Source organism: Tachysurus vachellii, chromosome 11, assembly GCF_030014155.1.
Source record: "Tachysurus vachellii isolate PV-2020 chromosome 11, HZAU_Pvac_v1, whole genome shotgun sequence".
Taxonomy (NCBI): Eukaryota; Metazoa; Chordata; class Actinopteri; order Siluriformes; family Bagridae; genus Tachysurus; species Tachysurus vachellii.
Window position 1 is genome coordinate 23,124,288 of NC_083470.1, and position 72,089 is coordinate 23,196,376.

General features: G+C 37.9%; 3 protein-coding genes across 3 annotated transcripts; all 3 read right to left on the reverse strand.

The window, feature by feature from the left end:
• Positions 1–13,032: 13,032 nt before the first annotated feature.
• Positions 13,033–14,166, reverse strand: nkx3-1 (NK3 homeobox 1). Its single transcript, XM_060881460.1, has 2 exons — positions 13,842–14,166; positions 13,033–13,622 (listed from the first exon to the last, which is right to left on the reverse strand). Exons 1-2 carry the CDS (start codon positions 14,020–14,022, stop codon positions 13,168–13,170), a joined length of 636 nt encoding a protein of 211 aa, XP_060737443.1. The 5' UTR covers positions 14,023–14,166; the 3' UTR covers positions 13,033–13,167.
• An 11,574-nt stretch (positions 14,167–25,740) lies between these two features.
• Positions 25,741–28,360, reverse strand: nkx2.7 (NK2 transcription factor related 7). The gene is made up of 2 exons (XM_060882432.1): positions 27,786–28,360; positions 25,741–26,730 (listed from the first exon to the last, which is right to left on the reverse strand). The coding sequence occupies exons 1-2, from the start codon at positions 28,084–28,086 to the stop codon at positions 26,144–26,146; spliced, it is 888 nt and encodes a 295-aa protein (XP_060738415.1). The 5' UTR covers positions 28,087–28,360; the 3' UTR covers positions 25,741–26,143.
• A 17,293-nt stretch (positions 28,361–45,653) lies between these two features.
• Positions 45,654–56,436, reverse strand: stc1 (stanniocalcin 1). Its single transcript, XM_060882392.1, has 4 exons — positions 56,011–56,436; positions 50,133–50,275; positions 49,293–49,504; positions 45,654–47,722 (listed from the first exon to the last, which is right to left on the reverse strand). The coding sequence occupies exons 1-4, from the start codon at positions 56,156–56,158 to the stop codon at positions 47,440–47,442; spliced, it is 786 nt and encodes a 261-aa protein (XP_060738375.1). The 5' UTR covers positions 56,159–56,436; the 3' UTR covers positions 45,654–47,439.
• Between the last annotated feature and the right edge of the window lie 15,653 nt (positions 56,437–72,089).

Consider the following 72,089-nt stretch of genomic DNA (forward strand, 5'->3'; position numbering starts at 1 on the left):
ATGTTAATAAAAATGTAAGTATAGCAAGCTAGCGTTATGCAACAAGGTAGTGTTGTTTAGATAACACTCATTTTAAATTTACTTCCGTTACGTACAAAAGAGCTACCGGTTTAATTTGACTTCTTAAACTCATAGGTCGTAGTTTATATGATATTTCACATTCTCATACCTTTATATATGGAATAATATTGAATACTATTGAATAAATGTGATTAAGGAGTTCGTTGACTACATGTCATCACATGGTCCTTACAATGTGATTATGAGTGTAATATGCGACTACATGTGAAAATAAACACGTGAAAATTTTAAATTAAATATGACTTGTGAAATTAAAAACAGTAACTAACAGCGTGTAAAATCGCATATGAAAATAAACGGATTATGTAAGAAACACATTCATTTGTAACGTGTTAAGAAAATCGCATGTTAAAATAAATGAACGAATAAATGAATCGCTTAAAAAAATACATGGCGATGAATCAATAAAGTGTAAAAGTCAAATATGAAAGTAAACGCAAACGACATGAATATAAATGAATTGTGCATATAATAAATGACAGCTAAAAATGAACAATGAGTAAAATCACAAGTAAAAGTAGATTAAACATTCAAAAAAAACAAATAAAAATAAACAAATCATCTGTAAAATTCTATGAAAAAATAAACAAATTACGTTTTAATCATATGCCGAAAATGTATTTAGAAAATCTACAAAATCGCATGTTAAAGTAAAATATGAAAATGAATGAAATTGCGTACACAAGTGAAGTAATTATTGTGTAGAATTAAAAAAAAAATCTAAAGTTGGAAAAAAATAAATACCTGATGTTCAAAATATAGCATATGAAAAATGTGTGCAAATTTCATGTTAATAGTGAAGGATGTTCTCCTCTTCTGTAATGGTAAACTGACCTTCATTGTTGTTCTATCAAAATTTACTTATGGTAAAGACTTTTAAGTTGTAGTTCAGAGGCACAGCTATTGTCAAGCATTAGCTCTGTATTAGCTATTTTCTCTCAAAGGTTATGTATTAGCTATTTCATTTTACAGTGTCGCTTTTGCCTGTGTGTCATTGTCATACTAAACACTTAAACAGCCTATTATACGGTTTCTCAATGTAAAGCATATGAATCAGTAGTTACAATGAGAGTTAGCCGTCTGAAATGAACAGGTCCTCCGGGTTTCAGGGGGTTTAAGGGGTTGACTGCTGTTAAGAATTTAAGCCTGCTGTGTTTGTTCTCTTTGTTTTTCAAAGATATCAGAAGCTGGAAGCTGGAGTCCTGAGTTTTCTAACCACAGATGTATAATAGCAGAACAGCTTGAGATACCAATGATGATGGAGTCATCGACTCATACATTCTTATGCTTTGGGTTCATTGTGTCTATTATGTTCGGGTCCATTGTCTGTTTCTGTTTTGTTTAGACTGATGTAATTGCATAAAGGACACCTTCAGATGAGTTAGGATGGCTAAATGTTGGAGATAACAAAACAAATGTCAGCATTCTGATAGAAAGAATAAGCCTTTTATTGAACACTGTTACAACAAAGAAAGATCATAAAGGGTGGAGAGGCTGAAATGGGGAGGCAGAATTCAAGGGAGTTGTTTCTTTAGAAGTCTCTTTCTTTTTAAAGGCTTTAAGTGTCATACATGGAAAAACAGGTGAGACAATGGTAATTATAGTGCTTGCTTGTGGTTACACCTCACTGTGATTTGCTGATCATGCGTATACAACAACAAAATAAATAGTTAAGCATATTTGTAGTAACGTCATAATTCCAAGCAGCTGTCACATCAAATTTGTAGGTATTTAACAAGCAAGAGCAAGTGCTTTTAATTTGTTTACGAACCCCATTCATTAGCATAACGATCTCTGATCACCCTACTGAGTTGGCTTGTGCAATATGGTGAATTGGTAATGCCGACACAAACAAACCTGCTCTGGACTGTATCTTTTTATGCTTTTCCAGGCTATTTACCACAGCTTTGTGGAGTTGGTGTTTGTTTTGGGGGTTTCAGGTTGAGAAATGTGTACTTATTTGGGTCTGGTGATTGACTTCAGACTTTAGGGCAGTCTGAAAACTTCCATTTTCTTCCTGAAGAAGTCTTTTAATGTGTTGACAGTGTATTTTGGATCATAGTCTTCCTGCATGATGAAGCTCTTCCCAGTACCCAAGACTGGATGCTGTATGGTGGTGACTGCTTACTATTTGGAAGGTTATGATTTCAAATCCCAGGATCACCAAGATAGCCTCGCTGGGAAAAGGCCCAATTGTTCATTCATTCATCTTCTACCGCTTATCTGAACTACCTCGGGTCACGGGGAGCCTGTGCCTATCTCAGGCGTCATTGGGCAACAAGGCAGGATACACCCTGGACGGAGTGCCAACCCATCGCAGGGCACACACACACTCGCGCAATCACACACTGCGGACAATTTTCCAGAGATGCCAATCAACCTACCATGCATGTCTTTGGACCGGGGGAGGAAACAGGAGTACCCAGAGGAAACCCCTGAGGCATGGGGAGAACATGCAAACTCCACACACACAAGGCGGAGGCGGGAATCGAACCCCGACCTTGGAGGTGTGAGGCGAACGTGCTAACCACTAAGCCACCGTGCCCCCGGCCCAATTGTTTAGTTTTACAAATGAGTTAAATGTAAGCTGCTCTGGATAAGAGTGTCTACCGAATTCTATAAATGTTCAAAATTGATAAACTGGCAGACAGAATCTTTTTGTAGACTTCATTTTGCTGTCATCATCATGAGTTCCATCAAAAATATAGATTAGTGAGAATGTTCCAGAAGCAGTCATGCAAGCCCAAGTCCAGATTCTTCCTCCATACTTTGGCCTTTCACTTTGCTAGAGATTAATCTTGGCTCCAGATCTTTTGTGTTTCATCTTCTGTGCTTTCTATTCTGGCTTTCTGATACTTACTGCCGATGATATGGCCTTTATATTTCTGCTCCCGAAGTCTTTGTCAAGCAGTGGATTGTTATACCTCTTCCCTGTGAAGGTTGTTGGTGATGTCACTCAATGTTGTTTGTGAATTTTCCTCACAGTTCTAACAACGTTTCTCTCATCAACTGTAGTTTTTCTTGACCGGGTCTGTTAGATACCAGTGGTTTCTTTTTTTTTAATACATTCTGATTCTTTTATTAACCATTCCAAATGATTGTACATTCGCTCTTATCCCAGATTCAAAATTGCTTGCTTTTCTCCCATAAACAGTTCTCTGGTCTTAATGTTGGTTTACCTTTTTTTTTTTTTTTTTTACCAACAAATGCAGCATTCACATGCAAAACCCAAAAGTAGATGTTCAGAGCTGTTAATTTGTTTAAACAATAAATCTGGGCATTCCTGGTTAAAAGAAAACACCTGATAACAATATTACCATATTTATGATTACTTGATAAATGGCTGGGTTCAAATACAAGGTGACTTAATATGTTCTAAGCTGTTAAATACATCTAGTTGTAAATATTAGTAAAAAAAAAAGGCTGAAATTATGCAATATTAATATTTAAAAAATAATAGCATATATATATATATATATATATATATATATATATGTATATATATATGTATATATATATATATATATATATATATATGTATATATATATATATATATATATATATATATATATATACATATATATATATATATATATATATATATATATATATATATATATATACATATATATATATATACTGTAAAATTGTATGTAATGTTTATAGTGACAAATTATAATGACAATAAACTTCAATTATTGATGCTGTAGGTTTGAGTGCTTTTTTATAATTAGTTGAAATAATAGACATAATATTTAGCATACGTGGGGCATGGGAAGGTTTTGTGCCACACAGCTGCAAGGTTTCTGAGCAGGAATTCTTCCCTTTGTGGAGTTTTATATGTTCCTCTATCTTCTCCGTGTCTTCTTCCGACCTCCCAAAATGTCCTGGTTGCGGGGATTTGATATTCTGAACTGTGTAAGAGTTCATTATTAATGTACATGTGCTTAGACTGGTGCCATCCAGTGTGTATTTTCTTCTCACACCTAGCGCTCCAGGATACGCCTAGTATGAAACAAATCTTTTGTTTTATAGCCAAATTTAGCACAAGGCTGCCTAACTTTTCTTCCAGTGTTCTGTCCTTGCTCTTAACTCACAGTCTTTCCTCATGCCATTACTCTCTGGGTTTTCTGTCAAATCTCCTCGTCATATCCGTCTTGCTGAAAGGCCTGTACCAAGACCTGGCTAGTGGACGTGTACGTGAATTAGTCATGATAAAACTGACAATATAGGTTGTTCAGTGGTCTGTGTGTGTAGACCTCATTATCTGCTTCTGCCCTCATGTAATTGGTCACTCGGGATGGGGTGAAAGGTCAGCATGGCTGGGATCCTGTCCATGCTCTTCACTGAGAGGTTCAGCCAGGGTGCACGCTCACACCTCGGCATACACACACACACACACGCACACACACACTTCTGCTTACCTTCATGTGCATGGCAATTTGTTGTGTTTAACATCACCCAATGGTCAAGCAATGGAATTTCTACATTCCTCAGCAAAGCAGGGAGAAGATGAAAAATGGAGGTTTCATGTTCACTCTAAGTGCATCTGGGCACTCTCTCCTGCTATTGTACACGAGCAATGAGGCAAACAAAGAACTTGTTAGGTGGGAGGTGAAAAAAAAATGTTTTGATGAAGTATAGCTTTCATAACCTGTCACTGATGTATTTTGGTGAAGTCTAGCATATAAAGGAATTTGCCTCACAGTATTTCCTGACATGCCAATCATCCAATGAATGCTTTCCTCAGCCACCAAAGTTGTAGTGCATTTAGCGCAATTGTATATTTAAATGTTTATGTGTTTCAGGAGAAAACCTGCATATTAAGCATCATGTCGGAAAAATGTGATAAATGTGAAATGTGACAAAATAATGTAAATAAATCACAAATGCCAAATGAACTTAACCAACACACACACACACACACACACACACACACACACACACACGCACAAATTCATTTCTTTTCAGATGGGATTTCATAATTTCTTTTATAAAGGGGACTGTCCATTCGATAAGGAAACACTGTTCTAGAGTAAAACAGAGCACCATACACTTATTTCATCAGGGATGAAACAACGAACAATGTTCAGCAAGATTTATTTTTAAAGGCATTAAACAGAATTATATTACCTTATTATAAGTAATTAGCATGTTGCTTGTTTTTCTTTCGAGCATTTTCTCATTTAAACGTTGGATTATGTGGCATTGTGTTTTTATTTTTTATTTTTTATTTTATTTATTTATTTTTTTAATTAAACACTGAATTATATATTCGTATATTATATATTCAGAAATTAAACACCAAATTGCATTCACCCTGAACATTTTTTTTAAAGAAAACTTTAAACATCGTTAACACCGCTTTGAGTTCACCAACACGATCCTTTTTTAACGAGAAACGAAAAACACCTAATTTTTGTCAGATATAAAGTTTGAAAGCAAACCAGCAAGACATTTTTTTTAAAGATTTCACACTATTTCAATTGTTGTTCAAATTATTTCTTATTCCCAGAAAATTAAAATGAAACACTGAATTAATGACTGAATTGTATTCAATGTGATTAAAAGAAATTAAGCACCAAACTGTTCAGAACGGTTTAATTAAGAAATAAAGGAATGCATTTATGAAAGAAGTATTTTTCAAAATTGATATTACTGCCGAATGAGTGTGTGTGTGCCCTGCGATGGGGTGGCACTCCGTCCAGGGTGTATCCTGCCTTGATGCCCGATGACGCCTGAGATAGGCACAGGCTCCCCGTGACCTGAGGTAGTTCGGATAAGCGGTAGAAGATGAAGATACTACTGCCAACATTTTTCAGGAAAGCTTTCCAATCTCAACCCTGTCATTAGTCACTTAATAACAAATGCCAAACTGGTTCTAGACACTCACTTAAATTACAAATTGTACTGCAACTGAAGAGAAGATAATCAAAGGCCTGGCTTTGATTCAGCCGATTTTGATCCTCTAAACACACCCCATTACGCAAATGCCTTTTTGTCCTGCTGAGGTGAGGCATCGCTTCATTCTTTCCGAGGCTGTTAATCAGATTTCAGGACCTGACTGTCTGCATACCCACACATTACTGCACTCTCAGTCTATGAATTTGCATGCAAATTATTTGAGATTAAAACCTTTACCCATATGGTATTTAGACACGTGACACGTGCGTGATCGTATATTAGTCTTATGATTTTATTGCTTTAGTTCATTTGTGGTTCAAAACACGCTTTCAAGTGTTTTTTTTTAGGTGATCGCATTCACATAATCACGTCTGATTTATCCAGAAGGTTATTTATCCTCTGTTGTGCTTGTAGGTCTTGGACCTCTGACCTGCTCCTGCACTGCTATCACCACGTTTATAGGATTATGTCTTCATACTGGTGTTCTCTCTGTCTATCTCTCTCTCTCTGTCTCTCTCTCTCTCTCTCTCTCTCTCTCTCTCTCTCTCTCTCTCTCTCTCTCTCTCTCTCACTCTCTCTCTCTCTCTCTCTCTCTCTCTCACTCTCTCTCTCTCTCTATCTCTCTCTCTCTCTCTCTCTCTCTCTCTCTCTCTCTCTCTCTATATATATATATATCTCTCTCTCTCTCTCTCTCTCTCTCTCTCTCTCTCTCTCTCTCTCTCTCTCTATATATATATATATATATATATATATATCTGTCTCTCTCTCTCTCTCTCTCTCTCTCTCTCTCTCTCTCTCTCTCTCTCTCTCTCTCTCTCTCTCTCTCTCTCTCTCTCTCTCTCTCTCTCTCTCTCTCTCTCTCTCTCTCTGTCTCTCTGTCTCTCTCTCTGTCTCTCTCTCTCTGTCTCTCTCTCTGTCTCTCTCTCTCTCTCTCTCTCTCACCCACACACAAACGCACACACATGCTTCTTTCTTTCTTTCTTTCTTTCTTTCTTTCTTTCTTTCTTTCTTTCTTTCTTTCTTTCTTTCTTTCTTTCTTTCTTTCACAAAAAAGCTGGTAATAATGCAGTGGAGGAAATTGAAATTCATATAAACAGTCCCAAAAGTCTTCATATCTTGGTGATTTTTATTTTTATATTTTTTTGCCAGACAGCGCTTCAAAACGCCTTTGTCAACATTAGGTCCTGTTATACCAGTCAACATACAGCACAGAGAGCATTAAAAGGAACCCATTCAAAGTATAATTATGAATGAAAGACAAAACTATTAATTCTTAACTACTAAAATTTAATTAGCTAAATTATTTTTAATCCAAAAGAAATTGTGTTTGCATAAATCCCTCGTCTTTTCTTTTTGGTGTTATGGAACCAAATAAAGAGGTAAATCTGGAGCAACCTGTTGTTATTAAAGTTAATTGAAGAAGTTAAATGGTGTGCAATAGTCCAGTGATCTCAGTATAACTGCAGTTACTTTACTGCAGGTTTCAGGCCATAGTTTGGTAACTGAATCCATTATTAAATTATGAAAAGAATTAAACGTATTTTTTTAACTCGGTGCCAATTTTTAAAAGCCTTTAGCATGAATATTTTGATGACTGATTAGACAGTAGAATGTAAACAAACAGAAAAGAAGTACTTTACTTCTTATTTTGCAATGCTGGCAAAGACAATGACACAATGAATACAGAGTGTAAATTGTTCACTTCATACAAGGATTTTTTTTTTTATTCTTACAACCTTAATGCACGTGTTTATACGACATTCATTGCATCTTTATAAAAGTATTGCAAAAATCAGGTTTATTTTTAGCTTCTTTGGATTTTATGATCGGCTATGAGACGTCACTCAAAGCTGAAACTCCTGGAAGTCGGCAAGAAAAAAAAAGATTACAGTTAGTTTTCACTTGGTACTTGTTTCACCTCTCAGATAACGACTCTGTGTAACAGTCCACTTGATTCAAACGGGATGTCAAGCCTCTCTATCGGCGATTTGGACTCTGCTAATCCTTTAATGATGGAGCCAAAGTGGCTGAGAGATGCCATATCAGTTAAAGTTGGCAGTTTTAATCTTGTTTAAGGCTAAACTCAAGACTCCAGTAAACACCCCACCTTCCCTCTCCAGTATCAATCTCACAGAACTCAGGGACGATATTGGAACGATCTGCACGGTGCCATGAAGTGTCCTGGACTAAAAATCATGCTTATTTGATGGAATGGATGATAGACTTCAGTCCTCCATAAGAAACACCAGAGGTCTTCTCTGTCTCTCCCGGGTCCCTGGTAAATTTCACTGCCACTGATATAAAGGTGATAGTAACAAGATAAGTTTTTTTTTTACATAATAAATTCTGTCCAATGAAATATCTTATATCATATAACACTGTCAGATTGTGTTGATTAAAGGTTTATGACAGCATACATTTTTTTTCCGTTTTTTTTTTTTTAGTTATTATTAATTGTTCTTTTCAAATGATGTGAACTTATTACTTCTCTTTAACTCCAATTCTCATGACAAGTTAAGGATATTGAAATAAAGTTGCTAAGAACTGAAACTGTATGGACCTTAGTGGTTAGCACTTTCGCCTCACACCTCCAGGGTTGGGGGTTCGATTCCCGCCTCCGCCTTGTGTGTGTGGAGTTTGCATGTTCTCCCCATGCCTCGGGGGTTTCCTCCGGGTACTCCGGTTTCCTCCCCCCGGTCCAAAGACATGCATGGTAGGTTGATTGGCATCTCTGGAAAATTGTCCGTAGTGTGTGATTGTGTGAGTGAATGAGAGTGTGTGTGTGTGCCCTGTGATGTGTTGGCACTCCGTCCAGGGTGTATCCTACCTTGATGCCCGATGACGCCTGAGATAGGCACAGGCTCCCTGTGACCCGAGGTAGTTCGGATAAGCGGTAGAAAATGAGTGAGTGAGAATTTCTGGAGCTCGCTCCCAAGAATTTCACTCACCAAGGCACATGTGCTGTGGTGATGTGACAATAAAAGTGACTTGACTTGACTTGACTTGACTTGAAACTTAAAGTAATCCACTGTCTTAAATAGGTGGGAGTTCAACCGAAGGTGAACTTTCATTTCTAAGTTTAATCTTGAACTATCTTACAGTGCTGTGGCTTTGTGCTCACTCTTGTTGTGCTAGAATATTTGCCTCACAGTTCCAGAGTTGCAGGGTTTGACTCCTGCCTTTGCCCTGTGTGCGCTGTATTTGGATGTTTCCCTATGCTTCATGGATTTACTCCGGTTTCCTTTCCAGTCTAAAACCATGCTCTGTAGCCTACTTGGACTGTCCGTGGTGTATGAGAGTCAGAGGTGTGAGGGTCAAAGGGTTTCCTGCCTTGTGTCCCAAGTACCTTGGAATAGACTCCATGTTCCTCATGACCCTGTGTAAGATAAACAGTCCAGAATATGGATGGAATGAGTCAGCAGTCAGTACTCCAGTGTCAGCAGTCAGTACTGTTAGCTTTAAAGAAGAGAGTAATTATGTTTTTCACTTTCTTTTCGGTTTGATTGATTTTGTCTGCTTATTATAAGTCGTCAAGTCAAGTCGAGAAGCTTTTATTGTCATTTCAACCATATATAGTATAGCTGAGACAGTACATAGTAAAATAAGACAACGTTACTACAGGACCACTTAAGTACTTATAGGTACTTGTGCTTGTTTCATGGATGCTCTACAACATTGGCAGACTATAACAGAAATAAAACACCATGAGGGATAAAATAACTTCTTATTATTTGTAAAAGCAGGACTAAGTGTTTGGACTCTGTATATCATCGGATCAAAATGCCATTCGTGAATGTGTTTTTTGTTTTGTTTCACAAGTGTTGATAACATTGTTCATCTCAAAACGAAAATAAAAATGTCTGACTTTTCAACGGCTTCTGTCTCATTAACGATAATTAGTCTTTCCTATCCACTCCTAATCAATACCTACCTACATAACCCCTTAAACAAAATCTTATGATATTCCTTAATGTTTAATGATATTAAATGGCCTGAAATTTTAAGGCTCAGAAGATAACATGCATGACTGTTGAGCATTTCGTTTAACACTTTAAAAAGATATTATCATAGACATATGAACTTTACGATTGTCAGGCTTGTATATCGTTTCATCAACTTTATCTCGCTTCTTTTGTTTGTGTAGCTGCGTTAGCGTGAGAGTGGAGTCTGGATTGCAAACAGGTGTGAAAAGATGTTAGGTGAGGTTTTTTTTTCTTTTCCTAAGAGTAACCTGTTTGTCTATATGAGACTTCACCTGAAGATACTGAAATTGAGGGCAATAAATTTCACATATACCCAAGACTCAAGATTTTTAAAAATATAACCATTCTAGTGCCATTTTAACAAGGATTGTATTTTTTTTTACACAAACATAATTAAGAGAAATTATAAGCATAACTCTTTGACTGAACATTTTAGGTTTTTTTACGTTCCTGCATTTTATGACGACATTTTCGAACACAAAACCAATTTTACACGAGTTCTTTAAAAGCTGCTTTTTAGTTGTTGTTGTTTGTTTTTCAGGAAAAAATATTGCCTTAAGAATACATATTTTGACATATTTTATTAAATCATATAATGCAGTCGTTTCATATAAAGGCACATGGTGCTAAGAGAAATTTTGATTCTGATTGGTTAGAAAGTATGGATTCATTTTCTAGAAAAGCTCTGATAGTAATTCAGGCTGTAATTCAGATCACAGGTTTATGGAAAATGCACTTGTATGAGAACGTATATGCCAGATTCTTCACATCATCCAACGTGAATAATAAACAGACTTTTCGCAAAACAGCTAATAACCTTTTCCAAGATCCTTCAGAATAGCAGCGAGATTTCTCTGTAACGTGACAAAATGTGGGATTTTGTGGTTTTATATTTAAAAAAAAAATTGTGAAGAAGAGACTGCTTATAGCCGTCATAGCATTTGTGATAAAAGGAAGTCATTTATGTGTCACACCTTAAATGTTACCAGAAATTATTAAAATTATCCTTAATTGTAATTGACACTAAAAATTTAATTGTAATTGAAAATCTTTCTGGTATTTAAGGAACCTTGGGACATCCAGTTTTTGGAAAATTCATTATTGGTGTATCTTTTCACACTGACGTCTGATGTCATAGTGGCATTATATTAATTAGTAATCATAAAAGTGCTGATATGAGGGTAAACATCCAGCAAAGTGGTGTGTGTGTTAGTGGTGGTTTAAAGAGCGATCACTGATTCGTCCTTGATTGTTGTAAGCTGTTTTAATCTAATAAACATGAATAAAATTCTATCAGGAACATAGATCTTATCAGTCCACCAACCACTTAAAAGTGACAAGCACATGGTGTGCATTCCAGAGAGAAAGAGAAAGAAAGAGAGCTTTGGAGTCAGGCCAAGTGTGTGGCATTCCACCCTTCACCTATCCCTGTGCAGGGAGCCACCATATCTGTTCCCTTTGCTTATCTTTCAAAAATGAAAACAATGCCACCTAAGAGATTGTTGTTATTAAGTGGCATTAAGTCTGAGATGGTAATTCTGAACCTGACCTGGTCGGGTAGGTTTGCTCGCTGCTCTTTCATTCAACCGATGGTGTGAAATCGTCTGCATCAAGATCAGAATTTTTTATTTTTTATTTTTGCTTCTCCTTTAATCCATCAGACACACACAGTCAAAACCAAACGAGACATGGCGGCGTTGTCATTTTGTGATTAATGGCACCGAAGCAGTTATTCATACTTGTAATGGTACTTTAAAACATCTCCTCTTCTCGTTAATGTTTGAAGTGTGTTTATATTTTATTTCAGTGCATGATTCACTTTAAACACATGACCTAAAGTATGGATAGATCTTTACGTAATGGTCAAGTAAAGCTGATTAAATATTAAACACACACATTATAACATATAGCATTTTACATTCCTATGATATTTGATAGAAGAATAATTTAGTATCAATAAGGTCATCTGTTTAACCCAGCCGGGTTTCCTGCATCAGCTGTATCGCTCTGAACATATGCCTGTCCAATCCAGTCTGTCAAGTACAGTACATCGCAATGCTAAATTTGACCAAAGTTGTACTGGATGATATGGGTGCTGGTGATTGCTATCTGTTGCAGCAATCTGGAACCTCTGTGTTTAGAAATCCCGCATGCTTCAGCCAAAGCGCCCATATCTGTTCTTATCAGCCTGCACCATTTGGGACTATTACAAAGGTTTAAGCTCAGACTGACTCATTGTTAAATGCAGGACGAGATGGAAATGGAATGATTTATTCTTGTGTAAAAGAATATCCGCCTCAAGGAAGTATATGATGTTAATTCTGTGTTTTTTTCTTTTGCAGTCTGATGACATGATGGATTGAGCTGATAGAAACTCAGCTACCCAGTGAGCACAAAAGCATTTTGTAACATGACTTCTATATTTTGTCTGGGGTGCTTTTAATAGTTCTAGTGTCTGTCTTCATTTGGATTAATAAAAAAACTATGACAAAATTCCTACTTGTAAGGGTTCGAATCAAGCCGTGACATCGTCGGTCAAAAATCGACGGATTGACATCTTTCGTCGACTAATTTAATAAGGATTATTTAATGTTCCCTGGGTGTATGTTGTATTGTATGTTGATTCACAAATGAAGCCGGAATTAAAGAACGCTGCAGAATAACTCGATGCTAAAACGAGCAATGATTACATTCAAATCTGCAAGTCTTTAAAGCATTTTCATTTTCTGGAAGCTTTTATATTACACAATCACTAACTATATCGAAATTTAGTAACAGTGGTGAGTGATATGGCAAGAAAAACAAAACAAAAAGATATTTAACATAAGGCCAGAAACAGGCAGTGTGACGAAACAAGGTAGTAGAAAAATGGTTGTTCTGACAAGACCAGGTCTTAATCAAGGTGTGCATGGAATAGTGCTTCTAATCAGGTGAAACTACTAGATGCATGAATAACTCTTTGTTTAGGCAAATTCTTGCAATTTTTCTGATCATTATTATTACCACATAATATCATGTGTCAATAATAATAATAATAATAATAATAATAATAATAAAACATACTACATATAAAAAATTATACTTTACTTTAAAAAAAAAGCACAAGTTTATTTATGGATAAAAAGCTGTACAAGATGGAATAAAATCACATTAGCTACATGAATTGGTTTAATTTAAAAAGCCTCCCTCGTGTCCCTGTCACCACACCGTCGGCCTCCACGTGCCCAGTCGGTGTGGATCGTACACGCACGGCCGGTACGGGTAACACGTGTATACTGTGGAGAGCACTGAGGCTCTGAGCAAGTTCTCTTCCACTGTGGAAGCGGCTGCGACGGCAAAACGTCCCTCAGACTTCCGGTAACAATCCAGCTGCTGCCTCCGTTTGGTTTTGTAGCGCCGGTTCTGGAACCAGATTTTCACCTGAGTCTCGGTGAGGTGCAGCGCGGCGGCCAGATGCGCGCGCTCAGGTGCAGACAGGTAGCGCTGACGGCTGAACTTCTTCTCCAGCTCGAGGACCTGCAGGTGCGTAAAGGCGGCGCGCGAGCGCTTCTGTTTCTGGGCCAGGTGCTGCGTGTGGTTCGGCTCGTCGCCGTCGGTCGTCGCTTCTGTCGGAGAGTCTGTCCTTTCCGCCGTACACGACTCGTCGGGTGACGCTGTAAAAGGTGGTAATGATAATAAAAAAAAAAGGTGTCAAATTTATCTCGACATCAACAGAGGAAAGCAAAAATAGTGCGCGTGAAGTTTTTAAAGTTATAAACCGATTGTTCCTAATCATCTTTAATCGCTTTAATAAGTCGTAAAATCAATAAAGTAAATAAAACAGCAGAAAATATTCATAGTCAATATTGTATGAAAGATTCTTCCCATCTTACCAGGTCTGCTGGTTAAAGCGTGTATCAGGAGCGCGTCGCGGTTTTCTGCTCCGTCTCCACGACACCGTGCGGTTCTTTGGCTATCAGCTGAACTTCCCCTCGTCTCATCAGCCTTCTCTTGTCTCATACACAGAATGTCTTCAATGAAGAAAGACGTCGGCTGTCTGTTTGAGGACGCCATGGTGTCGACTGGCAGGAACCACGCAGCTGCTCGGTGTGTTGCTTGTGTGTGCACCGAAACCTTTAATCCTGAGCAGTGTGTGTGTGCGTGTATATGTGTGTGTGTGTGTGTGTGTGTGAGAGAGTGTGAAGTGAGGCAAGCTGTGACAGTTTCTCTTTTTCACTCTCACTGGAGTCTCTGCACTTATAGAGCGGACTCCCACTGTGACGTCACGAGGTGCTTAATGGATAAACCAGATTTCACTTCAATCCTCAAGAGCCGTAGACTTAGAAATGATAGATAGATAGATTAATAAAAAATAGTCTACTTAATGGTCTTCTGTCATTACTGCAAATGGAAAAGTAATTAAAAAATTAATTTATAATAGAAGCAAAATGTAACAGTGATAGACAGAGACAGACAGACAGACAGACAGACAGACAGACAGACAGATAGACAGACAGATAGATAGATAGATAGATAGATAGATAGATAGATAGATAGATAGATAGATAGATAGATATTACACACACGAAGTACACAACGTTGGATGTTTTATATAAAAGGTCTTAATCAGCCATTCTGGTACCTGATCTATCTATCTATCTATCTATCTATCTATCTATCTATCTATCTATCTATCTATCTATCTATCTATCTATCTATCTATCGGTCTGTCTGTCTGTCAGTCTATCTATCCATCTATCTATCTATCTATCTATCTATCTATCTGTCTGTCTATCTGTCTGTCTGTCTGTCTGTCTGTCTGTCTGTCTCTGTCTATCACTGTTACATTTTGCTTCTATTATAAATTAATTTTTTAATTACTTTTCCATTTGCAGTAATGACAGAAGACCATTAAGTAGACTATTTTTTATTAATTAAAAAAATCTACAATTGTTATGGCATATTATTATTATTATTATTATTATTATTATTATTATTAGTTTAGTTGGAATTTGTACTTATGTCTTTATTCTAAGCAGTAAGTAGTCTAATTAATCTCTGTCTTTCTAAGTTTGAACCTCAGGCTAGAATGAACAGATTTACTCTTGTCGCTCCTTATATGAAACTAATCTTCAGGTGTTTCTCATTTGCGTTATTCCTGTGCTTCAGTCTCACTCAGTGAGAAGCTGAGATTTATTATGAAACTGGAGATGAGGACTCTCCTGCTGGCTCTGCGCATCAGGCTTCGGGTGAACACCAGGGGAAACTCGCAGAGCGGCTCCGTGGTCAGGCAGGGTCAAGGTGGGTGGCCCCCTCCTTAAGACACTAATGCGTTCAGCATATTGAGATGCGGCTCCTGCTCCTGACACACACGATGTTGCACGCCTGTTTGTTTGTCGTGCCCTCTCCGTGTTTCTGTTTAACCCTGCAATGTAAAGCAGAGAGGTGAGAGAGAGAGAGAGACATTTGCAGAGAAAGAGAATAGGAGAGAGAGGGGGTAAAGGGCACATCGGCCCCATGAGAGTGGTGAGTCAGTTTGGGATAATACATGATGCTAGAGTGACAAACGGGGCCATTGTCCCCCTGACATGACCTCCCATCACCGTCCCCTAAAATACTGTCTCTAGTCAGATCAGTTAACACTTCCTGCTGGCTTTATTAAGGGCCCTATATGCTCATTCCCTCACAAGGTGTCCTGTACGTGAAAGTGCAGTCAAAGATTTTCTTTTAAGTAGAATTATTTATTCATTTAATGACTGATCGATTAATTGATTGAGAGTAATATATGTCCGAAACAGAGAGTCATAATAACAATGACACCACATGCTCTGTATTTCTTTCAGCGCATTCATACCACAGATTAACCCACTTTGAACCAATCATTTAAAATAATAAGAATCATATTACTTGTGGGTAATACTGTATGGAATAAACCTCTTGACTCCATTCATGAGTCCAAATATATCGTACTGTGATCGTCCTGTGTTCCAACAATCTGTGCCATCTTATTTTAAATACAGCATCATTATTCAGCAGAAATCATCTACTTATGAAATGTGACCTAAGCAAAACTTTCCTAATGGGATGTTCTGTGGCGCTGAGCTCATGATCTAGATGTGGTGCACAAAGAGATTTTTTTTTTTTAACCTCATTTGTCATGTTGTCCTGTAAACTTTGTCTTTTAGATGTTTTATACGATAGTGTTTACCTTGAGTAATCTTTCTGACCTCTCTCTTACATACACTGAACAGACTGCCTGCATAGCACATCTTTATCCCTCACGTCTTTGATGGAGACTTTTTCCTGTTTTGTATATCTCTTTGATGCCTATCTTAATTGCACAAGCACACAATTCAGTCTTCTCCCAACCGCGGTCAAGGAGTGTATCATTGTGTGGTCATGCTAAACAAGTAGCAATAATTGGACGAGCATTTCTCACTGCTTGTGTAAAGCTACTCCTTGTTCCTCCCCTGACCCCTGCGTGCTACACTAACACCACAGGGAGGGGAGCTGTGGCACTGCTTGCTTGTCCTAGGCCAGATGTGAGCTAGTTAGAATCTGACCTCTTCGGCAGGAAGCTGTACGTCATACTCACTTGGTGACTGGACGACTCATTGACAACAACCGTGTCCTTACACAGGCATCCATGTTATGTCCAGTAGTTCATTTATATTATTTTCTAGTTCAGGAATTTATAAAGACCTTTACATGCATGCAACAAAGTTATTGGCAGTTAAAGATTTATTTGCAGTGGGTTGTGATCCTGTGTCCCAGCTTTAGGGTTCCTGGTTCAATCTAGAGCTAGGTTTCTGTCTTACTATGTCTATGTAGGATTCCTTCCTCCTCAAATACCTGCCTGTAGCTGAACTCCCTATGATAAATTGCCCCCTGATAGACTAGCATCCCATCCAGTGTTTTCTGTTATAGGTTTTTTCTTCCACCACATTCCTGATGTGGATAAAGTGGTTAATGGATATAACTGTACATATATGAATTTTTGCATATAGAAATAATGGTATTTGTTTTCTTTTGTACACTTCACATTTTAAAGATATAACTAGGAGCAATTCTTCTTCTTCTTCTTCTTCTTCTTCTTCTTCTTCTTCTTCTTCTTCTTCTTCTTCTAAACTGAAACAGCACCTGCTTTGGGAATGGTTGGTTGCTCTGTTTGAGCAAAACTGGAGAAGAAGCAAGAGTTGGAAGCTGGTGCCCTCTAGTGCTGAGGAATTACTGCTTTCCCTAATTTTTCACGCATCTCCACAGATTGTGAAAGGTGCAAAATCCAACAGGTTAAATTCACAGACAAGGTCACAATAAACAGGCATAAAGCCGAAGAAAAAAAAAAGGAATAGGCAGAGAGCGAGAGCTAACAAATTTAATCGCAAAATGAAGATACAGAGAAAACAATGCGAGAGTTGATACATGTATCAAACTGCACTCTAAAACAAAGAACAGCTTGGTATATCGTGTAGAGACAAACACTACTTTGCACTGACGATAGCGTGCATGTGGTTTAAATGTCTATAGAATCCAGAAGTTTGAGCTTGAGATTCCTCGTGTATAACCAGACCATTTGAACAACTTGAAGTGGAGGATTGAAGTGGAGCATACGATCAGCCTGAAGGTGCTGCCACCGCAATGCCCATGGGTGAACATGGGTGCTTTCCCATACTGCTTGGCTCAGGTGAATCCTGTCATTGATGACTGGGATGTCAGACGGTTCTCCTGACCAGGGAAAGGGTTGGCTGACAGCCCAGAACACACTGGAATGGTGTCATACCTGTAATGCTATTGATTTGTCTTGATTTGGGCTGTAATTAATAGCTGGAGGTTAGGCTGATATTTATTCCCAGGTGTTCACAAAAAGCCTTTCACACTCATGGAGTAAACTGGGGACCTCGGATTGAGACTATATCTTTGGGGAGTCTGTACACGTAGAAGAAGCATTGGATCAAGGTTGTGGCGGGTTCCATTGGGAAACGGGCATGTACTGTCTGACTGGAGGGCACTCTGGTGGTGGGGTCTCTGTATGCTGGGCCTGCTGGATCTCTTCCATAAGGTCCCAGTGGATAAATTTTGGTTAGTGGATAAATATTCCTGACTGTTTAACATACGGGGGGCACGGTGGCTTAGTGGTTAGCACGTTCGCCTCACACCTCCAGGGTCAGGGTTCAATTCCCGCCTCCACCTTGTGTGTGTGGAGTTTGCATGTTCTCCCCGTGCCTCGGGGGTTTCCTCCGGGTACTCCGGTTTCCTCCCCCGGTCCAAAGACATGCATGGTAGGTTGATTGGCTTCTCTGGAAAATTGTCCCTAGTGTGTGATTGTGTGAGTGAATGAGAGTGTGTGTGTGCCCTGCGATGGGTCCAGGGTGTATCCTACCTTGATGCCCAATGACGCCTGACACAGGCACATGCTCCCCGTGACCCGAGGTAGTTCGGATAAGCGGTAGAAGATGAATGAATGAATGAATGTTTAACATACATATTATACATGTGTAGTTTGTCGTTTGTAATATATGCATGTTTTTGTTTATTCCCACGTGCTGTCAAATGCTGAATTCTGATTGGTCAGCAGCTCAGACAGTAGTTTTGGCTCAAATCATGCACTTATAATATACTGTAAAATATTACTGTTTTATTAGTAATAACTAGTTCACAGTAACTTGTATTGGCAGAAGGCCCACACAAGACTAATAATAAATGGGTTAAAAAAAGACATGTTTTTAACAAAGAAAGGCATCAGCCAAAAGACATATAGGGTAAGACTATGAAATTCTTAACAAAGCTGAGAAATCATCTGATGTTAAAGATGTGCATAATCATCATCATCTGATGTTTAATGCGCTTAATTGTTTTGGCCCACTGAGAAATCTTTCACGGTGATGAGATCTCCATGGCATACATTCGTACAGACCCCATTAATATAAATACAGATCTAAAATCATACTGCTAATTGTGTAAACAGATCTTTTTCACTCTCACTGAAAGATGGGACTGATCCTCTGAAAGACGTCAATACGAGGCGCGATCTTTGTTTACTCAGAGGATCATGGTCACCATGGCAGTAAAGCGGACAAAATCTGATTTCACAAAAGATCTTTAATAGCACTAAACAGGGCTTAACTGATGTCTGTCAGCACTCTGCCAAAAGGCAATACTCAGGCAGGCAATTGTGTTCGGTCATGACATGGGTTTGGTTTGTTTTGGCTGCTTCTCACATACATATGTGACAGAGGATTGTGTCAATGCTTGCACACTGTCTGTAAATGATCATGTAATGCAAAACTTTCAGTATCTATTTTTTAAAAGCCATTGTTGGGTATAGTCTGGTGTACTTCCACTGTCAAAGCAGCAGAGGGAACTGTATGGCAACAATTCATTGCACACCCTACAAACACTCCAAGACTTTTTTTTTTTCTTTAATGTGCAAATATCTGCTTTTTTATCACTTTTTTTGGTTCTGGGTTTGTTTTAGGAGTCCTCAAGGACATCCATTGTATTGCTGTGATGTTTTTATTTCTTTTTTTTTTTAATTTTAAACAAGCGGCACTTATAAGGTAAGACTCACAAGAGCTTGTTCTAAAAGTGACATCTGACTGGTTGAGGCAGAAATGTTGGTGCTTCAGACAGATAAAGTACACAGTAAGACCGCAGCACGAAAGCCTGAGTGACAGAACGTCTTCATTCACTGAATAAACAGCCCTTGGATATCAGTGCTTCTACACAGGTGCACTTGTGTCCACACACACACACACACACACACACACACACACACACACACACACACACACACACACACACACACACACACACACACACACACACACAAAGACCACGTGCTTTCAATATTGAATCCAATTTGTTGGAGCAGTGTTATGTCAATGTCCTCGAATTAATTTTGAAGGCATTCAGAGCAACTTATACATCAAAAACGAGGTCATTTGATTTCAAATCCCAATTCAAGTAGCGTTTTATTTTAGAATAAGTTGCAAACTGACCTTTCTGTAAGAATGCAGATGTGTATTTACAAGATATTCATATTTTGAACAACATACAACATCGGTGTTATTGTATTGACTTTTTGTATTGTGTAAAAATGTATATTGGAGTTGAACAGAGAAGCCAATATCAGTATAAGTGTTATATTTCCTCCTCATAACTTTATTATGGTACAGTGAATGTCTTACACTTGTCATAGTGTAATACGTCATATGCTTTCTGTATATTTTCCCCCTTTGCAACAGTACATGTAATTTTATTTCTATGTTTATTGCAACTTTATTTTTATTCTACTATTTTTCATGTGTTTTATAAATCAGTTATAAAAAACAGTTTTTTCCCCCCAAATATTCATTTTTCCACATGCAATAATTTTTTTTTCACCTGATCCTTTTATGCTGATATTTTTTATTTTTTCCCCCTGTGATTTGTTTTTAACTTTTTATTATTATCCAATTATTTTTGTAATATAATTTCTTCCACGAGTAATTTATTTTTAATGATTTATTTATATTCACGCATAATGTTTTTTTTTTCAGTTCATTAGTTTATTTCTACGTGATTATTTTTCACAATCTGTTTTTTGATACACTTATATTCCAATGTTTATTTATTTATTTATTTATTTATTTATTTATTTGTTTATTTATTTATTTATTTATTTTTTGCCTGTTGATTTATTTTCACTTTTCCACATAACCCTTTTTTTCACATGATTCTTTTATATTCATACATTTTATTCTTTTATTCTATAACTTTTATTCACAAGTCATCCATTTCACACATTTGATTATACGATATTACTCGAGTTCACTTGTAGGCATTTCAGGGCATTAAAATGGACCATAATTTTTTTTTTTTTTTAAAGGATAAATACATATTGCTCACATAATCACATGCTGACATAAAACATACAACACATGAAATATTTGTGAATGGTCTGTAAGGGATGCATTTGGAAATTGGAACAACCAAATATCATGCTGTAATGTTTGGACAGAATGAATTACTTGCTCATGCATAGTTTTTAATTCTCTCTCACTATAAACATCAGAAACCTAAATCATTTCATGTAGGAAATGTACTTATTTGCTTTTATGACCTGGTCAGCAGGACAGTGAACGCGTTTGACTTTGTGTATTTGTGGTCAGACAGAAGTGTGTTTATAATTCCAAGGTCTTTTCAGTAACTTATTGCTCAGCGATAGAACTTACTGTTATTGTTATTACAACACAATGTAAACGACATTTATTAACTGTACATTTGTAAACATGTAAACTACGTTTCAATCTTTTCATACAAATAGTTTCATTGTTATTCACCGCATCTCCAATGTACACAAATCTGTGTCTGGTCAGTGGTGAACATTAGAAGGAGAAGCTTCTACAAATTATAAACCATTCCTCATGAAGCAAGAAAGGTCAGGCGAAAGGAAGTGGCTTTTTGGCATCGAGATCGTTAACAATGTCGTCTTGCCAGTATTCTGCTACGTTTAAGCATGTTTGGCCAGAGGACAAGAGTGTGTTTATGGACGGAGCACAGTTGAGTGATGCGTCGTAAGTGCAGACAGATGTGTGATGTCAGATTTGACAGGGTCCAAGTGTCTCTTTTTGACATCCAGTCTTTATTCATCTAAAGGGTTTGAAACATTTCATTTTGTTTTAGATGTGAGGAAGACAGTCTTCTATATGAGTCATTAAATGTGTGCAGTGTTTTTCTAGGGCTGGACTTTTGTCTTCTTAATGGTGCACATGTGATGTCTGTTTAGAAGCTGCCAGTCGTTCGCTGTGGATAGAAATCTCACAGGCCCCAGGAAGCTTCATCAGTGGCGTCAATCAAATTAATGATTAATTCGTTATTTCAACGGCATGGACCGAAAATATACTGTATGTAACCTGGTCATGATTAACTGTGGTTTCTGCTTGTTGCACAAGGATGAAGACGAAACACATTCCATGGTTAGTGAACACTGTTGTGTAACTAACCTGTAAAGAATAAAATATGACAAGGTAATTATATCCTGTTATTGGAAACTAAGACACGATAAAGTGGACTATGTGAACTTATATGGAATATATATATATATATATGTATATATATATATAATTATATAATTATAGTTAAGAAGAAAAAGAATTTCTTTTTAAAATACTTTTCAGTACTCATTGTATTTGCTACAAGGACTCTTAGTGTGTGTCTAGGCTTGCATCTCTCTAAGAGCTGAGAGAGTGCAACGATGAACCAGGCCTCTATTGTCTTAGCCTGTCTGTCACTGACAGACTGAGTGTCTCAGATCACATCTCTTCCTGTAGACCTGCCCCGTGGCTTGTGCTGAATGTTGCTTCCGACACACAAACACACACACGATCAATCACTCATTTGCGCGCGCACACACTCACTCACACACACACACACACACACACACACATATATATATATGTTCTTCTATCCTTGTGCGTACGTACAGTAAATTATTGTTTCTAGTGAATTCTATTCTATACCCAAATCTAACGATGATATTAAGCCCAGAATCCAGAAGGAAATCTCTTAGATAGTTTTTTTTTAAATAAACTAGTGGCTGAGTGGGTACCAGCCAGTTATTTCCACAATATGAAACTGTCCAAGTCCTGTCTTTGTAGGGGACAACCAAGATGTAAACAACACACACACACACACACACACACACACACACACACACACACACATACAAACTCAACACAGTGTGTTACTCGTACATGTTCCCCACACACATTCCTACCTACTGACACACACATACACACATACACACACACACGCACACACATACACACACAAACACACAGCTTATCTGATCTCTTCAAGTGGCTGCAGTCTCCACTCTGTCTACCCACTGCCAAATACTGCTCTTAGCTGCGTACGTGTCTCTTATCAGTCTGCTAAATATTGCTCCAAGCCGTATAGGCAACTTTTTCCTTATCTGGCTTCAGCGTTAATGAGACTTTTGAGAGTATTTCTATCTCCACCCTGATCCTCTGTACTGAGACACCCATGAGTCAGATTTCAAGCTTAACTAGAACATGATTAACCCATTAAGAAAGCACTTCAGTTTCACTTTCCATAACTGTCAATGAAACAGGACTTTTTCTTTTGACAGTGTGATTTATCACTGGTGTAATTAACATGAGTTGTCACACAGAGATGTTCCAAATAAACATAATAATCAGGCTAATTGCTAATTGATTTCATACTCTGAAAACTGAGTGAAAATTAAATGCTATTCACTTTATTTATTTATTATTAATTGGTTGTTAGGAATTACATTGTTTTGCATGCTTTTGGTGGTGCCTAAAAAGTATGCTGTCTTTTCTTAGCAACACCCTATAACATTTACATCAATTACATTTATGTGCATTTATATAAAGCTTTATTATATTTTTAAACAGTTAAGTGAACAGTTAGCTTGAGTGTTGTAGAACTGCTACAGCTAGAGTGTTTGTTAATTACGTGTTCTGGTCAGTGTCTTATATACTATTACTTTATAATTATAAGGTTATAATTATATACATCTGTGTTCTAGATCTACTACAGCTAGTCAGTGTTTTAGAATTTGTTCTGTTGAACAACACAAGGATGTCAAGTGCTCTGTGAAATTTTACAGAATTTGTACAGCTCTGATTTTATGTTTTTAGTATTATTAATATAGCTATAAGCCTAAATAACCGGTCAGTTGAAGTGAACACATTGATGTTAAAGTAATTAATGTCCAACTTATTTATTTTCTAATAATCTATCTTAAAATGAAGGATACCAGCTATTTTAATCACACTGAATAAACACTCAAAACTGCTTACATTTTCATGTTTTGTATCGTTTAAATAGTTTTGTAGGTTAGTAAGTGTTGGAAAAGTGTGTGTAGGGTACAAACGTTTGCAATAGGTTTAACACGTGGATTAAAAGAAAAGTACTGAAAAAAACTGAAATGAGTCGGTGGATGTTTTCACTAAGCTTGAGACCTCCTCTGGTCTAGAAGTGTTAGAGTAGGAGCTCTGGAGCAGTGGATGATGCACTATGATAAGATAAGTCTCAGAGCTGTGACGTAATTGATCACTTCGGTTGCATGAATCTTTTCATTAGCCAGTGTTCCAGTGTAGCATCTAATGATTGCATTACAATAATAATAAAAAAAAAAGAAGTAAACTCGAAATGTTCAGACTTAAAGCATTTCAATAAATCAGTTGAATTAGTTTGATTCAATAAAAATGTGAAGGTGAGGACATTACACGCTACTGTGTGTGATGTGGTGGCTGCCGGCGGTGTGTCCGGTGGTGTGCGCCATGCAGTGCCGGTGTGTCTGCTCCTGTGTTTACTCTCAGGCCTTTTCTGTCTTATCAGCCCAGTGCTCCCGCGTTATCTGTTTGCCTAATGGGACTCCAATGACAAGCTCATCGCGCCGCATTAAGATGAAGGAGATTAGACCTAATTGAACTGATACCATTAGATGTTTTACAGTGCGCAAAGCCAACCAATCTGTCAGGAACTATCCAACTTTATTAGGCTATTAGGGCTGTAAGTGTTGCATTAACACCTATGGTGTTTTAATTGGTCCAGATTAAAGATTCTGGGTTAAGAGAGAATAATTCCCACAATAAGAGTGAAACAAGGCTTGTTAGCTAATTCAACAGTTAATGTCCTGTACATTTTGTTGTCAAACCTGTGATTTAATGTAATGGTAATGAAATGCTCAACATTCAGACCTATTAACAAAAAAAAAAAAAAAAGACTGCATAAGAATACATAGCCTCTAACTAATTTATTTTTGTACACATAGTAAATTATAGCTACCAATTTTTCTTTTTTTTTAATTATTGATACTCGGATGTGTAATAATGGTCGACGATTTAAGCCACGTGGGTGAATAGCAAAGCTATGGAGAAAAAAGAAAGGATTGTAGAATAAGCCGTAAATAAGCATTAATTGTCTAACTCGAACAGCAACTGCATAAACCTTTTTTTTTTGGTCAAATTTTAATTATTGACGTTAAACCAAAGTCCTTCAGCAGAGTGTCTACTAATATACACCGTCATTTATGAAAAATCAGCTTGTTTTTATTGTATTTTGATATTAATATTTAATTATTTGTTTAAAAATGTTATCCTTAATTTACAATGAGATATTTTATAATAATCAAATATATACAAATATTTGAATGTTTTATAAATATTTACATTTCTTAAGGAAATGTGTGCTTGAACGCGTTATTATTATTTAGGCTTTCGTTCATTATATTATAAAATAAACAATCTTCCAAACTATCACGTCAGCTGCGGCATTTTTATTACGTCAATAAAAATGTTCTTGTAAAGTATAAATGTGTGCAATAAATTATATTTAGATGTTTAAAGGATAGTTGTACAGAATAGTATTATTCCTAATTACTATGTTAATTCATTTAAACATCAGGAACTTTACTATAGCTTTATTTATTATATTGTTTGAATTGTTTTAGAATTATTTTCTATTCCCCGAAAACAATATAGAATATAGGGGTTTTTAGGTTTCTTTAAAAATGATTAGGCATTTGCTAATCAATAAATAATTTATTTTAAATTGCTAGAATGTCTTTGCATGTAGAGATTTATTTGATTTTTTTTTCTCATAGTAGACATGAACATAATTAAGTAAGTTAATTAATTTAAGTCCAATAATTAAAATTCCTTTGTGTCCTTGTGTTCAAATACACAATTGTATTTTCCTTTTATTTCCCACTGTAATAACTTAGGATAGGTCATGTGAATACAAACGCATATATAATCGTTCGTCTTAATAAGAAGTATAGTTTATTTTTAAAACTGTTTAAATGCAAAACTTCAAATACACAAAACATTTCCACATGATATCCGTTGTCAGTTCAGGTCAAATTTTCCAAAAACATGGATTAAAGAGTGATTGTCTTAAAGTGAGTGACAGAAAACTCTCCAATATTAAATGAACACACACACAGGGTTGTCTGGTCTCATACAGTGTTAAACTGACCATTACTGTGTTAAATGGGGCTTTATAGTATTAATTGCCTTATTGGAAACACGGTGTGTTTGTGATACATAATCTTTGCGATATGTACAAAGCATTTTCTGGGAAACTCGCCCAGCTCAGTCATAGCATATGTCATTGTGAATGTCAGGTTCGAGTCTTTTTTTTTTTGGCTCCCACAGTCTCATTACCAAGCTCTGATTCCGGTTAACGTGGTCTGAAATGGTCCTTGCTGTCCAAGAGCTCCATCAGCAGTCCCCATGCTGAGATTCATATCTACTAAGTGATTGGGGATTTGCGTGCTGTTGGTGAACGATGGCATCCCGGTAAAGTTACAGGCGTAAGGGTTATTTCCATAACTGTTATAGTAGTTATTGTACGGATACGAACCCACTGCGACGTTATAGGGCGCTCCGTGGGTTCCACCGAGACACGGCTTTCCATCTCGCACGAGCACCGGGACAGCTACTCTGCGCGGAGGCAGCGGGTGACCGGCCAGCTCCAAGCTCTTATCCTGCCGCTGACGCTTGCACTTGTACCTCCTGTTCTGAAACCAGATCTTGACCTGTGTAGAGGTGAGCTTGAGCATGGCGGCTAGCTGCTCTCTCTCCGGTGCTGAAAGGTACCGTTGCTGCTTGAAACGCCGCTCCAGCTCGAACACCTGAGTCTGGGAGAAGAGCACTCGAGGTTTCCGGCGAGAGCGCGGCTTTGGCCTGTCTCCCGGGGCTTCTTCCTGTTTTCCGTCAGCACTCGAGTCCTCTAAATCGCATGCACCTGTTTTGGGATTAAAAATAGTAGGAAACAAACTCGTTAAGATGTGTTCAGTGTGCCTGTTTTTATTTTAAACGACAACAAAAACATTTAGAACGAACAATGTGTAACATATGTAACATCAAGGGTTCAGTGTAAAGGTTCAGAATAATTTCATTAACCTATTAATCTAATGTTCATATTCATTTTGTTCTCTCAGAGAAAACGAAACTATACCATCCCTTGTGGCTGGAACAGAACCATCAAGGGTGCACCCTTAATACCTTTAGCATATACAATGTTTTACATTTAAAGCGTTTCACCTTCTAAACAAGTTGCAATCCAAGTTGACACGTATTTTAAAAGGTGAACTGTATCTACATTTACAGGTGAAATATACATATGCTGAAGGTACAACCTCCAGGGTCACGAAAAGCAACAGTTTAATACTTTTTTTTTAGAGTGTCTCAAGATTATACAACCTATTATTTTCACTGGGTTATTACTGGAGTGATGGAGATTTTTCCTTTTTCTTTTGTCTTTCTAACCAAAGAACATCATTCACTGTGTTCAAATTCGAGAGAACTTTTATTCTATTTATAGAAAAAAAGGGAAACATATTACTGGCAACAGTCTGTTAATTTCAAGTGACGAGTTAGTTACATCCTGAAATATAATAACTAAACAATAACTAGCAAATTTAACAGAATTAGCCCAGATCTCTTAGCAACAAACAAACAAACAAACAAACAAACACACACACACACGTACATAAAGCCACATATGAACAAATTTGAGAACCTGACTCAAATTGTTTATATGCATCCATATTGTATGAATGATATATATGATCCCGTGGTATCATTAAGAGTACATATTTTCGAGCTTTTCCCTTAAAACTTTATAATAATGTAGGACACATAACTGTACTTTAAAGACCACATGCTAATTAAAGGTACTCGCTTTACGCGTCAACCTTAAAATGCGCATAGTTTTAGTGACATCACCAAAATCTTTAATTATCTGTTAACCTCTCCATTTATTTGTTTGTATGCGTATTATATTTGTTTCCCTTTTACCTGAATTAGAAATTTGATGATCCCTCTCTTCTTCTGTCGGAGATCCACAGGAGCCAAAGTCGTCTGCGCTGAGGGTGCATTTCATCTGCTCCCCCGGACTGAAGGGGGGTTTGTCTGGGCTATAGAGCAGCTCCAGGCTCCGGCTGAGTGCACTGTGCATGCACTGAAACTGCAAAGACTGCAGCGGAGTCGCGTCCGTCTCAGGGCTGGAAAACGCCTGCTGATTAAACACATGCTGCTGTTCCAGTTTTAAGATATCCTTAACCGAGAAAGGCGTCGAGGTTACAGGGCTGGCGAGCATCGCGTGCAGAGTCGGGCTCGAGTCAATGGCGAGGCTGTACAGGCCCGAGAGAGCGCGCTGCAAAAATAACCGTGATCGTAATTTCTGCGCAGCTGTGCATAAAATAAACGCGCAAAAAGATGAATCTCAAGTCGCTCTAAGGAGACTTTTGTGTTAAGGCGTATCTTGGTAAAAGACCTGCATGAGATTCTGGACCGTATGGTTTTCAGTTCTCAGCTCACACTTCCGCCAAGTGCCATTAGTTGATTCTTGAAGTTAGGAAGAGGTGGGAAGTTCACTCTTATGTCTGTTTGTATTGTGTAGATAGTGACCCCTCCCATTCAGTGCCACGCAAAAGCGCGTAACACTGATTCACCACAATCAGTTAGATGCAGTGTATTCTGGTTGGGAAACTTAGTCCTTCAGGTTTAATCGTATTTGTATGACAGTGATCAAATTTAAACTAACGAATTACGCTATATGAATTTTGTATGTGCTAAAAACGTTGGGGGTCTTTTCATTTGTGTTTTATACAAACTGAATGCATAGTTTACAATGTTATACAATGTTTACATGCTTAATGTTATTGAAGAATGCAAATTTTTTTTTGTTAGTTTTTAAACATGTTTTTCTTATTTGTTTTGCACTTTTAAAAGGCAGGTGCGTGATTTATTTTTTGGGTTGAGAGTTAAAGGTTTTTAGTGTTCTCCTTGTTATCCATGGTTCTCATAGTGGGTGAAGTAAAATGTGACGCCCAACCTGCTGCTTTATTATTTTTAATTTTTTTTTGTTACAGTATATACAACTTTCCTATTATGTCAACTGAATAAAGTTATATGGCTGAAGGTGCAGAAACGAAAAGAGCGCATTGGCCCCAGTATATTGTCTAAAACATTATGCTACTATTCGAGAATTGTATCTTACAAAAATAAGATTGTTTGTAAAAATAAATCAGTAAGATTTTCTCTTAAGGCAAAAGCGCGTAGGATTAGTTAAGTAACTAAGTCATTAATGAATTTTTATTTGATAAATGTCCTAGATGGAATTTGTCAGTATAAGTAAAAGAATATAAGATTTTATTAGTAAATGTGTGCGTATGTCGACCGTAAATATGTAGGGAATGCGATATTATTATTATTATTATTATTATTATTATTATTATTATTATTATTATTATTATTATTATTAGCAGTAGTAGTAGTAGTAGTATTAATTATAATATTATAATATATATATATATAATTATATTAATAATATTATATTAATATTAATATATTAAAATATTATATTATACTAATGTCACTATTATTATTATCGTTACTATTATTATTAATAATAATAATAATAATAATAATAATAATAATAATAATAAAATAATAAATTCACCATCTTTTTATTATTGCTACCCTCTGGATTTAATGCACCCAGTGATGCGATGTAAACACCTCATTTTAATACATTCAATTTTTATTAGCCTGTTAAGTAATGAGTCGCCGCTTAGGCTTTCGGTGTTAAAGCTGTGCTGTCTTATTGGGCGTTAATTCCATCATTGTGCGAGTGACGCCGAAGCGACATCCAGCGCGTCTATTAGGCCTGTAGTGAAGACGCACAGAGCACAACAAACAGAAACCCAACACCTGATGTTGTCGCTGAAGAGGCCGCGGCGCCAAAGTCCGCAATGCATGGCTGAGGTTGAGCAGACCAGACTCTTTATCCCCCCTTTTAATGACCCTCCGTACAGACAGGCGCGCGCGTGCGTCAGTGTTTGTGTTGGGTTTGTGTGTGTGTGTGAGAGAGAGAGAGGTGCTGAAGCATCTTCTCTATCAACGCGACAAACTATGTTACGTCTAGATTTAGAGTAATTCTACACAAAAAAAAAAAAAAAACCCAAACAAACAAAAAACAAAAAAAAGGCACCAAACGTGCAGCTTTTGTCGTACCATAAAAGGTACATTTTGTATAATTTGTACATAAAAACGAGAATAAGTTTACGTTTAACATGAATTAACATTAAGCAGGGGGATTCTTATACATTTTGCAGCCAACAACCGTTAATGCAAATATCCAAATGTTATGCTTCATTATAAACAAAAGTGTACAATGTAATTTTGGCGCATCACAACACAAATGATCAAATAAATGGTAGAGGATCACTATACACACATTTTTTCTCTTTATCTTTCTTTTACGATCATCCTAACTTTTGTGATGCTTTTGGGAGACTGTCCTCGAAACTGGCTATTTGTTTAGTTATTATATCAAGTTTTTATATCAAATCCGTATGAACAGGATAAAAACCGTAAAACTACACAAACTCAATAAAACAGATCTTTGATAATAGCTGATACTATTATATACTTTCTGTCTATGCATCATGGAGCCCACTTGAACCGTGGAGTTAAGGCAATAGACCGTAAACACCACTGAGGAACTCTTTAAAATGTCTTTAGTGTTAAAACTAATTAATAACTTTAATAGTGCCACCAAATAACAAAGGAACGCACTGTTTATTTCTGTGTTCAGTAAGTCTGTTTTTTTACAGGAATTTAATAGTCGAATAGTTTACTGGATTTCTGAGATTTGTCACTAGCAGGAAAACCAACACAAGTGAAACAACATTATAAAAGCAATATGATATAAATTCGTATTGTCTAATGTTAATTATTCAGACCTACAGTGTGCTAAAAAATTAGAGCTACTAATAAATAACAACATCTGGTCAGTGAGAAACCAAAGCTGGATTTCTCTAGACAATTATTCATTCATGTACAGAATTACAAGTAACTGAGAAATTCATTCATTCATTCATGTAAAGTAAAACTGTAGTTCACACAGAGGCATTTGGTTTGTCCTTAATTCGTTTTTTATTATAACATCAACCTATAGATTGTAATAAAAGTGCTAGGGTTAGAGTTAGGTTAGGGTTCAATTTCAGAGTTTTCAGCCCCATGTTCAACGTCTGGATAAAATTCACTTGTGTGCGTCTTCTTTCCTTGAGTGGAGTTTGTATGTATGCGTGTGTGTGTGCGCGCGCGTGTGCGTGTGCGTGTGTGTGTGTGTGTGTGTGTGTGTGTGTTTGTGCGTGTGTACTACTTCGACATTAAAATCGATTAAATAACTACATGCGAATTTTTGAGCATTGTTTAGTTTACACACGACTTTATGGTTCTTATCTATATCTAAAATATCTTATATTCTTTACCTTTTTGATATTGCGTCGAAAAGCACCAAGTGTCATTTAATATCAACCTCTTTTAGTTTTATTTTAATAAAAATAGAAAAAAACAGTAAGTAGCAACACTAGCAACCCATATTTACATATAATCACTTGCAATTAAATGAGACAATTATATATATATAATTTTCAGAATATTTTTATTTAGCACATTGTCATGTTTTTTGTTTAAACTTATTTCGTTTATTAATTTTAATAATTACTAGTATGCGAGATTATTTAGCCGACATTGATTTTTTGTGATTTCTGTGTTTTTTGCACCGGCGGCACTTGAAGCCGCTTTATAGCTTGGATTCAGGGCTTTTTTATTATCAGGCTGTCCAGTTTTTTGATGAGGTAATGACTGTTAATTGCCCACTCCTCCTTTCAGTGTCATCTGAGGTCTTTGAGAGTAAAAACTGAATGTAGCATATAGATGGAGAAGCCAGTCCCCCGGCCTTTAAGCTAAACTGCTGGACTTGATCTTTTCCAGCGGTGTAACACAAGCAGGCAGTTTAGTAACAGACTATAATTAATCACACAGTAAAATAGAGCACTGATGGCTGCTGAAAGAAGATCCTCACCTTCGAGCCTTTTCGTAAAAAACATTTTGCCACCGCAAACTTTCATGAACACGTCATTTGAGATTGTCACAGTCGGAGCTTTATGTAATTTCATACAGTAGCCTACAGGACATATATTTATACAGACGACTGGGGAGTTTTGATTGACACTGATTGGCTTACTACAACGAGAAAGGGGTCCTGGGACACTAGATGAGATCAGATGATTGCTCATGTAGTAAATGTTTCATACAGTTTCTCCAGAGAACCAGGTTTTCTCTGAAGAACATCGCCTGCTCTTTTTCTAATCTGTTTTATTGGGACTTTCCCTGCTGTAGTCACTTCCCTGTGCTTGGCTGACATGTGGTCTTCTGCTGTTGTTGCCCACCCACCTAAAGCTTTAATGTGTTGTGCGTTATGAGATGCTCTTCTGTTCAACACAAATGCTAAGAGTGATTATTTGAGTTACTATAGTCTTCCTGTCAATGTTGATTTGCAGTAGCACTTATTTCTAAAGGGGAGAAAAAGAAGAAGACACAAACAGTGACAGCAAAATAAATGAATATCCCAACAGATCTTCCGGAGCCATTGTAGAGGGTCAAGTATTCTGGCTTGTACTCTTGGTGTTGTCATAGATAAGCTCACGTGCATGTTGAAAGCACTACTGAACTGTACATTTGTTTGAATAATAAATGGTTTACAGACAGCAAGTGTACTATACTATCCCTCTTCCTATAGCTGTAGATAAACCTTGCTTGCTATGTCCTGCAATGGCGTTTCTCATCACATGCAGAACAGTTGCTTTTATTTTTTTTCCCCTACAGTCAATGTACAATCCTATTCCTAATCCAGTGTACAATTCTATTACCATTCATTAGGTACTGTAGATCTTGTATTATTGTTGTGAATGAAATGGATTATGAAATGAAATAATTACGTTCACGTCCAGTTGTCTGGAATTGTTACTGTTCTTCCTTTATCAATTGGTGGACTGTGGTCCAGATACAGGCCCAACATCTGTATATATTTCAGTATTTGAATTTTATTTAGAAAAAGTACTTATTTTTCATAACCTAACACAAATGGTTGGAAAAATAGACAAAGAAAGAGATAAAATCTTGATAGTTTCCCAAACACACCTGTAGATAATTTTGGATAAAGCTCATAAATGGTCTCATCGTGTAATTTCAATAAGTATGATCCTCTTTAAAAGCGTGTTGAGTATAAATGAACTGAAATAATGTCTGAAAGTGTGAGCAAGCACAAATAGCTGCAAGGAAAACTAATAAGAATAAGAAATGAGGACATTGGAGAATTTCAATTTCATATTTCCAGATTTACTTCAGACTAACTCGAAGTAGACAGTTAGAACAAGGTACCTTAAAACTGCAGAGCAGTGCTAAATATTACACTGGTTTTTATGGTATGGTTTCTCCAAATATGTATTTAATGCTTAGATGAAAATGTAACCTTTCTTAAAAGTTTAAAAGATGACTAAGTGTAGTACTTGAATGAAGTTTCTTGTTACTACCCTTTTGGGAATTCCACATGTATGCAGAGATTTGCAATGTTCCTACCTCCAGGTTATAACTGTAACAGACACTTCAGCCCAGGACTCTCTACGGATATCTAATCCCAGTCGGAGTAGCTTTGTAAATAGGATTTTATGGCAGAAATTCTGCCAAGTATGAGGTGTCATTTAAATTGATGAATTAAGATGAACACCAAAACTGTCAGAGTTTACAACTACTTATTTACATAGGTTTTTACCCCAACAGAACTCGATACTGTTCACACGAGCTATTCATTTCACTGAATTTCTAACAAACAGATTCTTTGCGCCAGCAATGAAAACCATCTCCTGGTCTTTTTGTAATCTTCAGTCGTAGAGTTTGGGTGAGTACATGCCCACTGTAGCCTCAAATTCATGTTTTGTTCTTGCTGCCAGGAGAAGAAACTTATGTGGTTTGATGTGTTATGTATTTTCTGATGCTTTTCTGATTACTGTTGTAAAGAGAGTCTGTTTTTATGTAATGTTGCAGCACATGCAGTTCAAGGTTTGAATCGGTGAGCATTCTGATTTGCTTTTCTTCTCGCCGTGGATGTAAACCATAAGATAAGATAAGATATACCTTTATTCGTCCCACAATGGGGAAGTTTCACTGTTACAGCAGCAAAGAGTAAGAAAATGCAACTATATAAAAAGAATAGAGACATAATATCATATACAGTATATACAAAACATAATGTATAAAAAGAGACCATGAGTAAGTAGTTACACTAACAGACATATTGCGTAGGTAATATTGCACGTTTTTCAAAATTTCTGTTACAGCACATTTTAGTGGTTAGCACAGCCTTCCTTTCACCTATAACCAGTCCAGCCAGTCTCCTCTGCTCTCTTTCATCTATCATCAGTGTGTTTCTGCCAGCAAAACTGCCACTCACTGGATATTTTTCTCTTTCTTTTTTCTACACCATTCTGTATAAACACTAAAGACTGCTGTGTGTCAAAAGTCTCGGAGATCAGACGTTTCTGAATCGCTCAAACCAGACCAACAACCATGCAATGGTGAAAGTCATACAACTTTCTGAGATTTCTTCCTCTATTCTGTTATAAAAGTTAAAAGCTCTTGACCTCTATTTGCAAGATTTATACACTGTGCACCTGTCACATGCTTGGCTGATTGAATAATTAAAGTATAGGTATTCCTATTAAAGGGGTCAGTGGGTGTATATTAAAAAAAAAGACAAAATACATTTACATTTACATTTACAGCATTTGCCAGACGCCCTTATCCAGAGCGACGTACATAAGTGCTTAAATCTCTAGCATTGAATACATTAATGCTGGCTCACTAAGTTACATACTTAAGATACCATGAGTTTAAAACATTTGTTCAAAGTTACAATGAAAAAGTGTCAAAGGTGTTTTTTTTTTTTTGTTTTTTTTTAAATGCAAAAGAAATACATGATTTCTAGACAATTCCCAGTTTCTTTAAATGAAAGCCAACAGATGAATCATCTTGCTTTTATTCTTAGTCAGGTGTAAGAAAACACTACTTATAAAAATCTCTGCTGTTGATTTGTCTACTGAAATTCCCAGCAAATAAATCATATGCCATTGTAAATGTGTTTATAATAAGAGCAATAAAAAACATCTGCCCTGATCATCAGGGCATCAACAGCTATGATGGTTTTTTCCCCGTGGTATTCCCAAGGTGCGATCAAAGCAAAATGAAAGTGTGTCAAGATGTGCATATGCCTTAGGTGTTAGCAAAATGATCCAGTTGCAGTACATATAAATCTGAAGCAGTCTATTGAAGAGAACTTCCCTCGAGGCTTCAGATCATCTTCAAGATAAATCTAAGCTAAACAAGCTGTTGTTTGCACTACTTTTCTCTTTCAGATATCTGTGCAATGTTTGTTAGTATGCATGCACTTTAGAGCTGTCATCTATATCTTAACGCTTCTTAAAAGACAAATATTGTTAGATATATCAGTAATATCGCCGATTTGTAGTTATAATTACAGGTTTACACTAAGCAAAAATATATGTTAGCAGGCTAAATTGTCTTTATTTATAGTTGTATTATTTGAAATGATATTATTTGACTAAATCCGTGAATATATTTCAGAATAGGTAAATTGCAGGCATAATGAATGTGAAGGAGTTGACCATCAGCGTCCCCAATACCTTTGGAAGACATCTGAAGCACAAATTGTCCAATCAAAGTATAAACTAAACAAAAGAATAGATAAGAGTATAATCAGTGTGTGTTGGTTTTTTTTTTTTGGGTGGGGTGGGTTTTGAGGGGTTGTTGGGTAGGGGGTCATGGCCAGGTATTTGATCAGGTTTGAAAAGCATAAAAATAGAAATCTCCCAGTCCTGCCTTCGAATGTATGTTTGTAATCATTGGAGATTAAATGAATCTCGATTTCTGCTGAAGATTTTGGCATCAACAGCATTGATGCATGGACACAAGCTGCCTTGTGTCGAAAGGTCATGGAGGTCCGGGGCTTCGGATCATGTTCAAAATACTCAAACAGCAAAATAGGGGAAAATGTGACTTTACACTGTTGTGAAAAGCAAACGTTAAAATAATAATGAAAAACATCCATTAAACAGCTCTGTGAGTGCAAAAGTTTGGTTGATGAACGCGTTAAAATCAGAATGACCTGATGGTTCAAGCTCACAATAAGCATAGAGTAACTCAAATCTTTAACAACTATGGTGATGAAAAAAGCATCATAAAATGCAAAACGCATCAAAACATGTCATGTCAGCTCTTATCAGCTAAAGACCAAAAAACTGAGGTGTGATATAAAGGTCAGCTTTGTGCCAATAACTGGAATCACCATCACCATCACCATTCCTCATTAGTTTGTCCTTTCTCTCTCCATGTGGAAAATAACCATGACTCTGGCAAACATCTTTTCAGCTTTCTTTGAGTTTGAGTTTTTATAGCCACTAGATGTCCCTATATGCCCAAAATACAGATGTCTGTTCTTCAATTAAAAAAAAAAAAATACACGACATTTTTAAACTTACGAGTGTCCATCTAAAACAGGTTTTACTTCATTTCTCAGTTACTTGTAATTCTAAATAATGATGATACACGAAGATATTATTTATGCATGCAAATATTTAATCTTCACGTCTGTTTATTTTAAAACAGCGATTATCAGTACAGGGTCATCACTAGCATTATTATTATTATTATTATTATTATTATTATTATTATTATTATTATTATCATTATTATTATTATTATTATTATTAGTAGTAGTAGTAGTAGTAGTAGTAGTAGTAGTAATAGTAATAGTAGTAGTTGTAGTAATAGTAGTAGTTGTAGTAGTAGTTGTAGTAGTAGTAGTAGTAGTAGTAATAGTAGTAATAGTAGTAATAGTAGTAGTAGTAGTTGTATTAATAGTAGTAGTAGTAGTAGTAATAGTAATAGTAGTAGTAGTAATAGTAATGGTAATAGTAGTAGTAGTAATAGTAATAGTGGTAGTAGTAGTAGTTGTAGTAATAGTAGTAGTAGTAGTAATAGTAGTAGTAATAGTAATAGTGGTAGTAGTAGTAGTTGTAGTAATAGTAGTAGTAGTAGTAGTAGTAGTAGTAGTAGTTGTTGTAATAGTAGTAGTAATAGTAGTAGTAGTAGTAGTAGTAGTAGTTGGATTAGTAGTAGTTGTAGTAATAGTAGTAGTAATAGTAGTAATAATAGTAGTAGTAGTAGTAGTAGTTGTTGTAATAGTAGTAGTAATAGTAGTAGTAGTTGTAGTAGTAGTAGTTGTAGTAATAGTAGTAGTAATAATAGTAATAATAGTAGTAGTAATAATAGTAGTAGTAGTAATAGTAATGGTAATAGTAGTAGTAGTAATAGTAATAGTAGTAGTAGTAGTAGTAGTAGTAGTAGTAGTAGTAGTAGTTGTATGGACTTGGACACATATGTGTCCTTTTCTTTCTCATGTATCCTATGTACTTGTTTTGTTATTTCATTAGCCCTGAATTAGTGACTACAGCTTGCTGTCTAAATCTAGTCAAACCTGCTCACTGGAAAACCTTATATAACATCGCCCCCTGCTGGTGAACATCAGTGTGGCGTCCAAAATCTTGCCTGTAGTTTCGTATTATGTACTGTAGTTGTGATTATTAGACGCATGATGTGACAAAGTTTATCCGAGACTCTCTTTTTAAACGGATCCGTCTACAACTGTTCAACCTCCTTACTGAACTCTACACTATACTGCTAGGACCTTGTTTGTCTCAATAACACTATGCAATACTTCACTTTCTGTGGTCATATTGTATTTCTGCACCCTGTACATCTTTTCTACCAATTATAACTGTATATAACTGCAAATTCATTACTTACCCTAGTTTACATCTGCTTATTTATATTATCTGTACATTCACTCTATATTTCTTCTACATATTGGACAATGTGCACATATTCCTATTTTGCACATACTATACTTATGTACATAACACCTGCCATAGCTTTATTTAGTGATGTACATATTCTGACATTTATCTGCACTTGTTCCTTTGCACTTTTTTCCCCCCTACTATTTGCACTATGAACCTGTTCTATACAATGACAATAAAGTTGCATCTATAAGCCTCTGTTCTATCATAATGTCTATGTTTTTTTTTTTTTTTATCCCTACCTTTATAGCAGCTACAAACAGTGGTTCCCTCACCATCGATTCTCGAAGTTAACACAAAAACAAACACAGCTTGTTCGTGCTGGTAATCTTCATGCAGGCTTCTCTTTTTTTACCCATCCAGTGCTTAAAGAAGATACAAAACAGTTAAAATATTGAGGTGACTAACAAGTAACAGGAACTGTAATTATAAGACCAGAGCCTCATTTTATCATCAATTATCACTGTATTTTTCCACAAAAAGCACCAGATTCTATTAAGTCTCTTGATTCATTGCATAACCTATCTTCATGGATTAAGTGCTGCATTGTCAAGGGCTTAAGCTGAGCTCAAATGCTTGACAGTGTTAGAGAGAATATAATGTGTTGAAAAAAAAAATGGAAAAGATAAGAAGAAATCCTGTCTCCTGTTTCAACAAGATGATAGGGATAAACAGATAAGGACATTATCTCTCAATGCTGTTCCTCTCTGTGTCTCCCTGCGGCTCACTCCACACTTCTGTCGAGCTGCCTAGTCATTCACTCGCTTGGGTCTGAGCGTGTGGGCGCATAGCAATTTGTCCTAAAAAAGTACTGAACGTCCTTGAAATTCAGATACATGCCTATAGAAGACTTTGTTGTTTGTCACATATACATTACAGCACAGTGAATATCTTTCTTCACATATCCCAACTTTGGAGGATGGAGTCAGAGAACAGGGTCAGCCGTGATACAGCGCCCCTATTGCAGAGAGGGTTAATGGCCTTGCTCAAGGGCCCAATAGTGGCAGCTTGGAAGTGCTAGGGTTTAAACCCCAACCCTCAATTAACAACCCAGAGACTTAAACACTTAAGACACCAATTGTGATAGGAATGATGGTGAGATACACCACAATCCGAGACCCAGCGCTCTACCCACTATGCTACCAGCACATATGTAGAAATACGTAACAGATATTTGTAATAACAATACTGAAATTATTTAAACCAAGAGCGAAATGTAACTCATCACCAGGCCTCTGTGCATAACGCCACGTTTTTGTCCAGCATAATTTGATCCAATTTTGTCACTGAATCCTCTGCATCTCCCTTGCTGGACAGTTTCCCTGCTTGTCTCCTCATGATGGCAGTGCTGTTCAAAACACTTCACATTTTTATTTATTTTTTATTATCAGCCATCAGTCTTACTTTATCTAAACCTTATATTTCTTAATGATATCTCTATATATTTATATTCTGTAGGAACTTACATTTACGATTGTGTAAAATCGTACAGAAACTGACATTTCTAGAGCATTTCATCTGAAATGTAAGGGATAACATCAGGGATCAGGTTTGGGTGTCAGTCAATAGCATATTAATGGGAACATTAATTCATGATCTAACATAGAAATAGTTAAAAGATTATGTTAGAGGGTTAATGTGCGGTTTAGCAGTGCAGGGATTTAAACCCTTAACCTTCAGAAATACTTATCCGATGCTACCCCTTATTAAAGATGATGATTTTCAGTGCTCTTACTATTAAAAAAAAAACATTTATGCAATAACAATTATTGCCATATAATCCCGAATGATTTGGAACGAACACACATGTAGATTAGTCTGTTTACATTCCGAGTGTTCTGGATATCTATTTTCACTTATGTAACGTATTTGTTTTGAATTCTTGACTAAGCTGTTCCTTTATTTATGGACATAAGTGATAGCTCCAGCTGTGCCATATCGTTAAACTCCTTGTCTTATTATAGGCAGAGCTGTATTGTTAAATAGAGTCATTTTTCTTGGAGGATAGAGGCAGTGAACTTTTGTCTGCATTTTTAGCTCTTGCTTTGTGCATCTGGGGCCTGGGGCCTCAGTGAGTTACACGATTTCACGATTACATGAAGCCTGACATTGGCTTAACCGGTGGTCCGGATTTAAACGGATGCATTCGTAGATGAATTCCAGCACTGACATAGTTTGTTTGTGTGTCTGTTGTTTTTGGAGTCGAGTTCAGCAATCAGAGAGAACTGCAGGTAGGCTCTCAGTCATGGATCGCTAAGGGAGCTGTCATATTGGATTTGGGAAGCTTAAAGCAGAAACTTTCCTCTTGAAACATTCTGACCACAAATAAAAGCACATCAGAAAGAAACCTGTTAGAAAACATTACCGGGATCTGAATATCCATATTATCTTTTACTGCTGCTTCTACTAAACCTCTCTGCTCGTCTACTCGGCCAACCGTTAGAGTCAAAAACACATGCATAAGCTGTGGATAACACAACCAATACTGCAAATCAAATTTTAGCCATTATGTATTTTGAAAAAGCACAAATTTCCAATAAATCTGTCCATCCCCAAGTACCCCCTACCCCCAACCACATCATCCAGGGATCCCATATCACACAACAGCTACTGACTACAGTAGATAGAGTGAGCGCTAAAGCTACGTTTAAACATACAGTATGATTAAACATGCATACGTCACTAGTAGGCGTTCATACTATTGGTTGCCATAAAGTTTGTTGTTGTGCCACTTTGGAGATAAAAAGAAGGACAATCATTTTAATGGTTTGAAGGAGGGAGATAGTTATATTGGTAGAAGGATGTTGGAGATGGAGCTGCCAGGTAAGAAGTCAAGAAGAAGGCCAAAGAGGAGATATATGGATTTGACAAATGAGGACATGAATAGAGTTAGGTGGAAACAGATGATTCGATGTGATGCCCTAAAGAGGTGTAATATTAAATGCCTCAGGAAGTCTATAATCATTGGATTAACAGGGTGACCATAACACGTGTTTGTAGTCTGCAGCAACTACATTTTTCTCGGATATCATTGAAAGCAACGGTTTAGTATTTGTGTAATATAACAAACTTGAATATTTGTGTGTGATGAACTTGATTAAGTAAATGGGCCATGGTGGAATTGATGTAGTGTTGCTTCACCTAGTCCTGTGAGTGAGTTAGTGACAGATTGGAAAATGAAGAGAAAAAAAAAAAAAAGGCCTTCAGGACTCCTTCAAATTGGCATGAAATTATTCCCCTTCCCAGTGCTAGAGATAGCAAATGCTTGTTTTTGTTTTTATTTTATTTTTTCATTTTATTTTACATGACTCACTTCCTTTCCCTGGGCCTTTTTTTATAGAGCAGAGTCTCTTTGCAGTTTTTGCACGTTTACAAAGCGAGTTTAGGAAAAGTTCATTTTCAAGCACGAGTGCCCCGTGTCCTTTTTTTACCACTTCACCGTCGTAATGCCGATTGGTCACACACAGCACTGCTTTGATAAGCGAAGAACAGCTTGCCTGGATGTATTAAAGCTGGATCTGCATGTCCCTAACAAACCTGTGAGATTTATTTCAAAAAGTGTTCTTAGCTTTTTAAGGCAGCAGTGATGCAGATTTCTAGTAAGCTTTGTTAAATGTGATATAAATCATGTTTAGGTGAGAATCGTAATCCAGTGCGATTGAAGATGATCTACTAAGATCATGATTCACATCTGATTCCAAATGAAGGAGTTACAGTGAAGAATAAAATGGAGAATTTAAAGGAGTAAGACATGGTGTAACCCTGATGGATGTTGAATGCTCTGTTCACACACTGTAAATTGTCTCCATTTTTCTTTTCGTAAAGTACACAAAATAACCAGATTGAAGGCTGTTTAAGGGGGCACGGTGGCTTAGTGGTTAGCACGTTCACCTCACACCTCGAGGGTCGGGGTTCGATTCCCGCCTCCACCTTGTGTGTGGAGTTTGCATGTTCTCCCCGTGCCTCGGGGGTTTCCTCCTGGTACTCCGGTTTCCTCCCCCGGTCCAAAAACATGCATGGTAGGTTGATTGGCATCTCTGGAAAATTGTCCGTAGTGTGTGATTGCGTGAGTGAATGAGAGTGTGTGTGTGCCCTGCGATGGGTTGGCACTCCGTCCAGGTTGTATCCTGCCTTGATGCCCAATGACGCCTGAGATACGCACAGGCTCCCCGTGACCCGAGCTAGTTTGGATAAGCGGTAGAAGATGAATGAATGAATGAAGGCTGTTTTCTAACAGAGAAGTTTCTAAATGAATTAATAATTCAATTTTTTTAAGAATTTAGATCAGGTTAGATTAGATTAGGTTAACGTCTCAAGCATAGCAACAGCTTCATAACACAAGTTTATTAACGTTACTGTAACTGTTATTAGAACATGACCAGCACTGTCTCATCCCACCATTTATATCATCCATTCCACAAACGTCCTTCACAACTGCAGACATTTTAAAGTCCGCTGAAATACTAATGACCTCTTTTTTCAATCAGTTTGCTTGCCTTTAAAGTCCACAAAGTTATTATTACATCTTATGGTCAAAAATGGGAACCACATCAAGTGGTAATAAAGGCCCACTGGGACAGGAATTACACTGCCCTGTGTTCACTCTATAAACATTTTTATTGGAAAAGCAGCACAGTTAATGCAGGACTGTTAGTGGGTGGTTGCCAGATTGGGAAAGATTAATTTATTCAGCCATACAATTCTATCTTGCTTTTTAGCAAAGGCACAGTGTTAGTGCAGACAGTGTGTCTATGATGTACAAAGCCTAGGAGAGGGAAAGTAGGTTTATGGAGTAGATGTTTGAGAGAAGTCTGAGAAAAAGAAGATAAATGTCTGCAATGTTTTTGTATTTTGTGCAGCTTGGCATCAATCAACAAATCCAGATATCACAAAATTGACACCATGTGCCTGATATGAACATAGTTTATTTCTACACAGTAAAAGACACATAGTTGATGCATTGGAATCTTCCTTTACCTGTAAGCACAGAGAAACCCGTCACATATACTCGAGTGTATATATGTGCATGGGCGTATAATAAAGTGCAAATCAATCACAAAGTTCTATCATGCGTAACATTAGGGACATTAGGACAACGAATCCATTGAATGCCTTGCAAAACAAAATTTACCTGCTTCTTTTTTTTTTTTTTTTTTTTAATCTTCTTAGCTTTTAGGCAAAATCAAACTCCATAACGAAAAAAAAAAGGGGAGAGGAAAATAAGCGTGACAGATTATCCAAATAAAATACATCAGTGAATATAATAACACTAGAGTTCAAGTTTTTAGAAAGTACCATTCAGTTTAATGGCTGATTGAGCCTAGCTTTTTTTTTCTGTCCTTAGTGCCCTGGATTAAAGAGGAAGTGACATACAGTCACTTATTTGCAAACACAAATTATGAGATTAGAGCTGTTACATTAGCTATATGGTATTTTCCAGTAACTGGGACTTTTTGACAATTGGGAATATCCCATGCTTTGAATGCTTCATTACAATAATAATAGTATTTAATAGTACATTTTTCAGTTACATTTTTCATAATACAGTTTTCCCCCCATCATCTGTTTTGGTGCATTATAACAAACTAAAAAGCTGTAATAAACTTTCAGGGCCACAGCCAGCCCTTCACACCAATACACTTTTGAAACAAATACATTCTCGTTTTAAAATCCGTTGCAATCGATTATTACTTTTTTTAATCAATATGCAACTATGTAAGTAGTAGGCAAAACAAAACAGAATACATATTCATCCAGAAGTGCACTGCTGAAACGAAACCAAAGATCATAGATGTAGGTGCACAGCACAATATCCCATGACATACCAAGGGTAGTGCGTGCATGCGTGTGTGTGTGTGTGTGTGTGTGTGTGTGTGTGTGTGTGTAATAGGCATGGCTACACACATGCTCCAAAGAGCAACAATTTTCTCTGAGATGGGTCGGCCACTCCCTTTCCACGAACACGGGTAAATGATGGCACCATTAGTACTATAAAGATCAAGGGTCTCATTTATCAACCGTGCACGTACAAAGTTCTACGGGAACACAGAATGCACCTAAAACTACAATCAGAAACTCCTACAGTATCTGAAGAAAAGTGTAATCGCACCTTGTGTGCAGGAACATCATGGCTAAGGACGACTGAGAGACTCATTAAGGTTGCGCAGATATGATTTTAGTTTACACTTTAATGAGAAATCGGATATTTATTTTCCAATAATCTATTAATATATCAGCAAATATGATAGGAAATATTTTAACAATAATGTGAGGATTCAAAAAAATGGAAATTACAGCCTTTTTTTTTTTCAAAGGATGTTGTTTACAATATTTGGGGGATTTTTTTTTTTTATAGCGAATTTAAAGCTTTATCAACATCCATTCCTGGGATAAATACCAACTGTTTAGCACAAACTGGAGGTTCTTATACAAAGAATTAGTACTTGTTCACTAACCACACAACCCACTACAGAGCTGAGAGGAATAAGGCTGGATGTGCTTCCTTGAGACATGTTAAGCCACCCAGCACAGCCTTATTCCAATCCGCATCACATGGTTGCGTAAGTTTAACACTCAGAGCCGTGCTATCTACCCTCTTCCTCATACATGATATCGCTACTCGAAATCTCTGGAACGTTTATCCGTTGCGCCTCTCAAGAACTCCTACACACACTCTGATAAATGAGACCCCAGATGTTCTACATATTAGGCATTATAATCCTTTAAATCCTTTGCAACAACACAGTACTCTCTCAAGGTAAGCACAACTGAAAAAAAGAAATTGTTGAAACTTAACACAGTGGGGTTAGAAATAGGTTTAGCAGCAACTGTTTGGTACAGCAAGTTCCTTGGTGTTTCATAGACAGAGATCGCTCTTAATCCCGAAACGAAAGGAGAGACTTGGCTCTCAAACACACTACATATGTCACTCACACTACATCCCTGGCTACTCAAGTATACAGCTATAATGGTCTCTCTAGCTCAATGTTGAAACGTCGAGCCCAACATGCGTAAGGTAAAAGAGTTTCGATTGTTTCAATGCCCTTTTATTAGTGGTCCTAAGAGATGGAAAGAGGAAAGTGCATATAAAGACACATCTTAATGTGTCTCTTACTACATACACACACTGATATTTAAATTAACAGGGAGAAGAAACAGGGAGAGACAGTCAACTTGGGACTGGGGAGTTACATTGCCATTCATTTGGGGGAGGTAAAAGGCTCTACTGTAGTCTAAAAGTCAAAGTCGACTGGCCCTAGCGTTTGCTCAGGCCGCTATAATGTGGATTTCTTTTAAGCATGAAACCTTTCTAGGAATTATTGCATAGTTTGGTGAGTTTATTTTAAATGTGCACATCATTTGGTTTTAAGAAAAAACAGTCATTGCCACTGCCAGTGTCAATTTTGCGGACGAGAACAACAAAAACGAACGGTGACTCATGAGGACATTAATAAAAAAAAAAAGTCTGACTTAAGGTAGTATGCTAACAAGCCCGTGAACTCAACGTAAAGTCTGGCAGCAATTCGTTTATGAAAAAGTCAAATCGGCAAATCTGAGTCGAGACTGAAAGGGGTGGCAAAATTAACACTGCATCCTGTTCTTGAATCTTTTTATTTGATTCCTCATTGGGCCCAAACTGCTCCATCACTAAAGCCACGATGGCACCGTTTAACAGCTTATCTTAAAGTCTTTGACTTTACATATCAAAAACGGACCTTTGTTTAATTTCTACTGGAATGGTCTTGTTCTTCAAGTACATCTTATTTTATAGAGTAGAAAGTTTCGGTGGCAGTTTTATTAGATATGACAGTAAGTCTTCATGGGCTTTGCCTCTAACAACTCTACTGCCCCCTCTCCCCCCCTACCCCCCTTTCTTGGTTTAGCTTCACTTCTACACTAAGCACTTAAACAGAGATGTCTACTCTTGCACTCCGGGTAAACACTCTGAGAGAGAGAGAGAAAAAAAATAGGTCTTTTCATAAACATTGTATATTGCATAGTGTCAAGAATGGCTCCAGAAAACACTTTGCAGTGACTGTTCCAGTTTGAACCGTTTGTGCTAACTATAGATGTACTGTACAGGAGCTTAAAGCCACCCTTCATGTACAAAATAAACCAGCAGTGCGTTAAAATACTGGATGTTAATATTTGTCTTTTCTCTCCCTAACACAGGCAGAATTTTATTAAAGCTGAAAATAACTCTAAAGCAACAGTCTATTGTTGACCCTGCACAAAATACACAGTAAGTGGCAATGCTCGCAACACCCTTTATAGTGGTCCCATACAACACTCTCAGTTGACTCAAATGACCAACGTGTTCCCCCATGACCAGCACAGAGTCATTACATGGGTCTCATCTCGATAGAAAGGAAAGAAAAAAAGTCTAAAAAATAGAATATAAATCTAAAAAGAAAAAAAAAAAAAAAAAAAAATTGGTACAATGCCACAGGTACTAACAGAAAAAGAGAAAAGAAGAAGAAGGAAAAAAAAAAGAAAAACACCTCTAATTGACTTACAACAGAATATCTACAGAAATGCAATAAAATAAACACTTAAATAATATAGTAGCAAAATAAATATGAATAAACCCAAAAGGCTCTTTTCTTAAATAGACATCTTGGCTTGCTTTGCAGCACTCGCACGCTCGACCCCACCTCTGTACGTCATATTCACCAGGGAGCAAGTTGTTCATCTGTCCGTTACGTCTGGCTATGGTTTCAGAATTTCATGTGACACTAGCATTGCACTCGAGGGTTAGCAACAAATGTTGCTGTTTGTTTTTTTGTTTTTTTTTGAATAGAAAAATAATATCTACTAAATGATCACCTTCCATTCAGATTTCTAATCGGTTATGTAAAAAATGATTTTAGTCATGACACCTAATGTTACCGGACGCAGGGTCTATGAGATATGGCATCTGGAGTAAATCTTAGTGTCTTTTTTTTTTTGGTCTTTTATAATGAATTCCTGCAGATTTTCTTTTGAAAGATATCCCTCACCCAACGAGTGAGCGTTCACAAAAAAAGGCTAGTGGCAATTTAAGATCTAGTGGCAATTTAACATCTAAAAATAGTAAAATTTTCTGTTAATAAATAAATAGTACACTCTCATATTTATAGCACATGCCAACTATTTCACATTAACAATATATTCAGTATATATACACATATTTTCTTTGTTGTAACCTTTTTAAGATATATCGGTTGTATAGGTATATAAATGTTTCTATATTGATGGTATTATTTTCAGTTTTTTTCTTTAGATACTTTTCATGAAAATAATATATCTATCTAAGAACTCTCTACACAATGGCCTGAATATTTTTTTTTAAAGAGATTTTACACTGAGCTTGTAAAAGAGACTTTAAACTGTGCTTAGGTCAGTCTCGAAATATGAAAGAAAAAAGCTTAGCTGGTAAACTAGTCCCTTGAAATTCAATATAATGACAATATAAATCAAATCTAAAGTTGATAAACATAAACATTTGACATTCAAGCTATTTTCATATAGGTGCATTTTTTTCCCCCTCTTTCCCATTCAAGAGAATTAATGTTATTCCTGCATTCTGATCGTGAATGAGCCACTAATATGTTTTGTTTGTTTGTTTTTTCATTTAGCAAAATTGTGCACAACCTCTAGGTTCGAACCAAGAATCGTGGTCTGGGTTAAGAGCTGTTATCCATGTTGCGTTTCTTGCTGAAGAGATTGGCTGTGTCCCTGTTGCGTAGATGAGGCTGGTTCTTGTGTGGGTGGGGACTGGCGGGCCAGTGCCAGCCTCCACGAGTCTCTGCCCCAGCGGGCACAGCAGTGGATGGGCAAGGCTTGTTCTGCAGTAGCTGGAAGAGCATGGCTATCTCAGGCCCCAACCGGGCCATCAGATTCACCCTCAACAGGTCGACTGTTTCCTCGTCACAGTCCATTAAACTCTGCAGCAGCTTTCCATAAAACCTAAAAAACACAGAACAGTCCCTCTGAGCCCATGCCTTAACGGATAAACATGGTTACAACATCGGGTTGATGCAGGTAACCACAGAAGAATAGAGAAAATGTAACATGTTACACCTTAAATAATGCTGCATTCTTTATCTAACCCAATCCCTGGGTCATTTAGCTGGGTTCAATCATTCATTCATTTTCTACCGCTTATCCGAACTACCTCGGGTCACGGGAAGCCTGTGCCTATCTCAGGCGTCATCGGGCATCAAGGCAGGATACACCCTGGATGGAGTGCCAACCCATCGCAGGGTACACACACACACTCTCATTCACTCACGCAATCACACACTACGGACAATTTTTCCAGAGATGCCAATCAACCTACCATGCATGTCTTTGGACCGGGGGAGGAAACCGGAGTGCCCGGAGGAAACCCCCGAGTCACGGGGAGAACATGCAAACTCCACACACACAAGACGGAGGCGGGAATCGAACCCCCAACCCTGGAGGTGTGAGGCGAACGTGCTAACCACTAAGCCACCGTGCCCCATTTACCTGGGTTATTTCATTTAATTTTAACCCACCATTTGCATATTGCATATATCATATAGAAAGAATGGCTGGGGTGGTGTTATAGCCTAGCATTTAATTTAATTTGTCCAGCTGAAACATGATAAGAACCAAGAATTCGATGAGTTTTACTCAATCATTTGTTTGTAAAATATAGATATGTATTATATAGCTTGTATTGTGTGAAAAGTTAGCTATGAAAAGCTTGGTTAACACTTTCAGCTAGCTAACAAATCTAGCTAATGTTAGCTATAAAATGACTTCTTAGGTCAGGATTCCTCTGTCTACGTAGAGCAAACAAACAAAGGATGCTCCTTTGAAGTAAACAACGTAATCGTTCTGGAAATCTGGAATCATGTAAAACTGGACTGTACGCATCTCTGAACAAAGACGAAGGCTAGCAACAGCAAGTCGTTCTGACATGTCTGCCTCACCGTTTGCACTCTGATTCACATCTTTAGACCCCAGTGTCATGTCAGTCTCACTGCCACAGGTGTGAGGCACACACAGTGATTAAAAGGTGGGGATTTCCTATCACCTCTTCTGCGGCAAACACTCTCTGGTGCACGATCCGTAAATAGTATGCTTGAGCTGAGGCTGTGACATAATAAACCTGGATTTGGGGGGTTAAAGCAATTCAGCATATTGGGTTCTACTTATATCCCACCCACAATGTGGTCACATTAACCCAGTGTGTGGTCTGTTATATATTCCTCCAGCCCTGGATTACAGAAATGACTCAAGGTCTTTTTTTTAGCACGTACCATTCAGTTCATCTGCAAATTAAACACAAAAACACTGCGATAATCGACCAAAGCTCACAAAGAACCCCATTATAATCTCACCGTACTGTATCCTTAAACAATTTCTACAGAACCAATACACAACACCTGAACCTACAGTCCTCCAAGGTTGACCTTTCTGACATATGTGTTTCATGACATGACGATAAGTATACAATAATTAAACAAGCTTTCTCTTGCTGTAAGAACCGGATGCTGATGAGTCTTACTTGTTAGGGAAGTGGCTGGGCAGTTGAGCTACATCCGCAATGGCTTCTGGGTTTGACCTGGCCACAGTGCAGATGTCCAGCTTGGTGTAGCACTCCTCCTGGACCTCCGAGATCATCCGCTGGAAAGTGGAACAACGGCGCACAGTAAGAAAGACCTTGGAGGTGATGCCATTGGCGATGCACTTCAGGCTCTCCTTCACAAAGGCCTTGCCCTGGAAAACAGATCAGAGGAAATATTTCAATCTTCTGCATATATGAGCTCATTGTCACCAATGATTGGTCAGTCCCATTGGTCAGTACCTCCCGCCCACCGAATTTTGCTCTTTAGGCCAGAGATGGTTTTGACATCTTCAGAATTTGAATTCAGGTTTCACAGATGATAGGTTCACTTTCACTCACAAATGTTCACAATCTTCTCACTCACTCATTTCCTACCGCTTATCCGAACTACCTCGGGTCACGGGGAGCCTGTGCGTATCTCAGGCGTCATCGAGCATCAAGGCAGGATACACCCTGGACGGAGTGCCAACCCATCGCAGGGCACACACACACTCTCATTCACTCACTCAATCACACACTATGGACATTTTTTCCAGAGATGCCAATCAACCTACCATGCATGTCTTTGGACCGGGGGAGGAAACCGGAGTACCCGGAGGAAACCCCCGAGGCACGGGGAGAACATGCAAACTCCACACACACAAGGCGGAGGCAGGAATCGAACCCCCAACCCTGGAGGTGTGAGGCGAACGTGCTAACCACTAAGCCACCGTGCCCCCGTTTTCAAATGTTATTATTATTAAAAATCAGATCTCAATAAGATCTGAACACGATACGTACCTGAGTGTCAAATTTAGCAGCACTGTAGAGAAAGGACTTGCAGATGTCATGCATTCCATCTGTGTCACACGTGGAGTTCTCCAGACAAGCAAAGGCACCACAGCCCACTTGAAGGGCACTATTCAAACAGCGCACCACATCCGCTGTAAAAAAAAAAAAAAAGACAGTGAACTTAAGGTATTATGGTATACTCTCTGAAAAGCCTTGAAGATCAAAATATACAGAGAAATGTTTACTGTGATAAAACACCATATGTATGGTTCAGTATTGTCAAAGGTTTGGGGAGATATTTGAGCTTGGGATACTGTCTGAATCCATGTGGCATTCCCCCAGGTTCTCTGCTTTCCCACCTCCTGAAACATGCCAGTAGGTAAATTGGCAAGGATAAAATAACCATATGTGTGTGGATTTTTACAGTGCCCTGAGATTTATTGGCGTCCTATCCAACAATTATCCCTGCCTCACACCCAGTGTTCCTGGGATCCACTAACACCCAGAGCTGGATAACACACTCATGAAAGACTCACAAATCCATGGAAATCCATATAAGTTCCCTTTGGAGCTTATTTGTGTTGAAAATTGCAAAAAAGGGACACGTTTGGAAAAAGGGACATCTTGAAATCCTTAAGAGGATCAGTAAGTATGGAACCCATTCTCATTAGTCTCATGATAATTTGGGGAAGAAACTATGGGTCAACGTTGATTATTGCAGCTTTACTTTACTTGACTGTGTATTATTTAATGTAAATTTCCATTCCTTGCTAATTCCAAGCCAAATTCCTTCATGCACAGGCTTAATATGACAAATAACAGCATGCTTGAGTGGCTACTGGACGCCTTAAAATATATAAGTCTGGGGCACAATTTAGAGTAATTACTCTACATTTCTAGCATTGGCAGTGGATTTTATGAGTATTCCAGTAGTTGTTTTCTGTTCTTGGAACTGCATTTGTGACCTACTGCACTGCAAATACCAATTGCCAGCCTCCTGGGGGCTTTAAGGCAGTCTGGGTGCTGTGTGCCCTGTGTTTGCCCCTCATAAGTAGAGAGGGGTTTATGAGTAGGGAGGCGGCGAGAGGATGTGTGCCATACGGTATTGGTTTCTGCTGACTGTCGCATTTGGCGCAAGATCTGCTGCTTCCATTACGCTCACATGTGACAAGACAATAATGCTCAGCTCCACAGGCGAGCTTGCCAAAACCACCTACAACACTCCAGTGCCAGGGACTATAAACACTTCACCATGCAGACTTGCACTGTGTATTGGGTCACTGTGCCACCCCACATTAAAGATGTTTTTCATGGCAGCAGTGTATGTGTGTGTATGTGTGTGTGTGTATGTGTGTGTGTGTGTGAATGTGTTTAGTGTGTGAAAGAGAAACTGGTGTTGCATCAGACCCATTGTTTTGGGGCTGAAGGGAAAAAAATAGGTTGTGTGTTGCTGTGTCAATGCAGCTGGCAGAAAGGTAGACTTATGAAATAACCAGAAAACCCCTAAATGTCATAGGATGAATACGTCTATTGTCAATAAGGTCAGACGTGAGCAAAAGCTCAAATGAAGTTGCTCTAAAGGGTTTATCAAATGCTTATTCAGTGTCTGACACCAGCTTTGTCTTGGTAGTCTTAACTCTTGTCAAATGTTTTAATGCCATCAAGGAAAATTCCAACAAATGGAGTCAAATGGTTATGACCTTATCACTTTTAACTGTTAACTATTCTATCCCACAGGGTTGCTGAATCCTCATATCTGATTGGCTAAAGTTGTTGATTTTTTTTTTTTTTAAAAAGCGGCTCTGATAATAGTGCCGGCGACGGCATTTATAATAACGCATTAAATGAATATTCACCCAGAGCTGTATGACTCTTTCACGCTACGTAATCTAAGGCAACAAAGAGATTCATTAAAAGTCTGCTGTATGTAGCAAAGAGAAACATTATTGTTTTTACGATTCACAAGGATTTATTTTTTTATTTCAAATGAATAAAATTAATCTTAGGTGTCCTGGTTAATGGTAACTATACATTTGTCATCACAGGAAAATCTTCATCATGTTATGTACTTGTTATAGCTGTTATAAAATAAGCATTAACTGGACCAAACTGTCTTGCGGACGTACCGCAACGTTAAGCTTAACTCTAAACGGATAATTCGCACAATGTGTCATTCTTTAATAATCATCGTGGTCTAAAAGAAATTACACACTTTGGGGAACCTGCTGTTAACCAACTAACAGCATATCATGCTAACATGATGTTATCCTATAAAAACCACCTTTGAATTAGATTTGTGTTTATTAATATTATAGCGCTATAGAGCTAAATCAGTTGGGAACAGATTTAGTGAGCTGACTTGTGAGATCTGCATCATGACTGTGGGATTAGCTTCGGTGACGCTCTCTGACGCTCTCTAATCTAACGATGCATCAGCACCTGTGGTGTGTGCCATTAGCAGCAGAGGAAATATGGTTGCGTTTCCTTTCTTTGAACCATTCCAGTTATGATGAGTAAACCTTCCATGGGAAATTGTGTTAGGAACTAGTCGGGCCACCCGGGAGTCAGAATTCACACTGTGACTCACCAAGTGAAATATCGATTTGTTGATCCCCAGATAGAGCTCTTATTGTGTGAACATGAAACCCAAGCAATGTGCTTGGGTGTATTATGACTAAGGAAACATGAATAAAAGTGGGCTTACTCTACCGTAATGTGCACAGAGGCCCTGACGGCGAGTGCTGACAGGTTTGAGTCCACAATGAACCTTTTTGTCTTTGCCCAATTTTCTTTTTTTGTCTCTCTGTCATGTATTTGGCAAGCATTGTGATGACAACAGTGTACTTTATATGTATATGTATATAAACTCTAAACTTACATGGTTACCTGTTCAGATTTCACCTACCAAAGTTTGTGACCCAGAATTGAACCCTGCAGTATCTTAGGATTATGTCAATCTTTTTTTTTTTTCTTGTGTTGAATGACCTCATTTCCTACTGCTCTAAACCACCTATTTGAACAGTCTTATACAATACCTATAATACATTGAGAACTCCACAAAATAATACACTGAAATCCAGCCTATAAAAAAACATAAACAGGCTCTTTTCAGGCTCAAAACGAACCTGTTTCTGTAATAAGACACCTTGCAATTGTGGTACCTTGTGGTGCTCATATGTTTATTGTAAGTAGGTTTGCTCTATTTTAGTTCTGAGTGCTTACTGTAGCACCACTGTCTCTTTGTCTATAAAACACTGAGTCAGTACATGTCTCCCCTAGCAACTAAGTACAACAGGAAGTTATGCAAATACCAAGTGGAGCCCTTACAAAGGTTTTCCTGAGCAGAGACACGGCAGAGCTGAATGTCCCACACTGCACACAGATCCACTTTATTCATCTTGGCAAGCTGGCGTCACTGCATGGTAATTACTTTCTGTTTAATATGCTTTTTGGACATTAAAGTCAGACTTTTTTTTTTTTTTTTGCAAGTTCAAATGACCTGCAGTTTTTGTGAGCTGGCACACAAAGTCAATACAACCAGCAGCGTAAAAGGATGAGGCTTTATGGTCAAGGCTTTATCTATTGTTATCCTGTACACTGATTTTCACATCGTAGAGAGACAGCAGGTTTAACTGTGCTATCTGGCGCCATTTTCTGCCTGCACGACCCACACAGAGGCATTCTCGCCACAGCATGAGGCTACCATTGGGCTAAAGCCTTGGCAGGAATAAATGAATCGACCGCTGAGGTGACAAAGGTTGCGCTACAAAGGTTACCTTATTTCCCAGCATCAGTAATCGGCTACGATATGCGCACTTGGAGTTCCTATTAGTGTCCCAGAATAAACACATGAATATTACTAACATCACTTGTATTCCCATGACCTTCATATTCCAAAGTTATTCTGCATTTTATATTGCAGAGCCTCAAGACTGATCAGATTCAAAACTCCATTCTAATTAGTCAAGAAATCCAATCAGAAACAATTAATCAATAAATTTCCTTTCATGATTGGTCACTTAGCTAGATGCAATATGGCTGGATTTTAAATGGGAGGCTACAATCCAGTAGCTCGATGATTAAACCATCAGGGTTGAGCAATGACATCAGAGGGATGAACTAAAAAAGAAAGTCATCCAATTTTCAAAATGATAGTTTCAAAATGGGATAGTAAGAAATCAGCCCCAGCGTCTATTCTTCAATCCATTCCATGTATGTCCACTGGTGGTGCTGTTGTGCATCGTTCCATAAAATAATCCAAAACCCAGTAATCTTGATTTGGACTCCAAAAGTATTGATGTCTCTTAATGTTTGAAAGACTGCCTGACCATTTATACAAGGCACTCCTGAGAGGAGGGTAAACAGTGAGCAGATTTTTTCAATAGAAATTTCCTTGTATTTGGCAGCAAACAAAATGTAAAACTGAACTTTCTTGAATTTATCACGCTACGTACACAGTGATATGGGCTTGATAGCTGCTTATATGAAGAGCTACTATCCCCGTGTTAGGGAGCTTGCTGCAATCGTTTAGCAAATATTCTTTAGTCTAAAATATGACTTCAGCCATTAACTGACTTAACCACTGCAGCCCTTTATTAGTCATATGGAATTATATCAAATGGGTAATTAGTGTTGCTAACAGTGGTATTGCTGTTATCAGATGGGCAGTTTAGCACGTGACTGTGACTATATGAGGGGTTTTTTTCTTGTTTTTGTTTTTTTTTTTTTACCTCAGTGACATTCTGATAATGTGGTTTGAACATAAAGCCTACTGTACAAAAAACTTACCAAGTGGTGATGATCAGTTCATGGAGAAATGGAGGAAGATGTTCTGAAGCAAAAGTCGACCGACGTTTAGTGGTTTGTAATACGCAAACTTTTTTATTTATACAATTATTAACTGTTATTAACTATTGAACGCATAGTAGAATATATTGTCAATCAACAGGTATCTCAGGATGTGTTATAAACCAAAATATGTATCTCAAACTAGAGTCTGTGCAGGTTTTACATGGAGATCAGTGGAAGCTGGTAATCAGCATTGTAATATATTTACCTAGGACACATTTGTCTGCAGTTTGGACCTCAGTAATATGGCCTCTGGTTTGGCTGTACTGTAGCTGTGCTATTTGAAATCAGTAAGTAGCTTGTACTTGTACACATCTGTAGCTTGACAAGCTGGGATTTTCAAGGTAGCTTCCCCAAGATAAGAATCAATAACACATGTTGCAGGCTACTGTTGCACAGCAACTTTTATTCTAAGTTTAGAGAGCAGTATGTCCAATAGGCACACAGTAACAAAACCAAGAGAGAAAGGTTTATCGTGCATTCTGTAGCTGTTCTGCAAGAAGGTTTGAAGAGCTCTGATTTAGATCAGTGCGCTCCAAACGTGATACTCTCAGCATGTGGAGGGAGAAACACTGTGCCGGCTCATTGACTGACTGACGGCTTTAGTGCTATTCACCTGCAGGAAAAAAAAACCTTCATAGGCCAGGAAATAACATTCAATTCAGGGAATTAATTGATTCTGTGCATGCTAAATGTGTGCTATCGAGTCTCTGTACAATGTTGAAATAAGACAAGTGCAGGATTGCATCCTTTCTAACGGTGTACATAGCATACGCTACATCTCTGATGCAAAACCAGCGATCAACTCAAATGAGCCGCTTGACCGATTTTAGTGTACTAGTGTAAACGCATGCACAATAATTCACAATATTTTAGTCTATGCTGCAAGTAAACTACAGTGCATGTGCAACACATTCGGATGAAATGAGTAATCCGGTCAGATTCATACGAGCGATAGCTGATGGCTCGAGCTCTTGGATGTGCAGCGCACAGTAGCGCCAAAAAAGCTCTGCGAGCGGAGGAGGATGCTGCTACTTACCGGGGCTGTTGGCGGAGGCGCGCGCTCTCCGCGGCGAGTACGATTCGTTCACGTCCTGCTCGTGCGCCGATGCGACGACCAGCAACCCGAGCAGTAGCACGAACAGCAGCAGCAGCAGCAGCAACCAAAGTCCGCTTCTTTGTGGCATCTCTTGAGGCTTTCCTGAATTCTCTTATTAAGAAGAATAACGGCTCGAGCTCCTCTGCCTCCCTGTGGAGTTGTGCGCGGCGGATCTGTCAGATGTTAACACGCCGATGCACGCTTTTTTTTTTTTTGACAGGGATGATGATCTCGTGCAAATCTGTGCTGTGGCAGATGAAAAATAAATCACTGACTAAATTCGTGTCGTGCAGCCAGCAATAATCAAGACTCTCTCTCTCGCTCTCTGTGCATGTGTGTGTGTGTGTGTGTGTGTGTGTGTGTGTCTATGTGTCTATGTTTGTGTGCAGCGTGTGCAGATCCTACACTCGCCAATTTCCCTTCTCGCGTGCATGACAGGAGCGCAGGTCGCCCTTTATATAGCCATGCACGAGCATCTAGAGCCCAATCACAACCCGGCATCCGGGTATTAAAATGCACATCTGAAACTTTTTGCCCAACACCCTCCCTCCTACCCTTTTCCATGCTAGTTAAGCAACGCAGGATGAGACGTCGCTTTCCTGGTCTCTGGAAGGTCTTCTGTATTTGAAAACATTGCCTCATCCTATGTTGATTTATCCAAATGTTTGGGAGCTTTTTCCTTCATCATTTCCATGCTCCATATCACTGGACTGATAAAGATTGGTGTATCCTTGGAATACATTAAACATTTTATAGACATGGGTTTGGATTTCTGATGCGCACGTGCGCTCTTATTCCAGACTTGCAGCTGTTTCCCCCTAAAGTTGATTTAGATTCTCAGGCAGAAACCATATATTGTTTCCTGCCAGCTTTTCATTCGTCATATGAAGTTATATCAAATGGACAATTTGCATTGCTGTCATTGTAATCTCTATCATCTTGAATGGTTCAATATAACAGCCAGTTTCGTTATTATGCTTAACAAATGACTGACTTTATTTCCCCTACCCAGAACCCTTTTTCAGTCTCATCCCTTCATTGTGTTTAATGCTTATCGAGTCAAATTCGTTGCGCACTTTTTGTGTTGGAAAAAAAAATAATAATAATCCAGCATTTGTAGTCCTTCGTGTGATTTGAATTTTTATCGCGCTGGCATTTTGCGCAACTGTCATCCAGCCAGCATCAGCATCCAGCCAGCATCAGCATAAGCTCCAGAAGATAAACAGCAGCTGTTCTAGAGTTGACATTAAAAATGAATACATCTATTCATTCCTAAGTTGCAGTATAACATATGTAAACTGATTTTATTATTATTATTTCTTTTTTTAAAAACCCAAATAGGATCAGAGGGTTTGCGGGAAATCTGGCAACATGACAATTAGCGCACGTGCGGTAGCGCACGCCAGTCAGTGACATGACACCTTATAGCCAGTTTGGGCATCATGGCCCACAAGGTTCATCAGAAGGTCCCACAAGACCCCAAGGAGTAAGTGGTCACCCCAACCTATATATATATATATATATATGTGTGTGTGTGTGTGTGTGTGTGTGTGTGTGTGTGTGTGTGTGTGTGTGTGTGTATATATATATATATATATATAGGTTGGGGCACTTACTAAGGGTTCTGGGTAGGGGAAATAAAGTCAGTATATATATATATATATATATATATATATATATATATACTGACTTTATTTCCAAATTAGTGTAGATAATCCACACACTGGAGTACTTTTGTATGAAAAAAGCTATATATATATATATATATATATATATATATATATATATATATATATATATATATATATATATATATATATATATATAGCTTTTTTCATACAAAAGTACTCCAGTGTGTGGATTATCTAAACTAATTTGTCACCCCTATGGAAAGTCCACATTCAGGGTCAATTCCTTCCTCCAAATAGGCTTTTTATCTTGACGATGACCAGGATAAAGCGAATAAAATTGTGTGCTTGTATCATCATAAACCACGAAGGTTGTATAATTAAACCATGTCTTGTCATACCATGTCAACATTGTGATTAAACCAATTTTATGTTTTTAATTTGAAGTACTTGTTTTATTCAAAAAAAAGAAACGCACTTTTATTAAGTATAAATTAAAAATGTTTATACCACACCACTATCTGAATTCTCAAATCAATTCGTAAAGAAAGCAGATCTTTGACACGGCGACGATTGTTTGATATAAGGAGACGTTTATTCAACATTAATAGAAGGAGTCTCCAGTGTCAAGGCTTTTTTCCACCACAGGAAAGTGTTCAGGACTTTTTCACCGTTATTCAAAAACATCACAAGCCGTGTATATATAAAGTTTTAGAGAAAAAAGAGAGACGCTATGTGAGAACGTCACGAAAGTGCTAACTGACATCAAGCATAACTATGAACGGATGTGATGTTTGTTAATAAAGTGAAAAATGTAATTGCCGAGTGGGATAAAACAGTTCAAGGTGTGTTGTTATGGGAAAATAATGCACTTTAGGGTTCTAACAGTCCCTACACTCTATGTTGGATGATATTAAAGCACCTCATCATGGATTATTTTCCTTTAACAGCACACTACCAAGCATTTTATTCCTCCATATAGACAATATGTACTAAAGTGTACTTAAGCCGTCGTCTGTCATTTGTTAGTGTGTATGATTATGCTATTTCTGTCATTATTCCTTACGAAAAGCATACTTCCATTAGAAGATTTTATTCATCACTGGGACTAAGCACGACTCACAGTAGCACTAGCTTGACTCGAAACCGCAGTGCATGATTTTATATCTCATGATAATATGGAAAAACACAGAAGTTTATAAACATACATTGGCTATAGACACTAAAATATAGCATTTCCTAGATCTTTTGTGATATGACAGTGAACAGGTATGATATAGAAGGATATCTGAATATAGAAGATGGGATTCAAATGCAACACTAATTTAATTAGGCAAAATTTTGACCAGTTCTAGCACATTTATATCGATCTTTAGATAGTGACTAAATAGCACAAGCATATATCTAAGAATAGAAATCTGTAATGAGTTAAATGGAATTGGTGCAATGATGTGAACAGCACTGAGGCAGAAAGCTTAAGAATACCGTGATATCTAAATGAATACTATGAACTTTCAACATTGGAAAAAAAAAAAGAAAAAAACATTTTGGATCCAAACCAGAACGCAACAAGTTGCACTTGTCAGATTATGATGGTTGATTGGCTGCTTCCCATTAATAATGATTGGTTTGCGGAGCATTTATTTACCATGGCACACAAATGTATGAAGAATGCCACATATTCTGTCAGTGGTGCTTGCTCTTTTCAATTTGTAACATGGTTTTCTATGTGAATAGCGCTATTGTTCTGCACCTGTCATGATCTATGCAGGAATTGAAAGCTTTATATCTTTGTAAATCTGACTGAGTATACTTATCATACAGCAATGCTAGTTTGATGCCTTAAAAATAGCTGTTTGAAAGAACACACGGAACAATGATGTGTATTGGTGAGGTGCCGGACCACCACAAGCCACCAGAATAGGCTTGAAATCTCGTAAGCAAGTGTCTGGAACCATACTGAATGGATGAACCCTGTCTTCCAATGTATAGTCTTTCATTTATTTTGTTGATTGTCTCTCCAAATTCTATATCCAAATAAGATATTATTTATGATTTTTGATCATCCGTAAAGCATTTGGTGAACCCTTGTGTAGTGTGGATAGAGATCCTGGAAGAGATCACGTTCATTAGGATAAAGATGGTCAATCAGAAGAGGTCAAGAGAACCCAAAAACATGGCAAGGTTTTTTTTTTGCTTTTCAACTTTGCTAAATGTGTTGCTTTAAAAAGAAAACCCGGTGAAATCTAGAACCATAGGGCTTCTGAGTGGCACCATATCATTAGGAGACTGTGAGTTATTCACAGCTATCTATGAATGAAAGACAAGGAACTGGATGAGTTAGGATGGGATGTAAAGGGATGGTCAAATACAGCTACACCAGCTAATCAATGGTGCCGGAAATGATGATATATGTGAAAGATGGTGGATTGCACTTCTACTCTGCCCTGATAAGCAACAGTTGGAAACATGCAGTTGGTATGTCTCCAATTGATAGCTGCCCTATGATGGGGGACAAAAGTGAAAAATATCTTAATCTTTAAATCATAAATTCTTCTTCTACACCTCTGAAGATTAATGACATTAATATCTGATCTCTGTGTGTTTGCTGATATATAAAAAATAACTCTTTGCCCTGATTAGTTTGGTCAGATGGCATTGCAAATGTTGTGTAGTGGTGGCTCAAGTGGTTAAGGTGCTGGGTTGTTAAACTGATGGTCGGGGTTCAAGCCCCAACGTGCCAAGCTGCCACTCTTGGTGAATTGAGCAAGGCGATTTATCCTCCCTGGTCCAGGGGTGCTGTATAAAAACTATCCCTGCACTCTGATATGTGAAGAAAAAACATCCGCAGTGCTGTATTGTATATATGGTGATAATAAAGGTTTCTGCACCCCCAATTTCATATGCTTGAGGAGAGTTTTTCCTATTTCACCTGATCCAGGTCAGACATACAGTACAGTACAGGGCAACCTGACAACAGGATAAAGTCAAAGATAAAGGCTCTTGCAAGGCTGAGTCAATTATGTATGATTTAGTGGAGCACATTTTTCTAGCCAAGTCAATTTGGCTGAGTAGCCTGGGCTTCCAAACACCACTATGCCGTGAAACAATAATAATAATAATAATAATAATAATTATAATAATAATAAACAGGGGGCACGGTGGCTTATTGGTTAGCACGTTCGCCTCACACCTCCAAGGTTGGGGGTTCGATTCCCACCTCCGCCTTGTGTGTGTGGAGTTTGCATGTTCTCCCCGTGCCTCGGGGGTTTCTTCCGGGTACTTCGGTTTCCTCCCCCGGTCCAAAGACATGCATGGTAGGTTGATTGGCATGTCTGGAAAATTGTCCGTAGTGTGTGATTGCGTGAGTGAATGAGAGTGTGTGTGTGCCCTGCGATGGGTTGGCACTCCGTCCAGGGTGTATCCTGCCTTGATGTCCGATGATGCCTGAGAGGCTCCCTGTGACCCGAGAAGTTCGGATAGAAAATGAATGAATGAATGAATGAATGAATGTTTCTAAAAGGATAGCCATTCATTCATCCATCTATCCATCCATCCATTTTCTATACAGCTTTTCCAACATGTGGTCAACAGCTCAATTCACTCTAGTCATCAAATACAACCAAATAAAGTGTTCCACCACACTCAAGAGCACAAGTAGCATCTGTTTTAGCTGGAATTCAATTCACAACCTTTTAAAACATATCTTTAAAAAATCCCTTGCCCCGGATTTGCATTTACTGCGTTCACTCGTAACCAAATGGTCATAAAGGAACATCTATGAAGAACCATTTATTCCTAGCATGTTGCAGAATTGCTACTAAAAGACAAACACATTATCTACACCATATACATATATTTTTTGATATTCTATACCTAAAGACCTTGCAACCTGGTTTAAGTAACTCTCCCACTCTCCCAGGCGTGTTATTTAAAGCTCTACGATGCGGTGTAAGAATAAGCTGGAGAGATGATGGTCCTTATGCTTCCATGAAGGAAGCACATGTAATCCTGTACGTTATAGAAGGTGAAACTGGTTATGACAAATAGCAATAAATAGCCTGAGGGGGGAAAAGGCTTGAATGATGCAAAAGGATTAATGGTATGATACATTAATGGTGTAAAAATAATGATGGATAGTGGCAACTAAAAGCTCATACAGTACAAAGCTCTTACAGGATATTACAGAGTAATAGAGAGTAGAGGGTCATGAATCTTGATTCACCTGGTTTATTTTTATTCTTTGCTTTTTTTTTCTTTAAAATTTCACATTATTTCTCCAGTTTCTTAAAGAAAAATGGCTAATGTGTGACAGATAGAAAATATGATGACCGAATCACTGAATTGATGTGTCACTGGTCTTCAAATATCCTTTGTTCATTCTACTGGATATACTAAAAATGATCCGAAAAATTGATCCCTTTATTTCCTGCCTTAGGGGGGCACGGTGGCTTATTGGTTAGCACGTTTGCCTCACACCTCCAGGGTTGGGGGTTCGATTCCCGCCTCCACCTTGTGTGTGTGGAGTTTGCATGTTCTCCCCGTGCCTCGGGGGTTTCCTCCGGGTACTCCGGTTTCCTCCCCAAGTCCAAAGACATGCATGGTAGGTTGATTGGCATCTCTGGAAAATTGTCCGTAGTGTGTGATTGCGTGAGTGAATGAGAGTGTGTGTTTGTGTCCTGCGATGGGTTGGCACTCCGTCCAGGGTGTATCCTGGATAAGCTGTAGAAAATGAATGAATTTCCTGCCTTCGAGTAAATATATGTGCCGTTAGTTCTCTTATATCTTGTGCAGTTCGGGCCAGATGCGTAAAACATAAAGATATTTAGACATCTAAACTCTAAACTTTATTTTATTCATCTTTAGTAATCAGGTTTTTGCAGATCAGGACCGTGTTGAATATGGAGCCTATGATGAGAAGCAAATACACCCTGGATGAGATGCAGGTCAATTATAAGGCATGCACACACACAGACACACACACACACACACACACACACACACACACTTATTCACATCTAGGCCATAAGTCAATCCACCTTTTGTCATGTTTCTGGGTGGAACCTTGAGAACCTGAAGGAAAAAAACCTCAGAGAAAACATAACCTGCATGATTATTGGATTTGCGAACATGATTAGCCATCCATCCTTTTTCCACTTATTCTACACAGGAGCACAAGGCAGGGGACACCCTGGGCAGGTGCACACACACACACACACACTACAGAATATTTAGAGATGTCAATCACTCTACAGCGCATGTCTTTGGACTGCGGGTGGAAACCATAGTATCTGGAGGAAAGCCCAAAGCCACACACAGGGTGGAGGCAGGACTCGAACCATCATCCGCTGAGGTAAGGCAAGAAGACTAACCAATAGTACACTATGGGCACTAATACTGGAGTGTTTGAAATGAATACACATGTGAAGACATATTTAAGGCACATTTTAAGGTGAATTTAGAGCCTTTTTATTGCAGTGTGTTGATAATATATGGTTTATGGTTTGTGAAGTACACCATGAAGTAAAAAACAAAAGCTTCAAAAGTGACTTAGTCTATTAGTATAAAGGAAGAGAATATCAAGGTCCCAATTAGTGTAAAAGACATTTGCGTTTGTGTGTGTGTGTGTGTCTGGAAGGCTTTGCGTTAGGACATGGACTCAGAGTGTACACAATGTACTTTATGTGTTTGTGTGTGTGTGTGTGTGTGTCTGGAAGGCTTTGTGTTAGGACATGGACTCAGAGTGTACACAATGTACTTTATGTGTTTGTGTGTGTGTGTATATGTGTGTGTGTGTTTCTGTGGAGTGCTCTGTGTTAGGAAATGGACTCAGAATGTACACAATGTACTGTGTGTGTTCAAAGCCGGGTTCAAAGGCAGGGCACGATGGCCTCCAAAAGTGAGTGGCAGCTTTGCATCGTTTTGCATGAGAGCATTTTAACTGATTCCCAGATTGCTTCTCACTTTGCATCTCCTTTGTTGTCGTTAGGCCATCTCAAGGGGTCAGAACCCAATCAAAGCAGGAGCAGATGTCATGACTTTTTAAATAAATAGAAATGGGATTAGTTATTTCAAGTAGTAATTGGAAAAGCTTGTTGTATTTAATGGGAAAAAAAAAGAAACGTGTTCAAAGAAGACGTGCCTCCTTAGCCTACAATGAAACGTCTTTTTAACATGTGAATTGTCCCAATTGAGAGATGATTAAATTTATTTAGAGACATATTCATGCAGTGTTTGTTTGTGTATTCCGTCGTGCAACTGACATGACACATAAACAAAGTATGAGGCTCATATGGAAGCAGTATATGAGAAAAAAAATACACGTTATTAAGTAACAATGCACAAGTGAGTCTAATTTGTTTTATTCAAGGATGAATTGAAGGAAGACACTCTGTAATTACACCGATGTCCACTAGAGGGTCTGTCAGGAGAATGTATTACTAGGCCACAGGTAAGAGACATGTAGCAAGTGTACCATTGGCAGAAAGAGAAGGCAGAAGATGTAGACAAATAACAGTAGTAGTAATGGAGTCATGAGAGTTTTCCTGCTCTGAGTTACAACATCTGAGAAGGGAAAATATTTTCTTACATCCTCCCTTTGTTACTGTCTGCCAAGTTGCACAGGAAAACCGGGGCGAAATTTATGTCTGAATGTGTTCAACACCTTCGTTGGCAGGAACGTTGGGCAAGTAGAAGATGCCAGCAGCACTAAATCTCGTGCTTTCTTATTTTTAAGATGGAGAGCTGGAATGTCTGGGGTGTAAATTGAGCTGAATAGCTTATATCACATCATAAAATAGAGCAGATTCAATCATACAGCTCAGGCAGATTATTGGGCACCGAGGCGTGTGATTGCATTTTGGATTCATGAAAGAGAGAGAAAAAGTGAGTGAGAGAGAGAGAGAGAGAGAGAGAGAGAGAAAGATGGATGGATGGATGAATGGAGGGATGGATGACAGCTCAAAAAACAGCTTAATCATAAGCATAAAGCTATTTTTATCTTTCATGTCTTTTGTGATCTTCACCTGTACAGTTTTGGTGAGCTTGTAGATTCCTGTTCTTGGCTGACTGGAAGAGGTTTCATTGACATATCGCATCTGCTTCAAGGTTTGACATGACGTAGGTTGCTTTTCTGTGCACTACAGTTGTAAAGAGTGATGAGTTTTTGAGTTATCATAGCCTTCCTGTCAGTTCAAACCGGTCCGCCTGTTCACCCTCCTCTGATTGCCCTCATTAAGTCATTTCTGCTTGTGGCTGCTCACCGTTTTTTTTTTTTTTGGTTTTTTTTTTTGCACCATTATACCGTATATATGGGAATCTGCGGAAATCAGCAGTTTCTGAAATACATCTACGGTTCAACTCACCGAGATTTCATTTCTCATTGTATGCATCGCATTATAATAGTGTACGAATGATCATGTTCCTAATAAAGTGGCCACCGAGTGTATACCATGGACGTAATACTTATAAGCTCAAGACATAATTATATGTGACATCATAATGCTGTTAGCCCGAAATGCGGTATTATTGAAGCCGTTAAACACCGCGAACGTTCAGTTATAACACGAGTAATAGCATTCAGATATTACCCAGGACGATTCCAGTCACAATTAAATACATATTTTTAGAATAAAGCATTAAAAAATGACTGTATGATTAGGGCAGATTTAGTGGCCCACGCTCTGTGCCCTTGTAGACCGTCACTATTAAATTCTGCGGACCACGCAAGAGCTTTATGGAGCAGATGTTCTTTTTCGGGGGGGTATTTTTAGCTCTAATTCCAGAGATGGGTGTTGAAAACCAGAGGTGCGTTTCAGGCTCAGGCCCCAGTGTTAAAATGTGCGTCACATATGACTCATACGGTGCACTGAGATGTCTGGAAGGCATCACGCAGCAACTTTGCGCAGCATGACAGCGGCAATAGCTGAGATGGGAGCAGATATGAGATCCTAAATGTATTAAAGCAGACAGCTGAGTCAGTCAGGATGCTTTGAAAGAAATCCAATTTCTCCACCACAAGAGGAATCTGAAAAACCCACAGTTCGTGGATAATTTGAGTAATCACGTTAGGAACAATAATCACTGCAATAACAACAACAACAAAAACCTTTTTAGGCATTTTATGTTAAATGGAAAGGGCCACAGCTTGGTTTTATTTGGTTTTGGTTTCTGCTGGGTCTGTTGTGGTCATTTCAAAAGCTTATCCTCATCTCTCTCTCTCTCTCTCTCTCTCTCTCTCTCTCTCTCTCTCTCTTTGTGTTTGTCTGGTGTGTGCACGGACACCTGAGCAAACTTCATTACACAACAATTCTGTTACAGGCTCTACATGTAAACCTGACCAGATTTAGCCTTTAGCTTCAGCTGAATGAATGAGATACATTATGGTTAGATGCAAATGGGTGACAAATTAAAGGAAAATCTGGTAGTTCTGTTACGCTACCATATATATGGGGTCATTTATTTGTTTATTTATTTGTTTGTTTGTTTATTTCTTTATTTATTTATTTATTTTTCCTGCTGCCATCATTAGAGTCCACTTGCAGAATAAAAACGTTTATCCTATGATGAAACGTTTCCAATCGGATGGGCGTGGTGTCCTGCATGGGTTGACTCCGCCCCCTTTCACAAGGAACGAGGGCTTTCTGAAGGGCTTGATGAAGAGGACAATTATGTCGATTATATGCTATGGCCTCCAAACTCAGCACGTCAGAGCCCAGTCAAACACTTGGGAGATTTCAGAGTGAAGTGTTCTCCATCTCCATCACCAAAACACCAACTAAGGGAATGTCTTATGGAAGAAGTGTGTTTTTCTCGCAGGTTTGTTTATATAAAAACGTTCTGAGGGCTTGATTGATTGTAAGTATTGGAAATTTTCTCCAGGTTAAAGATTAAATGACGGACAGCGGTCTTCTGTAGCCTTCTGAGTTTGTGTGAAATGATTGAATCTGTGGCACTATGCCTGTAATATCCTAATCATTTCTATTTTTGTGATTGATGCCTAAATGGCAAATAAATATTCAGAACTTGGACAAGATCTGAAAAACTTTCCTCAACCCAGAACATCAGGATCTCTTGCACTGTCACGCACACAGCATTTAGCTGTAATTTAGCTGTTCACATGTAACACCTGTAGCATCTCCTGAACGACTGCCACAGTTTTTTTTACATCCAAACTCCAGCTGTGGGCACAACCTGCCAAAAAAGTTATATTACAATAATGTGCATGCAAAAATAACAGAATGTTCAGAACAGGATCTGTTGTCAGGTCTGGAATAAACAATGGGAAACACCTGGGAAAAACACTGCCATCCAATTTATTTATTTATTTGTTTGTTTGTTTGTTTGTTTGTTTGTTTATTTATTTATTTTAATTGACAAAGCAAATGAAAAGTGTGATCAAATCTACATCCCATGCACACATTATGCTATTATCAACCACAGTTTAGTCTGTTTAAGTCTGTTTAAGTTGGCACTTTGAACCCTAGAGGCTAAAATGTAAATAAGAAGAAGCAGAATGGGGCATAGAAGCCTTTATTATCACCACATATACATTACAGCACAGTGGAATTCTTTTCTTCAACTGAGGAGGTTGGGGTCAGAGTGCAGGGGCAGCTATGATACAGTGCCCCTGGAGCAGGAAGGGTTGAGGGCCTTGCTTAGGGGCCCAACAGTAGCAACTTGGCTGTGCTGGGCCTTGAACCCCGATCCTCCGATCAACGACCCAGAGCCTTAACCAGCCTTAACCTTAAATAATAAAGCAAATAAAAAATAAATAATAGTAATAATAAATAATAGTTATCTTAAATGAATTAGAGATATATGTCATATAAAAAAAAATTATACAATTAAATACTGCAATGTGCATCAGGAAATGTTTATCTTGTTTGAAATATATCATACCGTGATGTTTATAATAAAAAAAAAACGTACATTGTGTTTCATATAGAGTAATATGATTAAATAGGCATAATAGACAACTTTACCGTACTGAGTGCTACATGGGGGTAAAGATTTTTGTATGGGTTTCTGTTTAGTCTTAGGTTTATGTTTGCGTCAGTATTATCGTGAGGTGAATCTAATTTTCAAACGTATTCACAGAATCACAAGATTTGTTCTGTTGTTCATTAGAGCCGTGTTATTCACTACACTCGGTACATGCCGTGCATTTGCCTGTAGTTAAACTGGGGAAGCTAGATGTCGAGGACGATTACGGTTGCCAAAAGAATTAGGTTAATTTGTTTACTGTTATATTCATTATTACATCCAGTATTGTTCTAAAAGCCCAATTTTTTAATGAACATTGGAAATATTTGGAAAGAGTAACTGGGATTTTTGTAAAGAAAATGTGTTATGTATTTGAGTTTCTGTTTTAAAATGTAATACGTTATTTCTTACAAAAAAATGTAGAACATGATTTTAATAAAAAAATGTTTAGTGAAAAAGCATTTAACAAAAAACACAGAAACAAGAAAATGTAATTCAACCAATTGTAATTACTATGAAGAGACACTAAAGTGACTTATTTTCTTTTCTTTGTTTTCCTTTTTTCTTTCTTTCTTTCTCATCTCACTCATTTTCTACCGCTTATCCGAACTACCTCGGGTCACGGGGAGCCTGTGCCTATTTCAGGCGTCATCGGGCATCAAGACAGGATACACCCTGGACGGAGTGCCAACCCATCACAGGGCACACACACACTCTCATTCACTCACGCAATCACACACTACGGACAATTTTCCAGAGATGCCAATCAACCTACCATGCATGTCTTTGGACCGGGGAGGAAACCGGAGTACCCGGAGGAAACCCCCGAGGCACGGGGAGAACATGCAAACTCCACACACACAAGGCAGAGGTGGGAATCGAACCCCCAACCCTGGAGGTGTTAGGCGAACGTGCTAACCACTAAGCCACCGTGGCCCCTTTTTCTTTCTTTCTTTTCTAGTTTTTAATATTTTGCAGTCTGTTGTTTCATTACATTACCTTTTAATACCAAAGGTTTTGTTAGATTTTTTTTTTAAACTATTTTATTAATTAATTACAATTCATGAAAAATTGTTATTTTTTAAACAATTTATGGTCAAGTTGATAGATTAATGTAAAGATTATTATAAAATACAACAATTCAGTTCAGTTTTATTTGTCTAGCATTTGTAACAATGGATATTGTCTTTACAGCTTTAGAGAAATATAATTAAATTATTATTATTATTATTAATATTATTATTATTATTATTTTAATTAAGAATTTAATATAATAAAGAATTACAATATTCAAAATGTAAAATTACTTAAAAATACTTAACCTTAATGAGCAAGCCAATGATGAGACAAGGGTGGCAATGAAGAACATCTTCAGACGATAAGAGGAAGAAACCTCGAGAAGAACCAATCTCAAATGGGATTGTCATCTAGGTGACATCTGATAGAGTCGATTGTCTTTACAATTCTTGATCTGTCAGATAACAGCATTTTGTTATTCATCCATCAACCATAGCATTAAAACGACTGACAGTAAGGTTAATTATGTTAAGAGGAGGAATATGTTGTGTATTATTTACTAAACGTGGTCCAAGGAAGAACAACCTGTGGACCAATGATGGTCTCATGGTCTGTAGATATTATTTTCTGTTTAGTTATCTATGTATGAACAGTGTTAGTATCTTACCCTTGTTATAGAAGCTCCTTGACCTTGAACCCTCGACCACCTAATCAGTGCTGAACAACCACCTAACATCTCTAGCCTTGTAGAAGGTCTCTGGTTGGATGAGCTTGCTTTAGATACATTCATTCATTCATTTTCTACCGCTCATCCGAACTACCTCGGGTCACGGGGAGCCTGTGCTCAGGCGTCATCTGGCATCAAGACAGGATATACCCTGGACGGAGTGCCAACCCATCGCAGGGCACACACACACACTCATTCACTCACGCAATCACACACGCAATCACACACTAGGGACAATTTTCCAGAGATGCCAATCAACCTACCATGCATGTCTTTGGACCGGGGGAGGAAACCGAAGTACCCGGAGGAAACCCCCGAGGCACGGGGAGAACATGCAAACTCCACACACACAAGGTGGAGGCGGGAATCGAACCCCGACCCTGGAGGTGTGAGGCGAACGCGCTAACCACTAAGCCACTTACTGGAGTCTCTGAGCTATATTTTTTTACCTGAACTGCTACAGATTTGTTTTTAAACTACTTTGTTTGACTTGCTTGATAATAAAGGTCATGGCAACAACGAGAGCCAAACATGGATTATCTGTGGCACGGAATTTTGCAGGTGTAGGGCAACTTCACGCATGTACGTCACCCAACTGGCTCTCTTGAAAACATCGCATAGCAGAATGTGTGTGAACCTCTTGCACGACAGACAGGTTACCATCCACTGCAGAGACACACACTGAAGATGAATGTGGGTGGCTGTCCAGGATGAAATCACCTTTCACAACTGCCAGAACCTCTTCTCAACCAGGGAGCAGATTACAGGCTGAGAATCAGACCCCAAAAACAGCCTAGAGATGATATTTGTGCTGTTTATTCTTGCATGTCAAGAAGCAATCACAGTCTTTTGATAAATTAGACTGAAATCCATCGTTCTTCTTTCTGACAGATGAAAATCTTCGCACCTGCTTATTGACTAATCTTTTTCCTATTTGCTTGGCTTCTTGGCTGCTGTTATGGAAGAACTAGTACTTTGTTTCAACCAAATACCGTGACTCTGTTCATGTAAAACGGATCTTGAAAGCCAAACACACACTGTAAAGGATGAGAGGTGTAAAGAATAGCATCAGCTCAGGAAAATTCGTAGCTGCTATTCCAGTTTCCCAGGTTTTTATTGGGTCTGTGTTTTTCTTTCTCTTCTCTTTGGCTCGGCCGGCGTACGTTTAGCCCGTGGGCTCTCGTGATGCCTCTCGATGAGTGTTTCCAGTCACTGCATTTGGTCCTCGCTTGCTTTTACCACGACAGTTCTAGCTTATTAGAAACATATTTGATTTAACGCTAAAATGCATTACAAAGCAAAATAGATGAAACACGCTGAGTTATTCTGCGTGAGCCACCGAGGTTTAGATCTACACCGTGTGGCATTTGAACTATTAACTATTAACTCCAACTGAGAGCTTTACTCGGCATAGGTAGTCATTAATGGAGACAAATCAGTCCTGACAGTTTAAAGATATCAGTGCATCTCTTTTTAAGGATGCATAGTGACATAATTGGGCACTGGCGTCAGTAAAAATGCAAAACGTCTAGTGTGAAAACTAAAAAAAAATGTTGGCAGCTCTATAAGAATTTACTATAAAAACCTGCTGTACAGACATGTTTCCACTTCTATTTCTCTCTCAATTTCTCTCTGTTCTATTTTAAAACTTTTTATTTTAACCAGACCACACAGTTTCTGCCCGACCTGGCAGGCTAAAACATCAACAACATGTGAAGATGAGTTCAATAAGGCTATGATTGTTCTAGTTCTATTAACTCCAGTCGCTATTAACGATAAAATCCTAAAGGCTAAATAACTCGATTCAAGCCGTAGACAGTCCAGTAATTAATCGTATTTTTTTCCGGATGACATGTAGTAAGCTGAAAAGAAACGAACGGATAAAATAATCCAAACCCTGGAGATAAATCCTGTGTTTGCATTTACCGCATAGCTAGTTTAGAATAAACTGTAGAAATGCCGGAGTGATTTTTTTCCCCAAGACATTTTTATGTTTTCGATTTAGGATTGCTTTGGATGAACTGTGCTCTCTAAAACATAAGGATCTGGTTTCCTTCCATTAAACATCAAACATGTCTGAATGGTGACAGAAGCTACCTTTTTTGATGCTTAACCATTTATGATAAGAAAGTTTGAAGTGGTTATATTTTGTTTCATCATAGTGCCACATGTTACCGGTTTTGACTAACACCATGAACTCTGAACAGATGAGACACGTGGAGGACAAATGAAGAAGGTTATTTGTAACTTATACATTTCAGGACAATTAAAGTTGGGGTCCGAGCACAGGGTCAGTCATGGTACAGCATCTCTATCTTATCAGTTATGAAAAACTTCCGAAAGTGTGTGAAAAAAATCTCTAGCACTGTAGCTAGCATCTGGTTGGATGAGCTTGCTTCAGGTTCATTATTTGCATAAATGTATGCGATTGTCTAAGAGAAAAGATGAGTCTATTTATTTATCTGAACTGCTATAGATTTGTTTTTAAAATTTATTTGGACTGCTTAAATATTTTCTCTACCCTTGGTCCATACTGCACTTAACTCTTTTCATGCTTTTTTTGTATATACATTACACTCATTTCCACTAAATTGTTGGATTGTTGCCCTAGATCCCTGGCTTCCATCCTTTGCATGGGTTTCCTCTGGGTTCTCTGGTTTCCT

Coding starts and splice junctions, on each gene's coding strand:
- stc1 (XM_060882392.1), bottom strand. CDS start 56,158: ATGCCACAAAGAAGCGGACTTTGGTTGCTGCTGCTGCTGCTGCTGTTC. Junction 50,276..56,010: donor CGCCTCCGCCAACAGCCCCG/GTAAGTAGCAGC, acceptor TTTTTTTTACAG/CGGATGTGGTGCGCTGTTTG. Junction 49,505..50,132: donor CTGCTAAATTTGACACTCAG/GTACGTATCGTG, acceptor TCTGTTTTCCAG/GGCAAGGCCTTTGTGAAGGA.
- nkx3-1 (XM_060881460.1), bottom strand. CDS start 14,022: ATGGCGTCCTCAAACAGACAGCCGACGTCTTTCTTCATTGAAGACATT. Junction 13,623..13,841: donor CGCTTTAACCAGCAGACCTG/GTAAGATGGGAA, acceptor CACCTTTTACAG/CGTCACCCGACGAGTCGTGT.
- nkx2.7 (XM_060882432.1), bottom strand. CDS start 28,086: ATGCTCGCCAGCCCTGTAACCTCGACGCCTTTCTCGGTTAAGGATATC. Junction 26,731..27,785: donor TCATCAAATTTCTAATTCAG/GTAAAAGGGAAA, acceptor ATCCCAAAACAG/GTGCATGCGATTTAGAGGAC.